Source organism: Vicia villosa, linkage group LG5 (genome assembly GCF_029867415.1).
Source record: "Vicia villosa cultivar HV-30 ecotype Madison, WI linkage group LG5, Vvil1.0, whole genome shotgun sequence".
Classification (NCBI taxonomy): Eukaryota; Viridiplantae; Streptophyta; class Magnoliopsida; order Fabales; family Fabaceae; genus Vicia; species Vicia villosa.
The window spans coordinates 50,617,557-50,689,645 of NC_081184.1; the positions used below are offsets into that span (position 1 = coordinate 50,617,557).

General features: G+C 36.4%; 4 protein-coding genes across 4 annotated transcripts; 1 reads left to right on the top strand and 3 right to left on the bottom strand.

Moving 5' to 3' along the window:
• The first annotated feature begins 25,881 nt into the window (after positions 1–25,881).
• Positions 25,882–27,159, top strand: LOC131606611 (acyl-CoA--sterol O-acyltransferase 1-like). Its single transcript, XM_058878808.1, has one exon. The coding sequence runs from the start codon at positions 25,973–25,975 to the stop codon at positions 27,053–27,055; it is 1,083 nt and encodes a 360-aa protein (XP_058734791.1). The 5' UTR covers positions 25,882–25,972; the 3' UTR covers positions 27,056–27,159.
• An 8,588-nt stretch (positions 27,160–35,747) lies between these two features.
• LOC131604647 (uncharacterized mitochondrial protein AtMg00810-like) lies at positions 35,748–36,486 on the bottom strand. The gene is made up of 2 exons (XM_058877078.1): positions 35,989–36,486; positions 35,748–35,891 (listed from the first exon to the last, which is right to left on the bottom strand). The coding sequence occupies exons 1-2, from the start codon at positions 36,484–36,486 to the stop codon at positions 35,748–35,750; spliced, it is 642 nt and encodes a 213-aa protein (XP_058733061.1).
• Positions 36,487–45,286: 8,800 nt separating this feature from the next.
• On the bottom strand, positions 45,287–46,762 carry LOC131604648 (uncharacterized). Its single transcript, XM_058877079.1, has 3 exons — positions 46,634–46,762; positions 46,205–46,543; positions 45,287–46,072 (listed from the first exon to the last, which is right to left on the bottom strand). The coding sequence occupies exons 1-3, from the start codon at positions 46,760–46,762 to the stop codon at positions 45,287–45,289; spliced, it is 1,254 nt and encodes a 417-aa protein (XP_058733062.1).
• A 7,790-nt stretch (positions 46,763–54,552) lies between these two features.
• Positions 54,553–57,736, bottom strand: LOC131606612 (structure-specific endonuclease subunit slx1). The gene is made up of 3 exons (XM_058878809.1): positions 57,454–57,736; positions 57,037–57,143; positions 54,553–55,640 (listed from the first exon to the last, which is right to left on the bottom strand). The coding sequence occupies exons 1-3, from the start codon at positions 57,654–57,656 to the stop codon at positions 55,447–55,449; spliced, it is 504 nt and encodes a 167-aa protein (XP_058734792.1). The 5' UTR covers positions 57,657–57,736; the 3' UTR covers positions 54,553–55,446.
• Positions 57,737–72,089: the final 14,353 nt, after the last annotated feature.

Genomic DNA, 72,089 nt, shown 5'->3' on the forward strand with positions numbered 1-72,089 from the left:
GATCAACACGATTATGCGCAATGGAATGATCAAAGCATTACGGACCTCACGGAAGAAATGCATTGCTTGACATATCGTGTTGAGGGGTTACATGAGTATGTGTACCATGTTGGGATAGTTCCTCCTAGAGACGGCGATGAAGGTCGAAGAGGAGGAAGAGCACGAACCTGGGGGAGAGCACGAGGAAGAGGAAACGAGTACTGAGTTTTCACCGTTTCTACCATACAAAGTCGCATTGAGGACAACGCAACGTTTAAGTGTGGGGGAGGAAGCTTTCTGCTTTTCATTTTATTTTCGATAGATTTAAATTCTCAGTATTTAATTTCCAGTATTTTTAGTTATTCCCCTAAAAAAAATTAATTTCCCGCCATCACAATCCATGTACTCTAAGCTTAATATATGCGAGTATCTTTCAGTTGTCGAATTCTCCATCTACTTGAACCATAAACTTTTTATTTTATATACATAGCCTGACACGCTCGAAAAGTACAAGAATACAACAATTTAAGTTAAGTTAGAAACTGAAGCACTATTAAACAAAATTGCTACAGTCTTGACACTCTAGAACTCCGATTTATGCAAGATTCAATTTAAGTACCTATTATTTCAAAGTCTTTAACCTCTAGCTTTAAAGTAGCTTCGAGTAGTTTATTCAGCAGTCGGCACTGTCTTAAACACAAACTACGTAGAGACCCGATGAATATAAGTGAATGATCCTAAAAAAATTTCAATAAAGAATTTAAAAGATTGCACTGACTAAGTTAGGTGACCCTCACCCGGTCATTTAACCCAAAGGATGTATATCTTGCGAACAATAAAGAAACCTATTGTCAGTTGGTTCAAAAGTATCTGGTATTGAACTTGGTAGGGCAAATTACGGTTCGATCCCCCACAGCTTACATTTGGTTAAAGAAGTGGGTACCACAGAAATGTGCCAGAACCCCGTGCTAATAAGGTTCAGAGTCACTAATCGGTTACTCTACTACGTTCGTGTGAAGATAAAGGGCTTAATGTGATTGCGCTCGAATGAAAACAAGCAAAATCTAGCGAAAGGGTCTAGATGAGCTGTAATAGCATGATTTGAATTGGTCTACATAAGTTGCAATTGTCTAGTGTCGCCACTGTGTCTTTAGTGTTTATATTGAGCTTCTGTATCTCTAGCAAAGTATCGCCGTGACCACGTACGAATCGAGATGATTGCTATGCATGTGTAAAACCTTTTTCTTGATTGTTTGCTTGAGGGCAAGCAAAGTTCAAGTGTAGGGGAGTTTGATAACACGAAAACGTATCGTATATATAGCTTAATTTACATGCATTATTACTCTATTTTATTTCGATTTTATTATTTTATTTTGTATTATGCCGGTATTTCTATTTGTTTTCAGGTATTTATTTAATCGGAGCTCGCAAAAGAAATAATCAGAAAAAGGAGTTAAAATGAAGAGGAATTGCTTAAAATGACATTTAAATGAGGAGGTGCAAATAGAAGAAGCAAAGGCCCAGTCTACAAAGCAAGCCCAACGCGCAAGAGTAAGTGGGCACGTGACAGAGGGCACATTGAAGTGCCTATCGGTCGGAACCTCCCCCTCTCTGTCATTCGGCACCCCCTTGAATGTTAGTGTGGGACGTTAGTCACACACCCAGGCTCAGAAGACTCTGTTTTCACGCTTCGCCATCTTCTCCTCCGAAAGAACTGCAACAGAGACGAAACAAACTCCAGACCAAGAATCTGAGGCAGCTCTATAAATACCCATCAAGATTAATTGAGAGGGTTACGAATTTTAACCTACTGCCGTCACTTTAATTCTTTTTCTATTTTCAAGTTCTGCTATTTGTTTCCTACCCACTTCCGGAAATAGATTTCCACACCGGAAATACTATTGCGATTAAGTTTTCTTTGTTAGCTTCAAATTTAGTTTTAGTTTTAGCATCAGATTTATTTTCAGAACTTAATTCCAGTACCCGATTCAAGAACCAGTGCTGCTCTCTTTCAATATTCATTTTTGCTATATTAATTCAGGTTCATTTATTAGCTTTAATTATTATTGTTTAGTTTATAGAATTATGCCCGGAATATTATTTATCTGCTATGCTTATTCTGTTCCGTCTATTAAAATAATGTCCGGATAAATACTTTTTATCGGTATGTAAGGTCACATAACCGAGGGAATCGAGTAACACTATCGACGTATTTTTATTAATGAAATTTATTTACCTGGTATTAATTTCTAATGCTTAATTTAACTGTTTTGTAACGAGAGTTAAAAACAATAGAAGTTAGATCAATAAAAACGAGAGTTTGAGATTTTAACTGGACAGTAGAAATTAAACATTAACCTTAAATACAGAGAGAGCGCTTTAAGGTTAATTAGACTTCATCAGTTTCCAAAAATCATTTTAAACTTTATTTGATACAGCGAGAGCGCTCACTTAGGTTTAATAATGAGATCGTAATCATTATACACGAGAGTGTGAGAGGAAGGTTTTTAAACAAGTGATTTCTACAGAAAGAGTATTTTAAATTACGATTCACGTCGATAGTTTACTAGATCCCCGACGTCCGACCATTATATACCGATAATATTCCCGCCTATTTAATTCAATAATAATCCTTTTACTTCCCCGTCTGATCATTATCAATCAGATATTAGCCTTAGATTTACGTAGTAGCGATTAACTACATTAGGTCGATTCTTAGTCCCTGTGTGTTCGATATCTTTTAAAACTACGCGATAGACTGTGCACTTGCAGTCATAATCATAGACACACCCTATTTTGTCGCGATCAGTCGGGCCACTGCCCATCCCACCAATTCATCATATAAAATGTTTAATTTTCTTTACAACGCCCAAAACGGCACTAAGAACGGATATACGGATCAAAAGTTATGATTTTTCAAAGTTCAGGAAATTTCTGCACAGCAGGGTCAGCTCAGCGACCCACCAGCAGCCTGTGGCAGTAGTGAATTATGTTGGGACCTCCGCTTAGCGGACTAGCTCCGCTTAGCGAGCTCTTTTATTTTTTGAAAAACGAACAGCATCTGCTTAGTGAGCCAGGGGCCGCTTAGCGGACGTGCGATTCTGCAGATTCTCATGTCTGTGATAGACCCGCGATTTCACACATCCACCACTACAAACCGTTTCTAAACATCATTTACAGGTATGAAATCGTCACAAACATCATCATACATAATCAAACATCAATTAAATATATTTATCAATCAACAATTCATGCAATCTCATTAATTTCCCTAAACCTAACAATCCCAATCCCAATATATTCAATCGAATCGAATCATATCTTAATCCATTCTATCACCTATAATCGCATAATAGAAATTAACCAGAAGAGTCCCCCCTTACCTTGGTTAAAGATTCTTGAAACTCATCTTCTTCCCTTCTCCTCTTTCACATATCTTTTCTTTCTCAGACCTTCTTGCTCCTTTTCGCTTCTACTTTTCTCTTACTCACAATTACTCTATGTTATGAAAAGTAGAATATAACTTTAGTAAAAGGCCTAGCCATCACACCCCCTCTTTACTAACCACATCAAGCCCAATTATTTCCTTCACAATTTCTCAATAATCCCATTAATTATTTAATTCCAATAATTAACTTAAATCTCAATTAAATTAAAATTGGAAAAATATGGGGTGTTACAACTCTCCCCCACTAAAAGAGTTTCCGTCCTCGAAAACATACCTTAAGTGAAGAGTTCAGGATAGGAGTCCTTCATCTGACTCTCCAGCTCCCACGTAACATTCCCATCTGCTGCTCCTCCCCAAGCTACTCTGACCAATGTTATCTCTTTGCCACGTAACTGCTTTAACTTTCGGTCTTCGATCCTCATAGGCAATGCCTCAACTATCAAATTATCTCTCACTTGTACATCATCCACTTGGATCACATGAGACGGATCCGCAATGTATTTCCTCTACTGAGACACGTGAAATACATCATGCAAATTCGCAAGTATCGGTGCAAAGCAATACGATAGGCCACTTCTCCTACTCTTTCTGATCAGTAGTTTTTACACGTTTATTTACCGTTGACTCTAGTCGTCTTTGCTTTATATTGTCAAGTGTTTTACTTCATTCTTCTACATTTTATGCTTTGGTTGTGTATTTTACTGTTTGCAGGCTCAAAGGAATAAATCGAGACAAATCAATGCGAAAAAGTACAAAAAGGGGAGTTTCGAAGGAAGTGAAAAATCAAGCTACATGAGGTCTGACACGACCACTTGTGTCACCTGAAACTGGCCGTGTTAGGATGAAGCGTGGCCAAGAAAATGCAACAGAGATGAAAGTCACGGGGCTGACACGACTCGTGTTAGTAAGTGTGAGATCTAGAAATTTTCAGCATGTTTCTCATCGTGACAGGTGTGTAGTATTTTGATCATAACTAGATCTTCGTAAACCCGATTGACGCGGTTCCGGTGGCAAAATTTCGCTAACGAAAAGGGCTACAACTTTGATGAAGAACTCAAAGCCAAAATATGAAGTTATGGGCTGACATGGGCCGTGTTACCTGACATGGGCACCCGTGTTAGGAGGCCTGGGAGAAAAAAAAATAAGTTTTAAGATGACAGAAGTCTGACACGGGTGCCCGTGTTGGCTGACACGGGTGCCCGTGTTGGCTGACACGGGTACCCGTGTTGGGTGACACAGCCCGTGTTAGCATGTGACGCTGATTTTATGAGTTTTTCATATTTTTTCCATGGGTTAAGCTGTTGGGGCATTTTGGGTACTTCCAACCAACCTAAGTGAGTATGCACTATATAGAAGAGTTTTAATGATGAAAAAGGGGACTTTTTGGCTAGGAGAAGACACGATTGAAGATTGGAGAAAACAAGGGTTTGGGAGAGAAGAAGGTCTTCATGAACGGAAGCGATTGAAGATCAACTTTCATCTCAATTCTTGTAATGTATCTATTTTATAATTTGTTTTCTTTGAACAATATGAGTAACTAAACCCTAATGCTAGGGGGTGTCCCTGATTTGACTCTGTAATGATTTTGAATTCCTGAGTTCATCAATATATTTGTTTTCTTATTTAATTTAATTGTACAAGGTTTTTATGCTTTCTTTGTTGGACCAACAAGATTGATTTACGGTTAACAACCAGCTGGATAGCGGTTGTTAAGGTTTTTGTACGATTAGACTATAGTAGATATCACCTAGGACTAGGGATACCCTATAGTTACCGGTTAACTCTTGATAACATAAAGGCTTGATTTCATCATAATTCTCTAAGGACTTAGGAGTTAGGATGAATGTTCAAAGGTTTTCCCACTAAGGACTTAGGGGAAAATAATCTAAAGGGCGGTAATTAAAGGTTATGAACTTGTTGAAGAGATCTAAATCCAAGGTTATTACAGGAACAATCACACATTATACCCCTAGCATAATACTCATATTTGTCAAAAAGCCAATTTACTTTTCTGCTTATTTTAATTCTTGTTTAGTGAAAATTTGCAAACAAAATTCCAGATACAGTTTTTGTTTAATTGAACCATTATTTAAACTCGATATTAACGTGCAGTCCTTGAGATCAACATTCAGGGAATTTCCCTATTATTACTACAGAGGCAAAATAGTACACTTGCTATTTTACCGATCAAGTTTTTGGCGCCGTTGCCGGGGACTGTTAAAATATATAGTTTTGATTTTAGTTCAATTGAAATTTTGTTGCTCGTCAACTAAAATTTTGTTTTTGTTTTTGTTTATTTGAATTTGATTTTAATATAAAAAAAAAAGAAAAAAAGGCTAATTATTTTTGCTTCATGAATTCTTCTATACTTTGCTACTAACAAATTGTCTGAGTTTTGTAGCTATGTATTGTTTTGATACATTGCCACCTGTATCTCCTGCATGTTGGTCGCCTGATTCAGGAGTCACCTTGGAAGAGGCGGCTAAAATTTTCAAAGCATATAAGAGGGAGGTAAGAATCCTTATGAATGAATGTAAGGAAGCTAACTTTTATCCAGATAGGTTTATTTGGAGAAAGTTACAGTTGGAAGAAGAGTATGTGGAAACAGAAGAAAAATGCTTAACATCAGATGAAGAGGATGCAGTAAGAATAGAAGAATTTGTGGTAAAAAAGAAATATGGGGAAGAAGAAATAAGGAAACTTGAAGATGATCGAGTTTTGGATAAAACCACAAATTTAACAATTTGTGAAGAGGTGGACATCCAACAAGAAAATTTTCAACAAAAGAGTATTCCCAAAAACTATTTTTACAACAAGGCAGATGAAAGACAAGAAATTGACAAAGTATTGGAAGACATTTATGCCTTGTTCAATAAAATTAAGCTGAAAAGGATTTGGCAGCAATATTATCGGTACTTTAAGTTCATGGGATTGCTACCAAACAAAAGAAAGAAAAAAGATGACGTGTTCTTTGTGTCATATATGCCACCCTAACAAGGGGAATAGACCGTCGAGCCATGCGACGTTAAATGAAGCACTTCGTGGGAGGCAACCCACGGTTTTAATAATTAATTTCTTTGTTTGTTTGTTTGTTTTATTTTCAGGATATAAAAGAGGGCATCTCTAGTGAAATCTCGGAAGTGATCATTGGAGTGCAATACCCTCTGTGAGTCACCTCTCTCGAGCTCGTTCAGAAACATTGAGGCCAATGTTTAGTTCAAGTTTGGGGGAGGCTCTTCTCTTTGCATTTTATAATTTTTATGTTATAGGTATGATGTGAAACCATGAAGTGAATTCTGCCCAAATTTTGACCGAAATTTTAATTTTTGTTGAAGAGTTTTGATCTTAAAAAGCGATCGGGAATAGTATATAGAGATGAAGGGAGGATTGTTTAAGGACAAGAAGTTTGGAATAATGTGACAAGAAGAGGTTTGGTAAACACCCTTGGTTCCCTAAACGAAATACGAGTCTAACGTGTAGATTTGCACCATAGTACTTGTCTCCTGAGAAGTACTCCTCGAGTAGTTTATTGATACTGTCTGGCATAATTCAGATTCACTTGCATGATGACTGATTGGAAAAAAAAGAGATATAAAGCTGGCACCAAATGATGGAAAGGCGGTAAAAGGCAATCGGCTCGCTAAGTTGGGTAACCCTCACCCGGTCATTCAGCCCAAAGGAGATTGATCCCCAAACGTTGTCCAAAAGGACAATATATAACTGCAAAGTTTGAAAATTTCATCGGTAATTAAAAGTAGCAAATGCTGCTAGTTTGGTGCCAGGAAAAGAAAATAAGAAGCCTTGATTCGTCTCATGCAGGTGATGATTATTCTTAAAAATGCAGTGCCTTAATATGATTGTCTGAATGAAAAAGGAGGAAAATCGGAAAGAGACTTAAGTGCAAAGCATAGTTGGAGAGGTATCCGAAAGGAGAGCTTGAGGTTTAATGTTGTAACAGAAACTCGTCGCGTCATGTGAATGCCGAAACAACTGTCTCTTGAGCGATACAAACGGATATCTCACGTATGAACACCGGTGTGCCTGGAAGGTCATTTTCTCTTGTAATTGTCGCTTGAGGTCAAGCAACAGTTTAAGTTTGGGGGAGTTTGATCAGTTGTTTTTACACGTTTATTTACCGTTGACTCTAGTCGTCTTTGCTTTATATTGTCAAGTGTTTTACTTCATTCTTCTACATTTTATGCTTTGGTTGTGTATTTTACTGTTTGCAGGCTCCAAGGAATAAATCGAGACAAATCAATGCGAAAAAGTACAAAAAGGGGAGTTTCGAAGGAAGTGAAAAATCAAGCTACATGAGGTCTGACACGACCACTTGTGTCACCTGAAACTGGCCGTGTTAGGATGAAGCGTGGCCAAGAAAATGCAACAGAGATGAAAGTCACGGGGCTGACACGACTCGTGTTAGCAAGTGTGAGATCTGGAAATTTTCAGCATGTTTCTCATCGTGACAGGTGTGTAGTATTTTGATCATAACTAGAGCTTCGTAACTCCGATTGACGCGGTTCCGGTGGCAAAATTTTGCTAACGAAAAGGGCTACAACTTTGATGAAGAACTCAAAGCCAAAATATGAAGTTATGGGCTGACACGGGCCGTGTTACCTGACACGGGCACCCGTGTCAGGAGGCCTGGGAGAAAAAAAATAAGTTTTAAGATGACAGAAGTCTGACACGGGTGCCCGTGTTGGCTGACACGGGTGCCCGTGTTGGCTGACACAACCCGTGTCAGCATGTGACGCTGATTTTATGATTTTTTCATATTTTTTCCATGGGTTAAGCTGTTGGGGCATTTTGGGTACTTCCAACCAACCTAAGTGAGTATGCACTTTATAGAAGAGTTTTAATGATGAAAAAGGGGACTTTTTGGCTAGGAGAAGACACGGTTGAAGATTGGAGAAAATAAGGGTTTGGGAGAGAAGAAGTTCTTCATGAACGGAAGCGATTGAAGATCAACTTTCATCTCAATTCTTGTAATGTATCTATTTTATAATTTGTTTTCTTTGAACAATATGAGTAACTAAACCCTAATGCTAAGGGGTGTCCCTGATTTGACTCTGTAATGATTTTGAATTCCTGAGTTCATCAATATATTTGTTTTCTTATTTAATTTAATTGTACAAGGTTTTTATGCTTTCTTTGTCGGACCAACAAGATTGATTTACGGTTAACAACCAGCTGGACAGCGGTTGTTAAGGTTTCTGTACGATTAGACTATAGTAGATATCACCTAGGACTAGGGATATCCTATAGTTACCGGTTAACTCTTGATAACATAAAGGCTTGATTTCATCATAATTCTCTAAGGACTTAGGAGTTAGGATGAATGTTCAAAGGTTTTCCCACTAAGGACTTAGGGGAAAATAATCTAAAGGGCGGTAATTAAAGGTTATGAACTTGTTGAAGAGATCTAAATCCAAGGTTATTACAGGAACAATCACACACTATACCCCTAGCATAATACTCATATTTGTCAAAAAGCCAATTTACTTTTCTGCTTATTTTAATTCTTGTTTAGTGAAAATTTGCAAACAAAATTCCAAATACAGTTTTTGTTTAAATGAACCATTATTTAAACTCGCTATTAACGTGCAGTCCTTGAGATCGACATTCGGGGAATTTCCCTATTATTACTACAGAGGCAAAATAGTACACTTGCTATTTTACCGATCACTTTCCTTAATCTAAAACGGACCAATAAAACGCGGCGTCAACTTCTTTGACTTCAGCACTCGACCAACACCCGTCATAGGAGTCACTCTCAGAAACACATGATCTCCTTCTTGAAATTCAAGTGTCCTCCGCCTCTTATCGTGATAGCTCTTCTGACGACTCTGAGAAGCCTTCATCTTCTCCTGAATCATCTTAATCTTCTCTGTAGTCTCTTGAACAATCTCGGGTCCAATTACCGCACTCTCACCGGACTCATACCAACATAATGGCGTCCTACATCTTCTACCATACAAAGCTTCAAATGGAGCCATACCAATGCTCGAATGAAAACTATTGTTGTAGGTAAATTAAATCAACGGTAAATAACTATCCCACGCACCACTTTTTTCCAACACACAAGCACGCAACAAATCTTCCAACGATTGAATCGTCCTTTCCGTTTGACCATCGGTCTGCGGATGATAAGCAGAACTCAGTTTCAACTTGGTACCCAACGCTTTCTGCAAACCTTCCCAGAATCTTGATGTAAACCTTGGATCTCTGTCTGACACGGTACTCGAAGTAATACCATGTAAACTCACTATCTTCTCAATATACAATTGAGCTAACTTCTCCATCGGATAATCCATTCTCATCGGTATAAAGTGACCAGACTTCGTCAATCTTTCCACGATAACCCAAATAGCTTCACAATTCTTAAATGTCCTCGGCAAACCAGAAATAAAATCCATAGATATATTATCCCACTTCCACTCTGGAATAAACAACGGTTGCATAGCCCCATACGGTTTCTGATGCAACCGTTGGAGCTATGCAACTGTTGTTCAATCAAATCCAATTCCCGCACCATTAGCATAGACATATGTAAGGACTTCCTACTCAACGCATCAGCAATGACATTCGCTTTACCTGGATGGTAGTTCATCCCAAAATCATAATCTTTAAGAAACTCTAACCATCTTCTCTGCCTCATATTAAGCTCCTTCTGATCAAAGAGGTACTTCAGACTCTTGTGATCACTAAACACTTCAAACCTCGAACCGTACAGATAATGTCTCCATAATTTCAATACAAAGACTACAGCTGCCAACTCTAAATCATGAGTCGGATAATTCCTTTCATGCACTTTGAGTTATCGTGATGCATAAGCCACAATCTGCTGATTCTGCATTAATAAACCGCCTAATCCCATCAATGAAGCATCACAATAAACCATAAAAGATTCCGCCGGATTCGGCCAAATCAAGATTGGAGCACTAGTCAACCTCTTCTTCAACTCTTGGAACTCTTCTGCACACTTAGAATCCCAAATAAACGCTTGCCCCTTTCTAGTCAACTTAGTCAACGGTAATGCTAACTTCGAAAACCCTTCAATAAACTTCTTGTAGTAACCCGCAAGACCCAGAAAACTACGAATTTCTGACGCGGACTTTGGCGCTTCCCACTGTGATACCGCTTCTACTTTCATTGGATCTACGACAACGCCATTCTTGGAAATCGCATGAGCAAGAAAGCTTACTTCCTCTAACCAGAACTCGCACTTTGACAACTTCGCATAAATCTTCTTCTCTTTTAACAATTCCAATACTACTCTTAGATATTCCATCAAATCTTCAATCCTCGACAACTGATATTGATTCTCGATAGTGACTTTATTCAGCTGTCTATAATCCACTTACAATCTCATACACGACTTCGTTCCTATAATTATACCTGTCAACTTTCATCAAGCTCCAACAACTCTATTTATTTCATCATATCACTTTTATGGTAATATAACCTTAACCAATATGATCACTTCATCCGATCAAGAAATATTATTCATCGTCTACAGTAACTAAATAACAACATCACGACAACGAAAGCAAAATCATTATAACGATAACTTACTAGCTTAGCTCACAGATATACGCACAACTCCCATCAACCAACAACATAATACGCTCTTATTAATTCACATCGACTAGTTAGCAACTATCTACATGACGTAACGTCCATCACTTTGTGCACTATTAAGATAGTAAGTCAAGTCTACACCATCCAACACGATCTCGTCTACTATCAACAAGAGATTAAGGGTGATCAGTTCCTCAATTTGCCAATAGATAGCCGACAACCATAATGGAGTATAAACCATCATTGCCAACATTAATAGCGTTCTTTCCAAACTCGTACTCAACCCACCTAAAGCACCATAATTCCATAATTCAATAACTTCCAAAATCACCTGAACAAGCTAACACTGAAGTCTTGTAGCTACATACTAATACAGCTCTGAAGATAACATCAAGCATAGTTTCTTTGCACTATCACCACACTTCTATTCTTGGAATCATACTCTTCTTATCTCCAACTATGACTCGCGGTCCAAAAGATTCTAATAACTCTAACAACTTCTACAACTATTACAATCATCTCAAAAATCCCACGATTAGGTCAACTACAATCCGCCACTTTATCATGGTTCAACACTGACATCCTAAGCAAGGCTACTTAACTGACAACTTCGCAGTCCACCAATCAGCACTGATACATCTCAATTTTCTAAACTCCATCTCCTAGAAATAACCATCAACTACGTCCAATCATCCTCCTTCAAGACGCTCCAACTTAATTAACAACCCAAGTCTTAAATCCAAGTCACCTTCAATTCGGGAAACAACCTACTCCAACAACACTTGCGCTGTCGCCAACAACAGTCTACTGAACAATTCATCTTACAACTGAAACATACCCGAGAAGTGAAGCTTCACCCCCACTTGTTTCAATCCCATCTCTGCAAGCAAACAGTTAGAACACATCGAGTACCGAGAGTGTTTCACACACATGTCGCATACTAAAGGAAGAATTAACAATAAGACTCTGCTCACAACGACCGACTATGCTCTGATACCACTATTGTAACACCCTTCTAAACCTTGCGACAATTAATAGAATAATCAGAGTAAAAACATTAACACAAGCGTGCCACAATTATTTAAAACAAATAAACCAACTATAGTCTGAAGTCATGCCTTAAAAGGAACGTTCACCAAAATAACATTATTATCTTTATCACAGCGGAATAATAAAACATCTTTCAAAACGGTTCCAACGGAATATAATCCAAACAACCAAATAGAGTATAACAAAATTAAACTCTAAGTCTAGCGTTCCCAGTGTTACAAGATCAGAGCATGATCGACACGACTCAACATAAACGGATAAACTCTACGAGTCATCCTCACCGAGCACTAAAGCCACTACTCCTTAATTTGAAAATGTCAACAAGTAATGGTGAGTCTCATTCACAATTAATCAATGTTATGCATTCATAAGAAACAAAACATCATAATATATCATTCACCCAATTCGCCATATATTCAGATTCTGAATCATCAATCATAAAAATTTCAACACCAAACATAACACTGAAATCAATTCAATCATGTTATGACAAGAATGCATATGACCAACTAACACTATGCATGTGGTACCAATAAACCGTGGAATTAATCCACTTGACCGATCTAAACCTCATCGAGATACGGCCCTACCGAAACAAATTCCACACAGTGGGAATTATGTCTACCATTGATCCAAACATCACCGGGATCCATCACCGAATGCATATGAATGAATGTACACATATAACATACTTAAAACATCAACGAATCTGATGCACCGCATCGTCTCACCATAATTCACCATTTTCATCACCGATAAAGTATGCACATTTTTGCACAATCATTCCATTATTTACACATTCATCATGATAACCATAACAATAACCACAATTCATCTATCATCACACCGAAACATTGCCATATTCACACAATCACACATATGCACAATATTTCATTTCACAAAGCAATTAAATCAATTTTTAAAATTTAGTCGTGCCACTTCCCATCCCACCAATTCATCATATAAAATGTTTAATTTTCTTTAAAACGCCAAAAACGGCACTAAGAACGGATATACGGATCAAAATTTATGATTTTTCAAAGTTCAGGAAATTTCTGCACAACAGGGTCCGCTCCGTGACCCACCAGCAGCCTATGGCAGTAGCGAATTACGTTGGGACCTCCGCTTAGCAGACTAGCTCCGCTTAGCGAGCCCTTTTATTTTTTGAAAAACGAATAGCATCCGCTTAGCGAGCCAGAGGCCGCTGAGCGGACGTGTGATTCTGCAGATTCTCAGGTCTGTGACAAACCTGCAATTTCACACATCCACCACTACAAACTGATTCTAAACATCATTTATAGGTATGAAATCATCACAAACATCATCATACATCATCAAACATCAATAAAATATATTTATCAATCAACAATTCATGCAATCTCATCAATTTCCCTAACCCTAACAATCCCAATCCCAATATACTCAATCGAATCGAATCATATCTTAATCCATTCTATCACCTATAATCGCATAATAGAAATTAACCGGAAGATTCCCCCCTTATTTTGGTTTAAAATTCTTGAAACTCTTCTTTTTCCCTTCTCCTCTTTCACGTATCTTTTCCTTCTCAGACCTTCTTGCTCCTTTTTTGCTTCTACTTTTCTCTTATTCACAATTAATCTATGTTATGAAATGTAGAATATAACTTTAGTAAAAGGCCTGACCACCACACCCCCTCTTTACTAACCACATCAAGCCTTATTATTTCCTTCACAATTTCTCAATAATCCCATTAATTAATTAATTCCAATAATTAACTGAAATCTCAATTAAATTAAAATAGGAAAAATATGGTGTGTTACATAAGACAAGTGTCCATGGAAAAAGAATATAGGGATCCAAACCCTAAAACATGTTAACTAAGTAATTCCTTGTGTTAAACATGCTTAAAGTTTCGACATAGTTGTGCATAGTCTGTATTAGTAGTATCATCTGGATTCGATGGAAAGTCGAATACAACTGGTCGAAGTATTTGTGTTAGTCAGATATTTTGATAATTATTTGACATGCAAGTAATCTCATTATAAAAAGGGAGGTACCCTATTATTATAAAGTGTTGATTAGAGAAATTTACTACTCAAAATAGAAAGTAGAGAGACTTTGCAAATATAGTTCTTGTACAGTAATTGGCTTTGGGACAATGTGCATATTCAAATTTTAGTACAATTGGCTTAGGAGAAATTGTTGAATCAATGGACTTCAAAAGTTCATGTGTGTGAGACTTTATAATGTCAACTATTGTAGATGCTGAAAGCACCGAACTTCCAAACTCTTCTCAATCTTCCCCCTTTGTTTGTTTGTTTCCAACACTCAAAATCAATCTTAAGAAATTCATGGTATTAACTATTAACACACACAAAATTAGATAGAACTGTTTGTGAAGTCATCGATTAAATTAATAGTAATCACATAAGCACCCATCAACATATTAATTTTTTTTTCAAAGAAGCAAATCAATAAATGTATAAAATGATGAATGAAAGAGAATCACCAAAACCACGCCAACCACCCATTCGTCCACTGATGCCCCTTCCATTACCTTGATGCTTTTAGAACTGTGATTTCACAATTGCCAAAACTTTGCATCATGACTGACATTGCAACAACAGAAAGCTCGTCTTATATCAAGAAAACCTAAAATAATTTGGTTGAATCATAATGTTAAATGAACAAATTAAAAACCATCAAATTCATCTCTAACTTCATAAATTCTTTTCTAAACACAATCAACATTATTATATCTTTTCACACTCAACGCCTCAAAACAAAATCATACATCAAAACAAAAACAACCAGAAGAAAAACGCAAAACGAACTCATACTCAAACATAAAGATTGAACCTTTGTTTGATTATACCAAAAACCTTTTCTTCATAGCATTAAAATCAATATTCCATAAAATAAACATAAACATGAAGACACAATAAAATAGACCCAATATTTCGTAAGGAGGTTTTCAAACATCATAAAATTGTACCACAAAATCTTCTTCAAAGCGGAAAACAAAACTAAAGTTTACAAAAAGCAGGATGAAGAGGAAGAACTAAAATGACATAAGCAAATATGGGTGAAGGTAGAAGAAGCAACTTTAAAGTTGTTCACCGTGCAAAAGAGATGTAGAAGAATGAGAGGATGGAGCCGAAGAAAAAAAGAAGATGAAAAGGTGAAATTTTGGAGGAACTTGGTGAAGTACAAAAGTCATTGATAGTAGAGAAAAAAATTTGAAACAATAACTTATTTTGAACTAATTAGTGTTAACCAGTTGACAACATACCTAAAAAATATAAGAAAGTAGAACAACTAGTAACCATGTTCCCTAAAAAATATAAGAAAATAGAACAAGTAGTGACCATGTTGATTCAATAATACAGGTTGGTTGTAAAAAGTGAATTTTAGACACAATTTACCCCTAAAATGATGACATGGCAAAATAAAAAAGAATGACAACATAGAATTTTCCAAAACTAACAAATTTTTTTATCTTATAGATTTAGAATAAAAATCGGTGAATTAATCTTTTCATCAACATAACATAAAAGTTGTAAATAATTAAATAATTTTTTTTTAAAATACAAGAAAAAATATTATATAAATACAACTCATGATATGTTCTCGACAGCACATGAAAGTCACTAACAAAATATAAAAAAATAAAAATAAAAATAAAGAGTAAATTGTTTTTATTTTCTCTCTAATTATAATGTAAACATTTGTTTTAGCCTCTTAGTTGATAATTTGAACACTTTAATATTTTTTGTTTTTTTTAAAACGTCAAATTGAACAGCTTTTCAACGTCATTTTTTTTTTAAAAATAATTTAAAATTTTCTATTCAGATATGAAAATTGTAAAGAAAAATCAAAACATGGCCTGGTTGAATTCAAACCAAGAACGTTTGGACTCAAATGGATCAACTTTACCAATAGACCATTGTGTCTTGATTAGAGGTTTTCAATTTAAACTAATGTTAAACAATTTGGAATAATACATAGATATTTATTTATTTACTTATATTTTTATGAATATTTACTTATTTTTTCTGATGATTATTTTCTTATTTTAAAAAATATATAAATAAATAAATTTTTATTTATTTATTTATTTTGATGATTATTTGCTTATTTCTTTTAATAATTATTTTCTTTCTTTAGAATTATTTTTTATTTTAAATTATACATAAATAAATTTTTACTTATTTAAAATAGAACATAAATAAATATTATTTATTTAAAATAATAAAAAAAATTACTAAATTTAATCAATACATAAATAAGTATTTGTTTATTTAAGATAATACTAATATAAATATTTACTTATTTCAAATGAGTATTTGCTTATTTTAAATAATACATAAATAAATATTTATTGATCTCAAATAATACATGAATAAATATTTACTTATTTATTATAATATAAAAAAATTTACAAATGTATTATCTTATATAAAAAATATTTACTTTTGTATTATCTTAAATAAGTAAATATTTACTTTTTTATATATTATATGAAATAATAAATATATACTTATCTATTAAATTATATAAATAAATATTTAATTTTGTATCATCTTAAACAATTAAATATTTATTTATGTATTATTTAAAATGATTAAATAAATATTTTTTTTTAAATAAAAAATAATAATGAACTGAAATAAAAAATAATTATAAAAATAAATAAATGTTTCTTTATGTATTATTTAAAAAAATAATCATAAAAAATACAAATAATCGTCAAACGAAATAAATAAATAAGTGAATATTTATGTAATATTCTGAATTGTTCAACATTAGATTAAATCAAGGAAAATTACTAACCATCAAACAAAATGGACCTAATGGTAAAACTGATACATTTGTGCCCAAACGTGCCTGCCTAGTTCAAATTCTACCAGGGCCATGTTTTGATTTTTCCTTACAATTCTCAAATTTGAATGAAAAATCTGAAATATTTAAAAATAAATGGCATGCAAAAGAAAAGGTGTTCAATTTGATATTAAAAAGAGGAAAAAAAATGGACACAGATTCAGTGTCCAAATTATCAACTAAGAGACAAAAACAACATAGGAGGAGACAAAAAGATTTAACCCTAAAAGAAAAATATAAAAAAAAATCTTATACTCAAACACGTCTTAAAACTAAAATAAATTCAATAATACCAACATTCAGAAACCATAAAAAAAAATGTCTCTAATGAATATTTAAACTTTAGCAATATCATGAAAAGTCGGCTATTTTAAATACCAAGTCTAAGAGGCCACGATTAAGCTTGAATTTTATGCATTTATATTATTTTAATTAGAATGTGTGATTGTAAAAAAAAGTTTATATGTTGGCATCTAATTGTATCTTACCATTTATAAGTAGGCAAAATATTCTTTTTGGTCCCGTATGTTAATTCCGGGGTTCATTTTGGTTCCTTAACTTCAAAAAGTTTCATATTGGTCCCTTAACTCTTCAAAAGGTGTCATTTTAGTCCTTTTTGTCATATTAGCGACGGAAAAACTCAAAAATTGGTCGCTAAATTCGTCGCTATTATGACAAAAAGGACTAAAATGACACCATTTGAAGAGTTAAGGGACCAATATGGAACTTTTTGAAGTTAAGGGACCAAAATGAACCCCGGGATTAACATACGGGACCAAAAAGGCTATTTTGCCTTATAAGTATTAATTAGTATATTTTTGACAATAACTTATATAGTATTGTAAACGATATATAACAAATTTATATTAGAACTCATTCAATTTTTTAAAATAACTCATTTTAAAATAATTCATTCAATTTTTTTTCCAATAGTGCGATTTTGAAAAAACTCATTTTGTACCCCATAATTTTAACTCATATATAACTATCCATTATTAAAATGAAATATTTTATTGTTACTTTTCATCAAAACAACACTGCATTCTAATGCAACCGTAGCACCAACGGGAAAAAAAACTTATCTCTCCAATAGTGAAAAATTGTTTTTGAGTTGTGCTTTGCTGGAGCAATGCATTAAAGAACTGTCGTTGGCAGAAAAAGTATTCGAAGAAGTCCAAAGAGTCACTTGGAATTGGTTGAGTAGCAAAAACTTATATGCAAAATGCAATATGCCTCAAATGGTTCTCGACTCCAATGATACTTCTAGGACAAGCAGCGTCGATCTCGAACGCAGGTTTAACTGTGGGGGCAACACGTTAGCTTTTTCGATTGGTGTTCGACCGTTTTGGAAGCTGCAAGATTTTTGAGTTCGGTGCAGTATTTCCTCTTTTATGCATTACAACGCGTTTGCAGTAGCTATTCACAGTGGGGAGTAATCTTCAGTACATCAGTTAGGATTGACGGGAGGCTGAAGTTTTGTGTTCTTTTTCACTGCTAATGTCCCGAAGTTCACAGTTGGTAATTCATAAATCGCTTCTGCCAACGCTTAATGTGGAATTCTCTTCAGGTCTGGTGGGAGCAATATCATGCATATTCATTTTTGGGAGTTTAGAACCTGCTGTAACACCCCATAATTTCCATTATTTAATTTAATTAGAATTTAAATTATTTAATTGGATTAATTGGAGTTTTTGGTGATTTATTGGAAAACTAAGAAAATAAATGATCGGGCCTAGTCTGATGGTTAGTAAAAGGGAGGTGTTAACAATGTAGGCCTTACTAGTTATTTTTTAATTTTTCACATATTAAGGAAATTTGGAAAAGAAACGAAAAAAGAAAACAAAAGAGGAGAAAAGAGAAGAACCAAGGATACGTGAAAGAGCAGAGGGAGAGGTAAGGGGTGACTAATCCTTTTAGCCTATATTATTAGTTGTGAATGATAGAACTGATTATGTAGGTTATTTGTTCTAATTGAATGTATGTTAGGTTTTGGGGTTTTGGAACCTATAGGGCAAATTGGATGATTTTGATTCAAATGAATGATTAGGAGTTATACTTGATATTAGATGAACCTAAAGCATGTTAGAAATGTGTTTGAACATTGAATTGATGTTGTCTTGATGTTGCACACATTTTGGGAAATTTTGGGTTATGAGAGTTTGATGAGGATATGATGAATTTTGATGACATAATTAATAACCATAGCTTAGCGAGCCCTTTTATTTTTTGAAAAACAAACATCATCCGCTTAGCGAGCCAGGGTCCGCTTAGCAGACGTGCAATTATGCAGATTCTCAGGTCTGTGACAGACCTGCGATTTCACACATTCACCACTACAAACCGATTCTAAACATCATTTACAGGTATGAATAATCACAAACATCATCATACATCATCAAACATCAATAAAATACATTTATCAATCAATAATTCATGCAATCTCATCAATTTCCATAAACCTAACAATCCCAATCCCAATATACTCAATTGAATCGAATCATATCTTAATCCATTCTATCACCTATAATTGCATAATAGAAATTAACCGGAAGAGTCCCCCCTTAATTTGGTTAAAAATTCTTGAAACTCTTCTTCTTCCCTTCTCCTCTTTCACGTATCTTTTCTTTCTCAGACCTTCTTGCTCCTTTTTGCTTCTACTTTTCTCTTTTCCACAATTACTCTATGTTATGAAAAGTAGAATATAACTTTAGTAAAAGGCCTAACCATCAAACCCCCTCTTTACTAACCACATCAAGCCCAATTATTTCCTTCACAATTTCTCAATAATCCCATCAATTAATTAATTCCAATAATTAAGTTAAATCTCAATTAAATTAAAATAGGAAAAATATGGGGTGTTATATAAGACAAGTGTCCATGGAAAAAGAATATAGGGATCCAAACCCTAAAACATGTTAACCAAGTAATTCCTTGTGTTAAGCATGCTTAAAGTTTCGACATAGTTGTGCATAGTCTGTATTAGTAGTATCATCTGGATTCGATAGAAAGTCGAATACAACTGGTCGAAGTATTTGTGTTAGTCAGATATTTTGATAATTATTTGTCATGCAAGTAATCTCATTATAAAAAGGGAGGTACCCTATTATTATAAAGTGTTGATTATAGAAATTTACTACTCAAAGTAGAAAATAGAGAGACTTTGCAAATATAGTTCTTGTACAGTAATTGGCTTTGGGACAGTGTGCATATTCAACTTTTAGTACAATTGGCTTAGGAGAAATTGTTGAATCAATGCGACAAGTGCCAACACCACGCCGACATGCACCTCGCTCCCCCTTACGAGCTGAAGACGCTATCATCCTCATGGCCCTTCGCCTGGTGGGGGATGGACATCTTAGAACCGTTTCCCATCGGCTCATACCAGAACAAGTACTTGATCATCGCCATGGATTATTTCATAAAATGGATCGAAGCTGAAGCCCTCACCAAAATCACCTCACTCAACATACTCTGGTTCTACAAACGGAACGTGCTCGCACGATTCGGAGTACCCCAGGCACTCGTGAGTGACAATGGGACACAGTTCACGGACAAAAAATTCCAGGACTTCGTCGCCAAACTCGGCACAAAATAGCATTTTACATCCGTCGAGCACCCCCAAACAAATGGACAGGCCGAAGCCTCAAACAGGGTTATCCTCCGAGGACTCAAACGAAGCCTAGAAGAAGCGAAAAAGGGCTTGGGTCGAAGAGCTGCACAGCGTCTTATGGGCCTATCGATCAACTCCCCATTCGACCATAGGGGAAACACCGTTCTGACTTACCTACAGAGCAGAAGCAATAATTCCGGTAGAAATCCGGGAACCATCCCGTCACACCAAACTCCCCCTCGAGGAACAGCTAAATGATGAGGCCATGAGGGAGGAGCTCGACATGATCGAAGAAATCCGTCTAGGAGCGTCACTCCGCAAAGCCAAAATAAAACAACAAATCACTTTGCGCCACGACACAAAAGTCATAAAACACGAGTTCGAGGTCGGCTCCCTTGTCCTCCTTAGAAACAAGAAAGACTCGCGCGACGGCAAACTCGCCCCCAACAGAGAAGGCCCTTACCGTATCTACCAGAAAACCAAGAACGAGGCCTATTACCTCGAAAACCTGCTCGGGGAAAAACTTGCTCGACCATGAAACGCCAAAAAAAATTCGGCAATACTATAGCTAAATCTACTGCCAAATGGCCGACCAGCACACGAAAACAATGCCACTGGAACGACCAAGAAGCGCGTCTTGGTACGAACTCTATCTTCTCCCATTCACCATAAATCGTGTCGCTGCTCGCATCGAGCAGCCATTCGATTCGACGGGAAGACCTATACCTAGCCCCGCCATCGCAGTACCAACCTGGATGGACACCTAGCTCGCGATGGGAAAGTCTGCGCCGCGAGCTCTTGGTTACGAACGCAACTTCGAGCTCGCTTGTGGCTGGAATCGAACCCAGCCTACCCGAATCGTTCCACCCACGGTCGGATGACAACCACCGGTCGAGCATATAAAAATACATAATACAAACAAATCAAATTGCGAATTACGAAAATAAGTGAACATGCAAGTCAAATTGCGAAAATAAAACAAAGTGCATTATAACGGCTCATAGGCCTCAAAATATGCTGAGCAGAAGCCCGTTGTACAAACAAGCTATAAACGGCTCGCAGGCCAATAAAAGTTACAAAATCCGATCACATATCCTCGTGATCACCCTCACCCACATCGTCCTCCTCAATCTGTTTGACATCCCACTCATCGAAATCCGGGTTAGTCTGTATTTTGCCGTCCACAACCTTGTAGTACGGACTTATTCCCGCGGTGACCCTTCCAGGGTTGATGACCTTCAATTGCTCGACTACCGCTTTAAATCCGACTCCCAAGGTGGCGACACAATCCACTTCGAGCTCCCTCACTTTTCCCAACAGTTGAGAGCGAGTCTCCAAGACCTTCTCGTCCTCCGTTTCATCCACGGCAGGAAGGTTAGACTCCTCCAACTCAGCAACCCGCTCACGCAGTTTCTTCTCCTCGGCTTCCAAAGCCCTAACCTTATCTTGGGCCTTTCAGAGGTCTTCGACGACGTGGGTGTGAATCTCATACTTATCCTTATAAGCTTCGAATTTACCCTCCAGCGTTTCATATTTCCGCTCTAGGGCATCATAGTCCTTATGGGGACAAACCCTCTAAGTATTAAGAGCCATCGCCAGGGCCGCAACCCTCATCATCCCCTCGATATCATCAGCCAGATCATTTCCACAGGTAACTCTGTCCCGTTTAATAATATGCCTCACCTCTTCCCGTTGCAACAGAAGATTCTTCTTCGAGAAAAGCCCCCGATGCAGGGTGCAGGAAGGCAGCACGAAATCGTCATCAGTAGGGTTATCGTTGATAATAGGGCGGACCTCTGACCCCCCATCAGTCTTTTGCTTCTTCTCACCTGGAGACTTCTCCGAAGTAGTGCCGGCCGAAGAAGGAGAACTATCGCCGTCTCCAGCCACGGCAGCCGCCTTGAGCTCGTCAACACGGTTCCTCTTCACCGATACTTTCGCCGCCCCTTTATTCTTCGCCCTCATCTTCATGACCTTGTCGTGCAAATCAGCCATTTGTCCTGCATGACGAAAACAGAGTTAACACCAAAGAAATACAAATAATAAAGGTAAAATAAATTCTCACCAAGCAAGATCATAGCTTCCCCGTCAGTCTCGCACTCGAGGATAGCCTTGGTATTTATATATTGAGCCTCAATCTGAGGCTCGCCATCCTCGTCAAACAAAGGATCCCCATTGGGCAGCGTGCACGTCGCCGGTCTGAAACCATCTACAAAGGTAACGAGCCTCTTGTAACCCGCTAAATCCCGCTCGTTTAGGTCCTCGTCCCTGAAGAAGTAGGCATCTGTCCTCTTTTCAAAATGGTCGTACTGCCACTCTAGAGGAAACCGAGCAGAAGGACCCCTCTTCCTCTCCTCATCCTGAACATATTCGAGGATCTCGAACAGATGATCCTCGGCCTCAGGAGTAAAAGGCTTCACTACAAAGTACCGGTTCTTGAAATGTTTGATGGAGTCGTGATAGATGGCGAACAGCTTCTTCGGCTGCTTGAAGGATACCCAACTGAACTTCCCGTCAGCGTCGCGCAGCCTCTAAAGATGGAAAACCCTGAAGAAAAGGGGGAGAGTGGCCTCAACCTCCAAAAAACCGCACACAATTTCGAAAGCCCTTAAGAAGGCAAATGCGTTGGGGTGAAGCTGGGACGGGCACAACTGCAACCACCTGAAGATGCTTCGCTGTAGATGCGTAAAGGGAAGCCTCAGCCCGGCCTCTTTGAGCACGAATTCGTACATCACAAACTTAGGACCGGGATACGACAAGCAAATCCTATAGTGAGGCTTCGGCGCAAAGGCCCCTCAGGACGGCCTCATACCCGGCTCAAGATCTTCAATAACACTGAAAGCTTCCTTAGCATGCGTCAAAAAACGTGAAGCGATGCTCCGAGGGGCGGTCGCCACCCAATCTTCGAGATTTTTCACAGGAACTTCTACAACAGGGATCTCTCCCTCGTCTTGGGAGCGACCAACCGCTTCTTCTTCGTCAGATATGTCGAGCACAGCATCGTTCCGAGCATCGTCGGCCATTTACCTAAAAAGCAGAGGAAACAGTGAATTCGACATGTCAAATCCACCCTTCCACCGCAAGTCAAGTGAAAAGGGCGAGGAGAATAGACGACGAGGGCTATCTTATCAACAACCGATGTTGTTGGGATATTCCTCGACAACAGTTAAACCAACCCGACGAACGCATGCTGACGTTACTAACCCTCGACGTCAAGCTCAAAATACGCAGGACGAAGCCTAGATCTCCCCGGATGACATCCTCGTCCCGATCAACCCGTCCCCGGCAAACACAAAAGTGCAATTGGAAATACAACACTTCCTCAAGTTTTTCCTCGCCGCGCTCGACTCGCACACACATTTTCCCTCGTCCCATTTAATGAATGCCCGACAAACGCATACAAAACATCCACTAATTTCTAATCCGCTCGGCGAAATCATCGCTAAATCTCCCAATTCTACAAGGCGAATATGAATAAAAGAAGGAAAGAAGAGCACTTACGCGAGTTGAGAGACAACAGAGGGAGAACACGAAGCTGAAGACGAAGTCCTTGAGCGAACCTTGAGAGAATTCTTTGAGTAAAGTAACAAATGAGTGGTCTCCCCACTCCTTATATAAGAGAGGAACAAGGAGAAACGGGAAAGGGGTCATGATTGCCTAGGGAGCTCAAAAGGCACAATTATTGCCTAGTCCAAAAGGCGGCCCTAGACATGGGAAAACGCGAAAGGTGTCATAAGTGCCTAGGAAACCCAAAAGACATCATTAATACCTAGGCCAAAAGGCGGCTGTGGGTAATAATAACACCCCAAGCTACAACAATCGCGCATTCCGTCTCCTCGACCAAACGTCACACTCATTGCGCTCGCCGTCTCCTCGGCCAGAACGGTTTTTCTACGAAAATTATGCTCCTCACGAGTCGAGGACGCCACCAACTTGAAGATCCTAATTCATCACGAACGCACGTTCGGGCACAAACTCGGCCAGGCCCCTTAGCAAAAATCGTCGCTCCCACGGGAACAACGACTTGGGGGGCTCCTGTTCGGGACTGGGTCGAGCAGGCCCAATACTTACTTTTGGACCGAGCAGGCCCAAGTCCCTTGGCTAGCCGAGCATGCCCAATCTGCTTAGGCCCAATTCCTAGTTACCGTTACGAACTGGCCACATGCAAAGACCACGTGGATAACGCAACAGCGAAGGATTCGGTCAACCACCTTCGAACCTTACGTCACGCTCACCCAGAACGTTAGCCACCTGCTGACTCAGCCCTAGCAGAGGGTATTCTGGCAGTTCCTAGCACGTGGGCCTCCAATTGGATTTGTCCCAATTAGGAAACCTTGGCCTAGCTCTGGGGGCTATAAATACCCCATTTCACTAGAGGGTCAGATATTCATTCTTTACTTCCTTAAACTCTTGCTTGCTCTCTCTCTCTCTCTCTCTCTCTCTCTAATTGCTACCTACTTTGGGATCAGAGAACCTTGTAGGTGCCTCCCCCATTCTGTCCAACTTGCCAGATCCTGCCGCCGTGAGGATCCAGTCTGATCAGGTTAGATCAATATTGTACATAGAAAAGCGACATAACAGAAAGCTTCCACATATCCGATCATTTGGGTTGAGAAAATCCATCCTCATTCCTCGACTATTCTAAAAGAAGTTTGAGAATCAAATTGGCGAAATCCACCCGGAGTTGAATAGACGGACCAATAGCCGAGGTGCATTTTATTTACGCTAGCCCCATGAATGGCTTAAGTTTTTGGGATTGATGTCAACAAAGTCATTATCAAATTCATAATAAACATTTTGCACTATGTTAAACGAAATTTGAAAGACATGATTTCACCAACCAAAGGAGAAATACCCATCTCAAAAAAAAGTTGTCACTATCATTCTATGAATTAGACTTTCTAAGCAACATGTTGCCTTCTAAATATGAAAAATGACCCCATAATTGCAAGTCAATCACGCAAAGCAATATGGAAATATTTTCACCCTCTTTGAATACTTGTTTATTATTTTCTTTTAGTTTTTAAAATGTTTGAATAAACAATAAATTTAGTTTATATTTATTCCAAAATTAGTTATTTAATAAATTTAAAAAATAAAACTTTTTTATAATAAGAATAAAAAGTAGTAATTTATTACAACAATCAATTATTTTAATTTTTATATTCATAAAAAACTAGGTAATATTATAATGGAAAACACAAGCTGACTCAACTATTTTATGCTAAACTATCTTTTTAATCAACAAAAACTCTAAAATATTTAAGAATTTACTATTTAAATTTATTGAAATACCTTATACTTAAATATTTAAATGGTTGATCAGAAAAGGAGAGAGAGAAAATTCACCTCCAAATAACACCATGTATATTATTATATCCTAACTGTCCAAAACCTCCACTATCTCTTTCTCATTGCTCTGACTAACAGATCAAACAAACATGGAAAGTAACATGTTGAATCTGATGAAGGTGTATCCCTTAGTTTTCATATCTTTAACTTACTGTTTTTGGATTCGGTCATTTGTTTCACCAGGAGCAAAAAGACTTTTCTGTCTTCTTCCCATCATTTGTCTCAATCTCTTCATTCCTCTCACGTTTACATCTGTACACTTAAGTGGTAACTTAGGATTTTTCTTGGCCTGGCTTGCAAACTTCAAACTCTTACTATTTGCTTTCAACAAAGGCCCTTTATCCTCTGATCCATCAACCTCTCTTCCTCGTTTTGTAGCTCTTGCGTGTCTTCCAATCAAGATCCAACAAAACAACAAAAATCCTGACAAACCCCGTGATAGAATTGGTCAAACTCCAATCCCAGATCTATCTAAAGCCAATGCATCAAAAAGTTCTAATTTTACATTTCTTCAATATGCTATAAAGTTTCTTCTATTGGGGGTTTTGGTTAAACTTTATGACTACAGTGACCATATTCACCCGAAGGTTATCTTGGGTATGTACTGTTTTCACATCTATTTTTTATTGGAAATTATCTTAGCAATTGTTGCGGCATTTGCTAGAAACATTTTGGGATTGGAATTGGAACCGCAATTTAACAATCCAATAATCTCAACGTCACTTCAAGATTTCTGGGGAAAGAGGTGGAACCTGATGGTCACAAGCATCCTCCGACCGACAGTGTACGGGCCAACGCTGAAAGCAGCGAAGATCGTTGTTGGATCTAAGTGGGCCCCGCTACCAGCGGTGTTTGGAACATTTGTGGTCTCCGGTTTGATGCATGAGCTTATACTGTTTTACATGGGGAGGATGGAACCAACGTTTAGGATGTTTGGGTTTTTTGTTCTTCATGGAGTGTGTTTGACGGTGGAGATTGCGTTGAAGAAGGTGCTGACGGACAGGTGGCGGTTACCGAGATTGGTGAGTGGACCGTTGACCGTTGGATTTGTTTTTGGTACCTGCTTTTGGTTGTTTCTGCCAGAGTTTATACGATGTCGGCTTGATGTTATGGCGTTTCAGGAGTATGCTGCTCTAGGGGTGTTTGTCAAAAATGTCACTTCTGCGTTTTGAAATCATAGGATTTGCTATCAAATATCTTGTATTTTCAGTGTGTAATTGAAATATTTCTAAAGCAATATTTGTTGGAATAAATAAAGACAATCTCTCTTCTCATATGTTCTCACGCATCATGTCAGTTTTTAAAAATACGATCTGTTTTTTGAGTTTTTTTTTTATTTAATTGAATTATTCTAGGGAACTTTTTATTAACATTGGTCTCACATCAAACAGTTTATGGAGTAAGTTTTTTAGTGATATTGAATTTGTGTTGGTATTATAATAATTTGAATAAATAAAATCACTTTATTTTAATTAAAAATATCTCTACCAACATTATGTTACTCTAGGCTGGAATTATGGAAGATCTCAGTTTAGGTGACATTTAACTAAATAAATGTAGCTGGTAGATGACATGACACTACATTAAAAAAATAAGCTAATTATATTTTTCTATTGAGATCAGTCTATGACGAAGCTTCTTAGGTACTCCCTCTGATCATAAATAAGAATGAATATTTTACATCTAACTTTTCAACAGCATCAACATTACCGTGGAAATTGTCTACCATCCTCTACTTTTGAAATAAAAAGTTCAATATATATATATATATATATATATATATATATATATATATATATATATATATATATATATATATATATATATATATATATAATCCAGTTTTATTAACACTCAGCCATTCATGGGTAATTTCATGAAGACCCACGACCACCATTGGCCCATGTGTAAAAATGACACTTTAAAACCAAAAAAATAAAAGACATAGACCAATGGAAGGCCGAGACTCCTGATAAAATTATTGATTATTGATTGATTTGAATAAATTTATTTCAAATTTTGCACAGCATGCTTCACCTTTTTATTGACTATTGAAGAAAAGATTGATTTCGAGTGGATAACTGATTATGAAGAAGTGTTTAAATCTTTGAAGAAAATCTTGGCCACTGCCGGTACTTATCCAACCATTTCCGAAGAAAGTCTTGTATTTATACTTAAATGTTGTCGAAGAAGCTGTAAGTGTTGTTTTGATTAGAGAATTGACGGTGCACTTCATCTCCAAAGCCTCGGCACGGGTGGCGGTACGGTATCAAAAGATCAAAAAGGCAGCCTTGGCGTTGGTAACAACATCGCGCAAGTTGTGACGATACTTCCTTGCACAATCTATTATAGTCCAAACAGATATACCTCTAAAACAACTGTTTTACTGATTCGATGTGGCTGAGTGCCTAACAAAGTGGGCTATTGAGTTGTCCGAATTCGATGTGTCATCCGAAGCAAGGAAAGCCTTAATATCTCGGTTGTTCATTGACTTCTTAGCCGAGATGACTCTCGTGTCCCTTGAGCCGAATCATACATGGGTGGTCTTCACGAACGGATCGACCAATAGCAAGGGAAGCGACGCAGGTGTTACTATAGAAAATTGTAAGATATTGGATCGAACTCTAGTATGGTCGAAGGGTAGCTTATTGGTTCGACAGGATTAAGCATGAAGTTGAAGGTTGTTCACATGCTTGTGTCGAAGATGCTAGGGTTGTTAGCATGTTAAATTAGGTTTTAGTGTTTAAACCCTAATTTGTTAAGTTAGCTTGTTTATTAAGTTGGCTTGTGTAATGGGCCTTGTGGAGAAAAGCCCATTAGTTAGTATGTTAGGTTTTATTATAAATAGCATACTAGTCTCTCATCATCACTAAGCTGCAAATCCTAATTTGGGGTGAGAGAGGTTATTTGTTATTCTTGTAAACTTGTAATCTTGTTTTAAGAGAAAGTAAAAGAATAGCAGTTATAACCAATCTTGTGTTCCTCTTCTTCCTTGTCCTTTATTCATCCCTTATTTTATACTTTGTTCGTGGCATTGAATTCACAACAAATTGGTGCGGTGAGCGTGGAGAAGATGCCTTCAACAAAGTATGAGATTGAAAAGTTCACCGGAGTGAATGATTTCGGTCTGTGGCGCTTGAAGATGAAAGCCCTACTAGTTCAGCAGGGTTGTTTGGAAGCGTTGAAGGGAGAGGCAGCCATGAATGCAGAATTGACGGCAGCGGAGAAGACGAATATGATCGAGAAAGCACATAGCACAATTTTGTTGAGCCTTGGTGATAAGGTTCTCCGGCAAGTATCAAAGGAGACGACGGCATCAGGGTTATGGGTGAAACTTGAAAGTTTGTATATGACCAAATCGCTGGTAAATCGACTCTACCTGAAGCAAGCTTTGTATTCATTCAAGATGATTGAAGACAAAGTGTTGGCTGAGCAGTTGGATATGTTCAACAAGCTGATTCTTGATCTTGAAAATATTGATGTGAAGATCGATGATGAAGATCAAGCGCTGTTACTATTGTGTTCTTTGCCTCGATCACATGCTCACTTCAAAGAAACTCTCCTGTATGGAAGAGAGTCCCTGACCTTTGAAGAAGTTCAATCAGCCCTGTATTCTAAGGACTTGAACGAACGAAAGGAGCATAAACCTTCGACTGTTGGCGAAGGTTTGGCCGTTAAAGGAAAACTCTTACGAAAGGATGGTAAGTTTGACAAGAAGAAGGGCAAAAGCCAGTCGAAGTCTTACAGTGGCGAAGCATCTGGCATTCGATGCTATCATTGTAAGAAGGAGGGTCACACAAGAAAGGTGTGCCCTGAACGCCTGAAAGATCATGGAGGTAAGGATAATGGCAATGCAGCCATTGTTCAAGATGATTTCGAATCATCTGATGTTCTTGTGGTTTCAAGCAGTGACTCGAGAAGAGAGTGGATTATGGATTCAGGTTACACTTGGCACATGACTCCAAACAAAGACTTGTTCGAGGAATTATGTGATCAAGATGGTGGATCAGTATTGCTGGGAAACAACAAGGCTTGCAAGATTGCAGGTGTTGGATCTGTGAGGTTCAAACTCCATGATGAGTCAATAAGGTTGTTGACTGAAGTCAGGTATGTTCCTGATTTGAAAAGAAATCTACTTTCTCTTGGTGAATTCGACAAGAAAGGATATGTTTTCCAAGGAGAGAAAAGTATCCTAAGAGTCATGAAGGGTTCGAAAGAAGTTTTGAGAGGCGTGAAGAAACAAGGCTTGTATACCCTTGAGGCTGAAGTTGTAAGTGGTTCAACAAATGTTGCATCCACGAAACCTTTGTCGAAGATAGATATCTGGCACATGAGATTGGCCATGTCAGTGAAATGGGTCTGGTCGAATTAGGAAAACAAAATCTGCTTGGTGGAGACAAAGTCGAAAAGCTGAAGTTTTGTGAACCCTGTGTACTTGGAAAATCTTGCAGAGTGAAGTTCAACAAAGACAAACAAAGAACACATGGATCCCTTGATTACATCCATGCTGATCTTTGGGGGCCTGTAAGGTGTCCATCACATTCAGGAGCAAGATATTTTCTATCCATAGTAGATGATTATTCCAGAAAATTATGGGTATTCATCCAGAAGACTAAGGATGAAACGTTTGAGAATTTCAAAAGTTGGAAGACTCTGGTTGAAAATCAGACTGGCAGAAAGGTCAAGAGGTTGAGAACCGACAATGGCCTTGAATTTTGCAATGAGACATTCGACAGTTTTTGTGCTGCCTCTAGTATTGCAAGGCACAAAACTACTGCAGGTACTCCACAGCAAAATGGTTTGGCTGAAAGGTTTAATCGAACTATTTTGGAGAGAGTCAGATGCATGTTGACTAGTGCTGGACTAAAGAAGGTGTTATGGGCTGAGACTGTTTCGACAGCAACATATCTGATAAACAGATGTCCTTCGACAGCGTTAGATATGAAGACACCTGAAGAAGTTTGGTCGGGACATCCACCAGATCTCGACAAACTGAGAGTATTTGGCTGCGTAGCCTATGCTCATATTAGGCAAGACAAGGTCGAACCTAGAGCTCTGAAATGCATGTTCATGGGATACCTTGAAGGAGTCAAAGCTTATAGGCTATGGTGCCTTGAGCCAAGTCACAGGAGGTGTATCACCAGTCGAGATGTAGTTTTCAATGAAGCTGAAATGGCTTTTAAGAAAATTGATGATGTTGGTCGAAGTACAGAAACATCTGACGAAGAGCTGGAACAGGTAGAGATTCCTGTTGAAGTGGAGCATGTTGATGCTGAATTGCATATCCCTGATGAAGTCAAAGAAGAAGCAGAAGATGCTGAGGAAGTTGAGGAAACTGACGATGACTACCTATTGTCGAGAGATAGGTCGAAAAGAGTCATCAAGGCACCTCAGAGACTTGGGTATGCAAATCTTATAGCTTATGCCTTAATCTCTGCAAGTGAGTTCTAGACGAAGAACCTAGAGACTACAAGGAAGTTATGAGGAGTCGAAATAAGATTGAATGGCTGAAAGCCATGGATGATGAGATGAAATCTCTTCATGATAATCATACTTGGCAACTGATCAAGAAACCTGCTGGGGCAAGGTTAGTCAGCTGTAAATGGATTTTCAAAGTTAAGGAAGGAATTGAAGGAGTGACGTCGAAAAGATACAAGGCAAGGTTAGTTGCAAGGGGTTTCACTCAGAAAGAAGGTGTCGACTTCAATGATGTGTTTTCTCCTGTTGTGAAGCATAGGTCCATTCGAATGTTGCTTGCCATGGTGGCACAGTTCGATCTTGAACTAGAACAGATGGATGTGAAAACTGCGTTCTTGTATGGTGATCTAGATGAAACGATCCTGATGAGGCAACCTGAAGGGTATGTCGAAAAGGGGAAGGAAGATTGTGTGTGCAAGTTAAAGAGATCTTTGTATGGGCTGAAACAATCTCCTCGACAGTGGAATAGGAGATTCGACAAGTTCATGGCACGCATAAGTTTCATTAGAAGTCAGTTCGACCACTGCGTTTACTTCAGATTTCGACCTGGTAATTCTTTTGTTATTTTGTTGCTTTATGTGGATGATATTCTCATAGCAAGCAACAATGTTGAAGATGTGACGAGGGTGAAGGCTGAACTCAATAAGGAGTTCGATATGAAGGATCTGGGAGCTGCTTCCAGGATTCTTGGAATTGACATTCGAAGAGATAGGAAGAAGTCGAAGTTATGCTTATCTCAAGAGGCATATCTACGGAAGATTCTCGAAAAGTTTGGTATGTCGAATTCGAAGCCAGTTGTGACTCCAACAAACCCTCAATTCAAACTGAGTATTGATCAGTGTCCCAGTACTGATGTCAAAAGAGCCTATATGAATAGCATCCCATATGCTAATATAGTTGGTTCTTTGATGTATGCTATGGTCTGCACTAGACCCGACATAGCATATGCAGTAAGTCTTGTAAGCAAGTACATGGCGAACCCTAGAAAGGCTCACTGGCAAGCATTAAAGTGGATTTTAAGGTACATAAATGGGTCTCTGAATAGAGTTCTAATTTATGGTGGAGCCTTGGGTGAAGATAGTAAAGCAGTAATAGAAGGATATGTCGACTCTGATTATGCAGGTTGTATGGATTCCAGAAAATCTATTTCTGGATATGTTTTCACTATGTTTGGCACTGCAATTAGTTGGAAAGCAACACTTCAGAAGGTTGTTGCTCTATCAACCACTGAAGCGGAGTATATTGCCCTAACTGAAGCTGTGAAAGAAGCATTGTGGCTCGAAGGTTTTGCGAAGGAGCTGAAACTTCAAGGTCGAGGTATCACTGTTAAATGTGATAGTCAAAGTGCAATACACCTGTCGAAGAATTCAGCCTATCATGAGCGAACTAAGCACATTGATGTGAGACTGCATTTCGTCAGAGGAGTATTCGAGCGTGGAGAAGTCCAAGTGCTGAAGGTTTCGACTGAAGACAATGGTGCTGATATGATCACCAAGACATTGCCGAGTTGCAAGTTTTTCCACTGTATGCAGCTGATAAAGCTGCACAAAGAAAGCTAGTTTGTTTCCTTGATGTTGTAGAGTTATATCCAAGGTGGAGATTTGTGAGATATTGGATCGAACTCTAGTATGGTCGAAGGGTAGCTTCTTGGTTCGATAGGATTAAGCATGAAGTCGAAGGTTGTTCACATGCTTGTGTCGAAGATGCTAGGGTTGTTAGCATGTTAAATTAGGTTTTAGTGTTTAAACCCTAATTTGTTAAGTTAGCTTGTTTATTAAGTTGGCTTGTGTAATGGGCCTTGTGGAAAAAAGCCCATTAGTTAGTATGTTAGGTTTTATTATAAATAGCATACTAGTCTCTCATCATTACTAAGCTACAAATCCTAATTTGGGGTGAGAGAGGTTATTTGTTATTCTTGTAAACTTGTAATCTTGTTTTAAGAGAAAGTAAAAGAATAGCAGTTATAATCAATCTTGTGTTCCTCTTCTTCCTTGTCCTTTATTCATCCCTTATTTTATACTTTGTTCGTGGCATTGAATTCACAACAAAAATATATATGGTTTAGTAGTGGAAGTGTTTGTAAGGTTCGAGTTCCTGACCACCAGCAACCAAGCTGAATATGAGACCATTATTATCGAGATCACACTCGCGTAGAAATGGGGCCGAATGCATTAAGCTACGAACGGACTCCCAATTGGTTGTTTCCTAAATAAGAGGAGAAGCCAAGACAAATGACTCTTTCAGATTTAAGGTATTCGAGATTAATCATATGCCTCGAAAGGAAAACACCTGAGCGGATGACATATCTTGGTTAGTTAGCATTAGAAGCCCTGTAATCAGTCACTCTTTCACTCAAAAAATCAGGAAAAAAATCCTGTGTAAGGAGAAAATAATAACACTTGTGAGTAACACACTTCCACCCTCCTGGATGACCACGATTCAGTGGTATATCGAGTTAAAAATCCTTCCGACAGATCCATCTAACACAATAATAATTAAAAGAAGGTCAGGGATACAGTGGTCGGAGGAACTTTATAAAAAAAGGGGCTTATCCACACCATTGTTAAGGTGCTTAGGAAAGGAAGAGGTCAGTTATGCCCTCCTGGAAATGCAAGAAGGAATCGCCTGGCAACATCTAGGGGCAAGAGCACTAGCTAAAAAAGTTCTGAGAGCGCGATAGTATTGGTCGACCATGGTCTGAGTTTCCCAGGAGTATGTGAAAAAATTCGACCAGTGTCAAAGGCACGACGATGTTTTTAATGCCCCGACCACTTAACTACACTTATTAACGTCTCCTTAATCGTTTATGTAGTGTGGAATGGATATTCTAGGCCATGTTGAGGCTATCAATCGAGTGATAGTAAGAGTCTTGAAACAAAGTTTGGAAGAAGCCAAAGGCAATTGGACTGATGAACTACCGCATGTCTTGTGGGCTAATCGTACTACCCCATATTCTACCACAAGATAAACTACCTTTTCGTTTAACCTATGGAATAAAATCTGTTATCCAGATAGAAATCAAATAAATGAGCTGGAGGGAAGCAAATTAATTACCAGCATAAAGCAACGGAAAAGCTATCAAAGAATAAATCGACCTTTCAAAAGAAAAGAGAATGGTAGCCTCTTTCACCTGCATTGTCCTTAAACAAAACATGAATTTATGGTACAACCATCGCGTTCGGCCCCAAGGATTCCACACCGGGGATTTAATGCTTTGGAGGGAAGACAATCAGAAAGAAAAATATATGAGATGGAAAACTAGCTGCTAATTTGGAAGGTCCCTAGCGTTTGCAAGCTAGTAACGGAAGAGTGGCATATCTCTTATAGTCTCTTGAAGGATAGCAGATATCGAGGACATGGAATGTCGCTAAGTTGAAGCAGTATTATAGTTAATGATTTATTTTAATTCCATTTCTATGTAACTAATTGAATCCGATATGAATGCAACTATTTGCCTGTTATTATTCCCATATTGCGATATTTTCTCTCTATCGTCTCGTAGGAAAATAAAAACGGAAATTACTTGCATTCATGTGTATTCGATACAAACTAAATGCATTATTGTTTATCTAATACGGCTTAAAACGCACTACATTCATCGTTGTGTAGATGGCGCACCCCCACCCCACCACCTTTGGATCTAGTCAATCCAAGGGCGTTAGGTGGTGGAGCCCGGAGACACCCACCTCAGTCTGATTAATACCTCGTGGCAGGGAAGAAGATCCTTACCATACTTAGGAAACAATCCTATGTGACCTGGAGCGCACTTCAAAGGTACAAACACATCTCGATGGATCCGAGCCCCACTATTGGGTGAAGCGGCATCCAAAAATGCTAAATACAGCATACCGACACAACAAGTCAATTACAACAATACAATCGCAGAAACAAAAGTCATTAGATATATCAAAATTACGAGTTACATAATGATTATGTTAAACAGAAGGCACTGTGAAAAGCCTGAAGGTCAGGAACTATGGACTCTAGCTATTCCAAAATATTATTAAAGACAACCTTTTTTCACGTCATCGTTAGAAATATCTTAGAGCTGGTTATTCAAGGTGACCCGTTCTTCTTAGAGGCCCGCTAGATCTTTAGCCTGGTCATTTTTCTTCTCCTCAAGTTCTATTGACATTGCCAAGCTACAAAGAACTGAATCATACAAGAGTGGAAAAACTGTGGATTGAGAAGGGATGAAGATGAAGTTTTCTTCATCTGGTAAATCAATTACAGTTTGTTATGGATTTCAGTTAGCTACAATCAACTAACCTCTATCTATATATACCCAATAGTATAAAAAAGAAGATATGCACCCTATAGGATGTGGACACGTAAGCATTACAAAAAAGGAGAAAATAAAATCTAGTAATCTCCTAATACTCCCCCTCAAGTGGGAAGATAAATGTCCACCATTCCCCACTTGGAAGTAAGAGAGTCATACAATGCCCATGGTAAAACCTTAGTGAGAGGATCAGCCAGTTGCTGTGTTGATTTCACATGAATTAACTTGAGAAACTGGTTCTGTACATTCTGTCGAATGAAATGACAGTCTATGTCAACATGTCTGGATCTTTCATGGCTAAGAGGATTTGTTGCAAGTTGTACAGCAGATACTATCACAGAATACCATCACAAACTGCACATTGACTTCAAAAGTGCGCAACAGCTGACGTATCCATAGCAGCTCAGAAGTGAGAGATGCTAGAGCGCGATATTCTGCCTCGGCAGATGACCTGGCAACGGTAGGCTGCTTCTTGGACTTCCATGATATTAAGGCATCACCAAAGAAAACACAAAAACCGATGGTTGACTTGCGCGTAACCTTGCAACTTCCCCAATCAGCATCTGCAAAAGCTGTAATACGATACGAGGATTTACTAGGAAAAAACAAACCTTTGTCTGGCGTGCCTTTAAGGTACTGCAAAACATGGTGCACGCCTGCTAAGTGACTGGTACGCGACTTTTGCATAAACTGACTCAGTCTATTAACTGCATATGCGATGCCAGGTCTTGAAATTGTCAAGTACATCAGTTTTCCTATGAGTCTTTGATAGGCAGAAACATCAGCAAGACTCTCACCATCAGTATCATTGAATGATGTTGCAGAATCAAGAGGCACACGCATATGCTTGGATGCAAGATAACCTGTATCTTGAAGGAGCTGCAAGGTGTATTTTCGTTGACAAAGATGGATCCCACTGTTAGACTTTGCAATCTCCAAGCCCAAAAAATAATGAAGATCTCCCAGAAATTTAATTCTAAAGTGTTTCTGTAGGAGTGTCTTAATTTCTTTTAATTTCGTAGAATCTAGGTGATCGGAATGATGTATGAAGAATGGGTTCTGCTGTTGATCTTCCATGGCGGCGTGGAGAAAAGGAAGGAAAAAGCTTGACAAACAAATCAGAAGCGAGAGAAGAAACAAAAATCAGATATTGTGAAACGAAGATCTGCAGATGAAGTCTACTGATACCACATTGACATTGCCAAGCTACAAAGAACTGAATCATACAAGAGTGGAAAAATTGTGAAAAACTGTGGATTGAGAAGGGATGAAGATGAAGTTTTCTTCATCTAGTAAATCAGTTACAGTTTGTTATAGATTTCAGTTAGCTCCAATCAACTAACCTCTATCTATATATACCCAATGGTATAAAAAAGAATATATGCACCCTATAGGATGTGGACACGTAAGCATTACAAAAAAGGAGAAAATTGTAACACGATGAACTGACTTTTTATTAATCGGAATGTCGCGGTAAGCAAGAGTCGCCACCGACAAATTCGAAAAGGCAAAAAGAAACAGAAAAAAACCTTTTTAAAGAAATCTAAGTTCGGGGGGTAATTTATGCAAAGGGAAGGTGTAAGGCACCCTTTGCATCCATGGTTTTCCATGGGCTCTTAATTGCTTTGCTTGCTCGTTTTCAGAAAAAGTAGATGAAAGAGATAGGGACTTTAGCTTGTGAATAAGCGTTGCCCTTTTGAAAAATTATGAGAAAGAATATAATAAAAAGGTTTGAGCATTGCAAGGCAATTAGGGGCAATTACCTTAAACTCAGATGATAGGTCTCTTTTTGCCTTTCAGAATGAAAGGGTCTATCCTTGCCATAAGAGGGCAGGAAGCCTTTCGTTTGGAGGTTGAAGGGTCATCGAAGCATCCTTTGCCATAAGACTGTCCCATGCCATAGAAGGGCAGGTAGTCTAAGGTAAGGATCAGAATAAGCCTTTTCGTAGGCAGCCAGAAGATACCTCAGCCTTTTTCCGTAGGCAACATCCGAGGGTCGAGGTCATTTGTGTATCGAAGGCAGCATCATTAGGGTCGTGACCTTTTTATCTAGGCAACATGGCTGAGGTATCCTCGAATTCGAGGGACGAGGCTTATTCTGCAAAACACAAAGGCAACAGGCAACAGGCAACAGGCAACAGGCAGCAAGGCAACAGAGAGGGTTACCCAAAAAGCGTGCGTGTGTGCATCAATCACGTGATTCAATTCAAATTATATTATCTTGTAAATTAGTGATTCTAGGTTAATTACAATCTTGCACTCCCTAAATTACTAACCACGCAGTACATAATAATATAAAGCAATAAAGGGGGGCGGGAAATTGTAACCAGTGGATCCCTTATCAGGGTTTGACACAAGTAATAATAATAATCATAAAAAATATAAAGATGAGGTTTAGGGTTACCAACAACGTAGCTTTGGCAATTGACAACCCTGAAAAAGAATGTAAATAAAAGGTTGGGTGAGTGTATGGCTAATTCGAAGGTTGGCAGGGTTAACCAGAAAATAAAGAATAAATAAATAAAACAATTAATAATTAAATAAGCGAGGCCACTTAGCTTTGGTTCGATTTGATCTGATATGGTTAGAGTCGAAGGAAACCTCGGAGGTAACCCTTAAAAGACATGGCAGAAAGAGAGGGTGAACGCAAGGCAAATCCTAAAAATAAAATAACATAAATAAAATTTAAATTGGATTTAGAAATAAATTACTCAACTTTGGGGTTTGTCGAAGGCGCGCGCTTGGGGCAAATCATGTTGCTAACCCTGATAATATACAGAAAGAAAATAACATCAGTGTATGGCATGCTCTTCCTAAACCCTGATTAGGGCACAAAATTAAAATAAGAAAATACAAGCGATTTAATTAATTATTGGTCCAATGACCTAATTAATTAAATCGGGATAATTAAATCGAGTGTAAAAAAATAATTTTATGGAATTTTTGGAATTTAAATAAAATAAATAAGACTTTTTAAAGATTTTTAATAATTAAATCAATTTTAGATAATACTTTTATAAATAATATAAGAATTAGATTTTATATAATATAAATAAATAATCAACATAAATTTATTTATATAAAAAAAATTTATATAATCTATATATATATAAAACTAGTTTTTATTTGAAGAAAACAAATATATATATAAATGAAAAAAGAAGTAAATAAAATAATTATATAATTAAAAATAAAAAAAATTGGAAAATACTTATCTTGATCATGTGTGGCACGCGCTGAGGGTCTATGGTGGGCGTGCATCTTCAGGAGCGTTGGATTTGATGGAGTGAAGATCTAGTGGCTCACAGACGAGGGTGCATGGCAAGCGGGTGCATCATGATGCGTGGGATCCGAGGGCACTTCCACCCAATTTCGCGCGCTAGTTTGTTTTGAATGGGCCAATCACGCATGGCCACCTCATCATCTTCTCCACCAATTTTCAGCAGCAAACTTATTACAGCGCTCATAACCAGGGTGCTATAAAAACATGGAGCTATTACACCTGCGAAAATCATAAGAGCCAAAAAACGAAGCAAAAATATTTCGCGAATACACAGTTGCGATCGTCCAGAGATTGCGGATTACATGGAACTGGTTTTGAGTCTTAATTCTTCCTAAATTAAAAAGCCCCAAATCAAAAGCTATGAACCCTAGAATCGGGAACCATGGCAAACGAGCACGAAAACATAATTAAACATCCAGAAACATTGTAAGCATCATTATAAACAAGATTATGCCATTGAAATATGTTTATGCATCGTAAATTAGAGTAATCGAGGGACTTTAAGGAAGCGCAAACCGTGGTCTATATGAACGTGTTCTTGGCGCGAGGATGCTTGGTACCGATCTGGAAACGTTCAACGAAGTCCCTGGAGTGCGTTTGAAACCTTGAAATTCTTTGAATCGCCCTGCAAGTCAGAAACCGAATTGAGTTTTTCCTTGAATTTTTGCAAGCTTGGTTAGAGTTCTTCACTGCAAAAATCTCTCCCCTAATGCTTTGTTTACGTTGTGTATATATAGGTGAATGTATTAGGGTTGACAACACAAGAAAAAAATCTCATGTAATCTTTGATTGGAAATCTTGCAAATATGATTTATGAATGTTTCCTATTTTGGCCCAAATTGCCTCAATCCCTTCCAATTAACATGTGCCCGAAATTTTATTGAAAATAACACTTAAATGGTGATTGAAATGGATCCTCATAAGATCTTGAACCAAATATTTGATTTTCTCATAATATATTTGATTTTAATCCTTTTTAAATGACTTAAAAATTCATAATAAATCAAATAAGACATATAATTTCATGGAAAAAGATTTTGGGCCTTGGATGACTTGTGTAGTAAGATTGGATCAAAAGAACTTGGGCCCATTTACAAGATATTTGAATTCCTTCACATTTTTTCCTTCCAAAATAACCTAATTTTGACAAGGCCTATCTCCCTCAATTTTTGAGGTATGGAAGTGTTCTAGGACATTTTGGAAACCTTAGAGAGTCCTCTAACCAATGTATTTGGTCTCATATCAAAATCATTTTTCATTCTCATTTTATGAGCTTTTGAAAAAAGTGTCTTTTTGTTGACTTTTGAAAAGGACCTATAATGTATGAAGCCATATCTCTTAAACCGTTGACCTATGAGCTCTGATTCTTGGGCCATTGGATAGAGGAATGAATTCCCTTCAAAATGAGCTTTGGTGGGAATTTTTCTGATGAAGTATGAATATTTGGTGAATTTTCAAAGTTTGGTTGACTTTTTTAGTTCATGCCCAAAATAGTAACTCTTGACTTTTGACTTCTCTGATCTTTCCTTGCATCATCATGATCAACCCTTGATCAAATGATGATTTTAGGGTTATGAGAATGTTGTTGACCAAATATCTTGAGTTTTGACTGTATAATGACTGTTTTGCCCTTGGGAGTCGACTGTTGACCTAATCAGGATTTGAGGGACTAAATTTGCTCTGTTTGACTTGAAACTTTATATGGAGATACTTTGGGATGTTAGTGACCCTATGGAACCACCTTGAGCCATTGATTCAATGATTTTCCTCTGAATTATTCAAACCCTAGTTTAGAACTTCTGTGTGGGAGACTGTGTTTTGAAGCTTTGTCTTTTGATTTGGTTTTGTGTATGAAAAATAGCATGGGCAAATTTTGGGGTATGACAGCTGCCCCTGTTCAATTATCTTAAACCTGAAGATGTAGAGTGGTTTGCGCGCCAGTCGGTATCTGAAGGTGGAAGATGATTGAACATAAGAATACCAAGAAATTTGCCCTATTTGAAGTAGGGACTTTTGTCGGAGATGGGCTTGTGGATGCCATCTGGTAGTTGAATTTTGAGAAGATGTTGTTTGCGCGTTGATCGTGTCATTACCGTTCGTGGTAGATGAATTAGATCCTTGGGAATTGATCGTGTCAGTATCGTTCGTGATACTTGAATTAGATCTTGGAAAGATGATCGTGTCTTCATCGTTCGTGATGATAGAATTAGATCTGAGGAGATAATCGTGTCTTCATCGTTCGTGATGATAGAATTAGATTCTCTTGTCGTGTCAGCACCGTTCGTAGTGACTGAATTAGACTGGGAAGGCCAGTGATCGTGTCCACACCGTTCGTGATGATAGACTTAGACCTCTGAAATTTGATCGTGTCAGTACCGTTCGTAGTATCTGAATTAGATCTTCTGTCGTGTCAGTACCGTTCGTAGTAGCTGAATTAGACTGAGAAGGTCAGTGACCGTGTCTACACCGTTCGTGATGATAGAATTAGATCTCTGAGAGTTGACCGTGTCAGTACCGTTCGTAGTAACCGAATTAGATCTTTTGTCGTGTCAGTACTGTTCGTAGTAGCTGAATTAGACTTTGAAAGTGATCGTGTCATTACCGTTCGTGGTAAATGAATTAGATCTTCGAGCGTTGATCGTGTCAGTACCATTCGTAGTAGCTGAATTAGATCTTGGAAAGTTGGAGATTTCGTTCATTTGTCGGTACCTGTATTCTGAAAAAGGTAAGGTTAATCTTTATGCAATGTCATGATGCATGGGTTATGTAATGAATCCCTCAAAATAAATGAGAGCTTTTGCATGTTATGTATGAGTTCATTATGAGGTAATGTATGCAGTGTATGAACATGTTTATGACATATGATATGTGAATATGATTTATGTTGTCTTTGATTAAGAAAGTAGATCTTTATGTCCTTGTAATTGTACTGTCTGATCTTGTCTTGAAGATGCTCAGCTGGGAATTTATGATTTCTGCTTGGAGATGATCAGTGACTTGATGTTCCCTGATTGGTGATAAAGATATTGATAAATCATGTTGGAGGAGAGCGACAGTGTTGAAGATGTAAACTCTGTTGGGCAGCCATGTCTCTATCGGGAGCGTTTGAAGATATCTTCTTAATGATTACTCTGTGGGGATATGATCTTGTGAACCCGACTTTGTGGGGAGACATGGGTGAAAGTTGCCCCCAGTATTATAGTAACTACTACTTGATTTAGGACACGTCACTTAAAATGTCAAACTGGACTTGTATAGATTTGCCCCCCAGTTAGCAGGAACTTTGGAAAGATTCGCCTTGCGAGGCCTTTATAAGATGTGCACTTTAGGAGACATGCCCCTAGTAATCATATGCCCAATATGATGTCCTATGTTGGTTGAGAAGTAGCTTCAGATTTTCTTGGATGCGTGCCCCTGATTATTTTGGCATCCTTGAGAGGTTCTCGGAATCTTGACTTGATTGCCCCAGATTGTTTGGACAAATAGTTTGAAACCCACTTGAGGTGTATGCCTTTGATTGTTTGGCTTTTGAGAGATTCTTATAATCTTGACTGGATTGCCCCAGATTGGTTGGGCAAAGCATGCCATGCCCCTTGTATACGTAGGATACATTGCTTCTCGGCGTAATCTTGTCTGTCGGGATAACTTTCAGTCATTAGTTGTACCCTGTGCAAGTTCTTTCTGATGCTAACATTTGAAATTATGTAGCAGAATATGTTTAATAATGAATTCATGAGATGCAATGCATACGTTTGTCTTGAATTTTTGAAAAACCTTTAAAACATGAGATGCAAAAACACGACACTTGTAAAAAAATGATATTTGCAATAATGTTTGTAAGAATGAAATACCGACTCCTCGTTTTTGGTAAACCTTAAGGAGTCAGGATACCTTTTTTTTTTGGTGACAGTATGCTTTCGAACTAACCATGCTTCAATTAGGACTTTCAAGGGTTGTAACGTGGCTTGGTTCACGGTTTAAGAAACAAAGGATAAAGGCTCAAAGTTTATTTATCCCCACCCCTCTTCGTGATGATCTTCAGTCCTAAACTCAGTAAATTCGGCTTATGCATTCAGGTTCCAAGAGACTTTTGGGTTTGCACCTTTGATAATGATGATGATTCGCAAGCAAAGAGAATTTTTGAGATGGCAGTCACTTCTTCCTTTCGGTAGTCACAACATTGTGTCGTTCAGGAATTTATTGACTTCTCTTTTTTCATCTTTTGATATCCCTAACTTTTGCCTGAACTGTCTATTTTAAGCTTACAGTCAGCGGGATGCCTCGATTTTTGCCTAAGTCATCTTTTTGTTTTTTGACTTAGCAGGCTTTTCTTTGTGCATATATTTATTCATTTTTTTTGAAAGATATTGACTGCCTTGCTTAATGATTGATGAACCATCATTGGCTTTTGATTGACATCTCCAACACTTCTTTGATGTGTACGGATGAACGCTTGTGATTGAAACCTTTGTTGAAAGGTGTACAGAGTGATTCTCTTAAAATAGAATGCACAGCCAAACTAACTGAGAACTACCCTGCCCCAGGTTAAAAATGCGGGTGTTTCGTACAAAAAGAAACTTCTACTCCTTAGGCTCAAAGGGGTTGACGAGGGATTACCATCCTTATATCTCCACTGTTTAGGAATTGAAACAATGCCTGTACATCGTCAGCATAGTCCGTTCAAAAGCATATTGTATGAGGTTGCGGTATCATTTTCGTCATCCTTCCTCAAAAGGTATACAACTTTAGCAGGAGTTGAGTATCACAAAAACATATGCAGAATAAAGACATAATTTAAAATGAGTGATAACGAAATAATTTATTCAAGACAAATATATGCAATGCACTGATGATGATTATTAAAACAAATAATGTCTATCATAATTTGAATGTTTAAACAAACAGAATAGAAATTGCAAATGAAAGTAAATCTAATGATCTAAAGTTCATCCACTATGACATTAATCATTCTTGTCGTGATTGTGCCTGGGAGCAGGGATCACTATAGGAGTCTGGGGATGAGGGAATTCAATTTCACCAGCATCGATCATGTCTTGAATCTTGTTCTTCAATGGCCAACAATCATTTGTATCATGTCCAGGGCTATTGGAGTGGTATGCGCACCTCGCATTGGGCTTATAGCTGGGAGCGGAAGTGTTGGGCTTTACAGGAGGACCCCTCACAGTGATCAAGTTTGCTTTCAACAAATGTTGTAATGCCTGAGCCAGTGACATGTTGATCTTCGTGAACTGACGCTTAGGTGCTCCTGACTTGCATCTTTGTTGTGGAACTGGTGTAGAGATCAGAATTGTCCCTACAGATTGGTTGGGTTCATTGTGACCTTTCCGATTGTTCCCAGCATTAGCCACATGAGATTCCTCAGGTGAATTGAAATCAATCATCTTATCATCAATGAGGTCTTGGATTTTATTCTTCAATAGCCAACAATCGTTAGTGTCATGTCCGATGCTGTCGGAGTGGTAAGCACATCTTGCATTAGGATTATACTGATGAGACGAAATGTTAGGATTCCGAGGAGGATCCCTCAAAGTCATTAGCCCTTTCCTCAGCATCTGTTGCAACGCTTCGGCCAAAGTCATGTTGATCTTTGTGAATTGTCTTTTAGGCGCGTTATGCTTATGTTGTGGTTGTGATGCTGATGTGGAGATCAGAGCTTCCCCAACTTGTTGTTTACACATGGTATTAGCCATGTAAGGCCCCCCAGTTGAATTGAAGTCAATGATCTTGTTGTCAATTAAGTCTTGGATCTTATGCTTCAATGGTCCACAATCCTCTGTGTCATGGCCAGGGCTATTCGAATGATAAGCACATCTCGCATGGTACTTATACCCAGGAGCAGGATTTGTAGGGATTGAATATGAAGGTAATAAGGTTATCAAGTTCTGGTTGAGCAGTTGTTGCAGAACTTGAGACATCGGCATGTGCAACGGAGTGAATGATCGCTTAGGTTTGGATTTCCATTTATCTTGCACACCTTGCTCCCTTTGTTGGTCCTTCTCCTTCTCGGACAGAAGTGCCTTTAATTCTTCTTGCCCCTTGGCTAAGTGAAAGATTATTTTCTGGAACTGGTTATTCTGAGCCTGAAGATTTTTGACAGATTGTTCGAGATCCATCTTTCTTACTGAAATAAACAGCGGAAAGATGAGGTATTGGCTTTTATGAAACCTGTGATGTAATGTTTATGAATGATATGATTATGCATATGCAATGTTTTCAAGGAATTGAAAGAATTTTAACTCGTGTTGAAACAAAGAAAAAACATTATTTATTAATTAAATTGTAAGGTCATAACCCCAAAAGTTACATTAAAATAAAAGAAATTAATAATAAATAAAGACACTAAATTCCAGGATTTTTGTCTTCCTGACGACGCTTCCTCTTTAGGACCCGGACTTCTTCCTTGTGTGCCTTGATCATTTCCTCTCTTTCTTGAACAAGCCTAGAAATTTCGTTTTCCCATGAATTAATCTGATCTGGAGAAACAAAATCTTCAATCTTCCATTTGCGGGAAAAGTAATCAAGTAAAGTCTCTCGCTCTTTGGCATCTTGTACTAACACCTCTTTTTCAGCTTCCACTTTTAGTAAGCGTCTCTCAAAGTCTTCCCTTTCCCTTTTCAGTCGGTTAACAGTTGCAACCAGGTCTTCATTTGGAGCAGGAATATATGGCTCAAATGCAATTGGGGCAGCAGGAGGAGCTACCCTTGGAACTATGGGTGTATCAGATGGATAAGGCATCCCAAATTCCATAACTCGATCATAAACCCATTGGAAATATGGATCCCATGGCATATAATTTCTCCTTCCTATATCCTTTGCGCCAACTTTCTTTACTTTCATCCAAGCTTTGATGAAAAGGTCTCTCTTCTTCTCTTTGTCGGAATCATAATGGAAATATTCTGCACTAAGATACAAAGAACGCGGTTTGTCCTTCAAGGCAAAGCCAAACTGATGTCGAGCTAGAATGGGATTATAAGATATTCCTCCACGAACACCAAGAAGAGGTATATTAGGGAAATCTCCACAACTATCAAATAGCAAGGTTCCCTCGAACTTCTTTTGGTACCATAGGATGTCGTCGAAAGAAAGCTTCATAATTCTCTGAGCCCAAGTTAATCCTTCTTCATTCTTTCTTACGGAGAGAGGTAAGTGCGAAATAAACCACTTATGCAATAGAGAAGCACATCCTAGGACACAACCTTTCCTTTTTGATACTCGGAAATGAATAGAATGTAGTAAGTCACCAAGTAAAGTAGGAACCGGATTCTTGCTAAGGAATATATTGATAGCAGCCACATCAACAATTTTGTCATAATGGAAAAACAAAACTTGTCCATAAATTAAGAGAGACAACACAGCTTCCAAGGCATCCATACTTGAAGCTTTAGCAAGAATCTCCGCTTTTTCGTAGAGGAAATCAAGGGGTAATCCAGAATACTCTTTCTTACTAATCCAAACCTTCTCAATTTCTGATCTTGGCAAGTGCAGGGCAGCAGCAATGACTTCCAACTTAGGCTCTTCTTCTTTACCAGTATAAGGAATTTTATTAAGCACAGGAAGTCCAAGCAAGTAGGAGAATTCTTCCAAGGATGGTACTAACTGAAAATCTCTATAAGTGAAGCAATGTAGTAACGGATCATAGAATTGAACCATGGTGTTGAGGAGAACGTCATCCACATTAGTTCGTACCAAACTTATGAGTGTATTGAGAGAATCACTGAATTTGAGAGAACCAGAGATGTTGTCGCAGAAAATCTTCAATTGCGTTGGCACTTTCTTGAAATTGAGGAAGAACGGTTTACGGCCTTTTGTTTCCATATTCAAACAACCTACAAAACAACATACGGTTAAGAAACCTCCAATTCCTTGAAATGGGTTAGTTATGCCATGTATGAATGATGCATGTATGCATGATGCACATACACAAGTAAATCCACACAAATCACACAATTTTTGGATTAAGGCTTGCGTGGAGTTTGATCAAGTGTCCTTCCCAAGGGTATTTCTACGGATAAGGAAATTTCAGCAACGGGTTCTACCAAGTGACTCAGAATTGTCGACCCTCCTAAAGCACCCTCGAACATGATACATACATACCATGCAATGATACTTTGAGAAAGAGCCTATCTGAGCTGTAGTATCGGGTAGCGACTATGCTCTCAACATACATCAAGAGTAGTCCCCCCACTACGTTCCTAAAAGTCAGGATGGGTTAAAGGTTACTAACGGTCCTTGAGCTCCGACTCACCCACAGGTATCCACACGAACCTCCCTCATACAAGAGAAGCATGTAAACACCTATAGAGGCCTAACTCAAGCGTGAACTCTCATATTGACCAATCCTCCACATACATGAAGGAGGTCGCCATGACTATGCCACTTCCTATCTTAGATGTACTTGAATCCGGGAATAGGATTCGTCCTTCAGTTAATTCCCAAAACGCCCCTGAAAAATAAAACAAACAAAGCAAACAATAGAAAACATTTAAAATGAATCCTAAACTTTTAAGGTAACCCCTCTTAATCGAAATCTCCCCAGCAGAGTCGCCAGTTCTGTAACACGGTGAACTGACTTTTTATTAATCGGAATGTCGCGGTAAGCAAGAGTCGCCACCGACAAATTCGGAAAGGCAAAAAGAAACAGAAAAAAACCTTTTTAAAGAAATCTAAGTTCGGGGGGTAATTTATGCAAAGGGAAGGTGTAAGGCACCCTTTGCATCCATGGTTTTCCATGGGCTCTTAATTGCTTTGCTTGCTCGTTTTCAGAAAAAGTAGATGAAAGAGATAGGGACTTTAGCTTGTGAATAAGCGTTGCCCTTTTGAAAAATTATGAGAAAGAATATAATAAAAAGGTTTGAGCATTGCAAGGCAATTAGGGGCAATTACCTTAAACTCAGATGATAGGTCTCTTTTTGCCTTTCAGAATGAAAGGGTCTATCCTTGCCATAAGAGGGCAGGAAGCCTTTCGTTTGGAGGTTGAAGGGTCATCGAAGCATCCTTTGCCATAAGACTGTCCCATGCCATAGAAGGGCAGGTAGTCTAAGGTAAGGATCAGAATAAGCCTTTTCGTAGGCAGCCAGAAGATACCTCAGCCTTTTTCCGTAGGCAACATCCGAGGGTCGAGGTCATTTGTGTATCGAAGGCAGCATCATTAGGGTCGTGACCTTTTTATCTAGGCAACATGGCTGAGGTATCCTCGAATTCGAGGGACGAGGCTTATTCTGTAAAACACAAAGGCAACAGGCAACAGGCAACAGGCAACAGGCAACAGGCAGCAAGGCAACAGAGAGGGTTACCCAAAAAGCGTGCGTGTGTGCATCAATCACGTGATTCAATTCAAATTATATTATCTTGTAAATTAGTGATTCTAGGTTAATTACAATCTTGCACTCCCTAAATTACTAACCACGCAGTACATAATAATATAAAGCAATAAAGGGGGGCGGGAAATTGTAACCAGTGGATCCCTTATCAGGGTTTGACACAAGTAATAATAATAATCATAAAAAATATAAAGATGAGGTTTAGGGTTACCAACAACGTAGCTTTGGCAATTGACAACCCTGAAAAAGAATGTAAATAAAAGGTTGGGTGAGTGTATGGCTAATTCGAAGGTTGGCAGGGTTAACCAGAAAATAAAGAATAAATAAATAAAACAATTAATAATTAAATAAGCGAGGCCACTTAGCTTTGGTTCGATTTGATCTGATATGGTTAGAGTCGGAGGAAACCTCGGAGGTAACCCTGAAAAGACATGGCAGAAAGAGAGGGTGAACGCAAGGCAAATCCTAAAAATAAAATAACATAAATAAAATTTAAATTGGATTTAGAAATAAATTACTCAACTTTGGGGTTTGTCGAAGGCGCGCGCTTGGGGTAAATCATGTTGCTAACCCTGATAATATACAGAAAGAAAATAACATCAGTGTATGGCATGCTCTTCCTAAACCCTGATTAGGGCACAAAATTAAAATAAGAAAATACAAGCGATTTAATTAATTATTGGTCCAATGACCTAATTAATTAAATCGGGATAATTAAATCGAGTGTAAAAAAATAATTTTATGGAATTTTTGGAATTTAAATAAAATAAATAAGACTTTTTAAAGATTTTTAATAATTAAATCAATTTTAGATAATACTTTTATAAATAATATAAGAATTAGATTTTATATAATATAAATAAATAATCAACATAAATTTATTTATATAAAAAAAATTTATATAATCTATATATATATAAAACTAGTTTTTATTTGAAGAAAACAAATATATATATAAATGAAAAAAGAAGTAAATAAAATAATTATATAATTAAAAATAAAAAAAATTGGAAAATACTTATCTTGATCATGTGTGGCACGCGCTGAGGGTCTATGGTGGGCGTGCATCTTCAGGAGCGTTGGATTTGATGGAGTGAAGATCTAGTGGCTCACAGACGAGGGTGCATGGCAAGCGGGTGCATCATGATGCGTGGGATCCGAGGGCACTTCCACCCAATTTCGCGCGCTAGTTTGTTTTGAATGGGCCAATCACGCATGGCCACCTCATCATCTTCTCCACCAATTTTCAGCAGCAAACTTATTACAGCGCTCATAACCAGGGTGCTATAAAAACATGGAGCTATTACACCTGCGAAAATCATAAGAGCCAAAAAACGAAGCAAAAATATTTCGCGAATACACAGTTGCGATCGTCCAGAGATTGCGGATTACATGGAACTGGTTTTGAGTCTTAATTCTTCCTAAATTAAAAAGCCCCAAATCAAAAGCTATGAACCCTAGAATCGGGAACCATGGCAAACGAGCACGAAAACATAATTAAACATCCAGAAACATTGTAAGCATCATTATAAACAAGATTATGCCATTGAAATATGTTTATGCATCGTAAATTAGAGTAATCGAGGGACTTTAAGGAAGCGCAAACCGTGGTCTATATGAACGTGTTCTTGGCGCGAGGATGCTTGGTACCGATCTGGAAACGTTCAACGAAGTCCCTGGAGTGCGTTTGAAACCTTGAAATTCTTTGAATCGCCCTGCAAGTCAGAAACCGAATTGAGTTTTTCCTTGAATTTTTGCAAGCTTGGTTAGAGTTCTTCACTGCAAAAATCTCTCCCCTAATGCTTTGTTTACGTTGTGTATATATAGGTGAATGTATTAGGGTTGACAACACAAGAAAAAAATCTCATGTAATCTTTGATTGGAAATCTTGCAAATATGATTTATGAATGTTTCCTATTTTGGCCCAAATTGCCTCAATCCCTTCCAATTAACATGTGCCCGAAATTTTATTGAAAATAACACTTAAATGGTGATTGAAATGGATCCTCATAAGATCTTGAACCAAATATTTGATTTTCTCATAATATATTTGATTTTAATCCTTTTTAAATGACTTAAAAATTCATAATAAATCAAATAAGACATATAATTTCATGGAAAAAGATTTTGGGCCTTGGATGACTTGTGTAGTAAGATTGGATCAAAAGAACTTGGGCCCATTTGCAAGATATTTGAATTCCTTCACATTTTTTCCTTCCAAAATAACCTAATTTTGACAAGGCCTATCTCCCTCAATTTTTGAGGTATGGAAGTGTTCTAGGATATTTTGGAAACCTTAGAGAGTCCTCTAACCAATGTATTTGGTCTCATATCAAAATCATTTTTCATTCTCATTTTATGAGCTTTTGAAAAAAGTGTCTTTTTGTTGACTTTTGAAAAGGACCTATAATGTATGAAGCCATATCTCTTAAACCGTTGACCTATGAGCTCTGATTCTTGGGCCATTGGATAGAGGAATGAATTCCCTTCAAAATGAGCTTTGGTGGGAATTTTTCTGATGAAGTATGAATATTTGGTGAATTTTCAAAGTTTGGTTGACTTTTTTAGTTCATGCCCAAAATAGTAACTCTTGACTTTTGACTTCTCTGATCTTTCCTTGCATCATCATGATCAACCCTTGATCAAATGATGATTTTAGGGTTATGAGAATGTTGTTGACCAAATATCTTGAGTTTTGACTGTATAATGACTGTTTTGCCCTTGGGAGTCGACTGTTGACCTAATCAGGATTTGAGGGACTAAATTTGCTCTGTTTGACTTGAAACTTTATATGGAGATACTTTGGGATGTTAGTGACCCTATGGAACCACCTTGAGCCATTGATTCAATGATTTTCCTCTGAATTATTCAAACCCTAGTTTAGAACTTCTGTGTGGGAGACTGTGTTTTGGAGCTTTGTCTTTTGATTTGGTTTTGTGTATGAAAAATAGCATGGGCAAATTTTGGGGTATGACAAAAATAAAATCTAATAATATCCTAATAAGTTCCGACATGAGGCTCTAGACCACATGAGACAAAACTTATGACTCAAGTTCCTTCTATAGGACACCTCGATCCTTCTCTTCAAACAACTTCTCAAGTTTAATTATGCGATCAGCCAAGGCAACAAGGGATCCAATCATCCAAAAAAGAAGAAACTTCACTCAAGCGAGTACTCAACACATGACATTCCCTCTCAAAGCTAACCACTTTCACCTCGTCAAATTCATAGCAAGCCTTCAAATCCTCGCCTCTCGAGAAGAGTAAAGGGGAAACAGGAGATCCGTATGACTGATTGCGAGATGATTCAGAAAGGGAATAACCCGAAGAACTTGGTAAGATGATTCTGTCAGCAAATTGTATTTTCCAACAGGGGAGAGCTGACGTATATGCTCATAGTTATCAACCGACACACACTTCTTTATCTCCACCGCGGTTCGAGACAAACGATCAACTATTACAAACGGAAAATGAGTTAGAGTATCCTCAAATGGATACCTAGAGCTGGACGAAACTATTTCGGCTTTTTCTTATTTGTAGGACTCCCTCTAGTGACTTCTTTACCCTAGTCCTTTTTAGCAGGACGATCATGATTCTTCTTACTCCAACTCTTCGAAGACGCTGGCGCAACTAAGGGAGCCCCAAAATTCAGCTTAAGAGCGATGCAGCCAGTAGGTGGGTACTTCTTTTTTAGTTCGTCTATAAAAATAAGGTAATTAACTAGTAAGAGAATATGCGAGGATGCACACCATAAGTAAAAGAAGGGAAAGAGTTATACCAAAAGGTTTCTTCATTTCATCCGCAAACTTTGCCTCAACAATGTCATGGCGATTAATTTATATGTCAAAAAAGAAAAGAAATGTTTCCTTCACAGCCTTTTCCGAATTAGTAAGGGATACATACGAGATGAAATACTCTTTAACTTTCTGGGAGAAGTGATCTAAGGACCGAAATTTCCTCCTCTGTTTAGAACACACTAATAGGGCTGAAGAAGGAGAAGAAACAGTGCAAAACTCATTATGATCAAGAGGAGAAATCAAGAAATAATGCTCATTGAAATTCTTCCAATTGTCATTGTAAACATAGAAGACCCCGTTTCTCAGTTAGCAAAAAGAAACAAGTCCACAACATCGACTCTTGGAAGGATTATTAACTTCAAAGGGAAGAAAGAAGAGATTTAGGGAATTCGAATCCATGTTCCCCTAATACTCGTACCAGTATTGAAAGACCCTCACAAAACCCAGGCACAGGGATAAAGTTGCAATGGAGGAATGCAAAGGAGATCTAACACCCCTTTTTCAAAAGTAGTCAGTGGAAGTCGTACTCCTAATTTCTTAAAGATGCAAGAGTAAAAAGGGATAAAGCACCAATCAAATTTATGGCACACTCTCTTATCTGCAGGGATCGCGAAAACATTCCAATCCGAAGGAAACCTCACTTCAAAGGCAACCTCTATCCCTCCGTCCCTCTGAGTATATTTTAGGGAATCCCAAATACTGAGAGTCTACCCAAGAATAATCTGAAGGTAGAGAAAAACACAAGAAAGAGGGGTTTGAATTGGGTTTTCTAAATTTTTTTTAAGAAAAACTATTCATAATAGTTAATGAGATAGTTAAAAGGGAGGAGAAGAAGAACACTTTCGGTTATCCAAGTTCACCTTAGAAAAGGCAAATTATGTCCACCCGCCAAGGTAATTTCTCCTTAGAAAATGACTTAATCCACTAATCTTGAAAGATTACAAATAACCTCTAAGAGTATAGAAAGACACCTTAACCCTCTCAAGTATACAGACTAACAACCTAATCACTTGAGGAATACAAATCTCAACAGATTTACAAATGGTAATATTTACAAGACATTGCTTCTAAAACGTAGATTGAAACATAAAAAGTTTTGCACAAATGTTAACACAATCTAATAAGCAACAACTCTTGTGTTCTTACAGATTCTTAGAAACTAGATTTCTCACAACGAAGTGTTTAGTACAATTTTTCTAAGATCTTTCTTTCTCTTTTTCTCTTTGAAGTTTATTTGCTGAGTTTGAAAATATAGCTTGAATAAGCCTTGTAAATTCTTCGTGAATTAGCAGCTTCTTCAAAGGATAATATCTCATATATATAGTCCCATGAAAAGATGACCGTTGAGAGAGAACAAGATGTAGCTTTCCTTGACGTAACGGCTCTACAAAGTCGAGGGAAACAAAGAGCACACCAAAGACGGAATCATATAATACGTCATGTAAAAGTGGAAAAGGTGATGTACTGTTGTACCATATTGCTTCTTTTGCAAATTTCTGATCATTCTTCATTTGAGATGTACTTCTTATCTGAAGTAGAGAGAGTAGTGAATAGATCATGTAGCGTAGACGTTCCAAGAAACAATATTCTTCAGAGCCAGAAAGAAATCTTCAGAGTTATAAGCAGCAGCCTATCTGAACGACATATTTTCTGAATTCTGAGCTGGAGGCGAATAGCGTATCTGAGTTGAGTTGTGATCTTGAAAAGTAGCTTCGCTTCAGAACATTTGTAAATCTTTTTTCTGATGAGTCATTGAACATTCTTCAAAACTGCTGATGTCACTTCAGAATTAAGATGAATAGCTCTTCTAATGGGTGATGACGATGATTTTCTAGACAACAATCCTAATCAACTAAAATAGTGAATCTACACACTTAAGAAACTATTAGAGTACAAAATTGTTGCATAACAAATATATGTATTGTTATCATCGAAACTTAAACATTAAATGTAGAACCAAATATTGTTCTAACATAATCTTCAGCGTTTTTCGTTGTTAATCGATTGTATTTCACCTCTACATACTGACAGATCCGCTGGGTTACGGCGACGGGTCGGCGATAAAGGATTGACCATCTAAAATGATTTTAAAAATATAAAGAAGCTTCACTCACTTAAAGAAATATGCAACAACATACCTGGATAAAGAGAAAGGGAAATCATGATGGAAATTGAAGCTTGAACTAAGAAGATGACGTTCAATGATTCAAAGAAGCAACTACCAAGTAGCAATAAGAAGAGCAAAATGAAGGTCGAAGGGCAAAACCCAATTTTTATAGATAAACAAATTAAATATAAACGGTCTAGATTAAAGGTAAAAATATTCATCCAAGGGCAGTCGTCACGCCGCTCCATTATGCAAAAATGAAAGTAATACAAGTACTCAAGTGTCCTAGATAGGAAATCATTCCCTAGTCTATCTCATTGGGCTGACATAGGAACATGTATCAAAACCTTCCTAGGACAAGAGAAGCATTTAATGCTCATGCCCCCACTACTTTTTAACTGATTCCAAAGCGTTTCAAACCCACATCACACCGGACCCCGTCTTAGAGGTCGGCCTGCATTAGTTAAGGCTTTCTCCGACTCCTTAAGTGCCCGACAAAGCCTTTGCGACAATTATTCTAGACCAGTCAAAGGCCCAAATGACCAAGGTTAATCCATTTTAGATCCACTCTACATGATCCAAGGTATAAAAAATCAGTTCACATGTAAAGAAATGTAAAATCTCTGATTTCCATTTTTCACTATACTCATCTTAAATTTTGAACTGATTTGGACATTGGAGAGCTAACCATGCAGGTCCACCCTGCGTCACCGTAAAAGATATTAGAGCCACCATTCAAGATCATCAGTTCTCCAACTGTATCCATTTCTAGTTCCCAAACGAAACATATTATAAGATTGATTAGGAAACTCTGTGTTAAGCAAAGTGGAGTTCATATCCATTGGGATTGTCAGAGTGTCATTTATTTGTTAAATAATCAAGTGTGTCATGAAAGAACCAAACATATTGATATGAGGTATCATAATATGAGAGAGTTACTTGCATTAGAATATATATTATTTGAAAATAATCATACTTCAGATAATGCAACTAATATATTGACCAAGTCAGTCACAACAGACAATGATGTGATGTCTTCTTGAATTTTTATACTCTTTAGTCTTTACAATGATATTGCATACACAAATTTTTCTATAAAAAAGGAGAAGCGTCCTTCATACTCAAGGATCTCGGGTTTTCAAATATACATAAATCTTTTATTAAAACAATCAATAATTGTGTATGGTACAGTTGGTGTTAAATATTTAGCCTATGTTTTGCCATTTGAATATATTACAGTTATTTAATTAAGATACTTACATCGTGGTAGCTGAATCAAAGTGGATCCAAATGCCAATTAATTTCTAAGTTTGTGCAGTCAAGTGAGGTTTTCACTCTATTTAAAGCAGCTTGTCTGTGTTGCAGCAGTGGGCGTGACGGATCTTTGCTTTGCTTGGAGGGTTCTCCATTTTGATTTTTGCGTGGAAGTCTCCGTGTCAAAGCTTTCCATTTCGATTCAAATACACAAGCTACAATAGCAAAGGAAAGCACAAGAAAAATATCAATTTGCATTTCTTAAATCCTCAATATGACATTTAAAAACACAAAAAAGAATAACCTATTGAATTCAGGAAAGATAGATGGATTATAATATTAGCAATTGAGGGTATAGCAAAAGTAGGGCCTGTTTAGAATGTCACAATTGCAATAAGACTTCTAAATTACCAATCATCAATTTATTCAAAGGGGATATCAGATAGTCAACCTCGCGGTAAAGACGCTTATAATGCTAAATGAGAAATAAAAAATCAACACGGAATCGTCATCTTATTTGACAGCACTTAGCCACAAGATTATGACAGTCGGAAAAGATCATTTCCACTAATGAAAATTGTATTTATATTCATCAAACTCATTGCGCTAAGCTACCACTCAAGCACATAACACTAAACCATTTTTATGGCAGGACATCAAGAAATGGTCGAATATCTTCCTCTTTACTTTTTTTAATAGCTCTATTCTAAGTCTTATTGAATAGTGACAGAAAGCAACTAGATTATCATTTAAAGATAGTTGGATTAGAATATTTGGCAAGGATGCCTTACAGGAATTTCAAAATGGGTAGCTAAATAGTAGAGGGAAGAGAAATGTTAGGGCCCGTGACTACCGGGTAATATAAAATAGCTGCCAGTACTATGTCTAAATTGCACAGATAAGACTTCCGAAACTGGGGTGAGTCCCCGTCTCAGTTGATATTATATTCTACGGGAGGTGACTGATGCCGACCCAGAATATTTTGGATGCAGAATATGAGCAGCAGCAGCTCATATGGAATAAATAAGTAACTAACTCTAGAATTAAAGAATTAAAGTTAACAGAAATTTCTAATTAAAGTTTTTGTAATAGTCAAGTTGCACTCCACATTGCCTCTAACATGATTTTTTATATAAGGACCAAACACGTCGAAGTGGATTTTCAGTATATCATAGAAAATGTGCTTGTTGGTTTTATCATCACCAGCTACCTTAATACAATGACTATGTCGCCCATATTATTATCAAGTCCTTAAGGAGTCCCTGAATTGGGTTCATTTGTAACAAGTCTGGTGCATTTAATTTGTATGCTCTTAGAGTGTTATTGTACAACAGTTCATTTAAGGGTAGTGTGGTTGAAAACATACATATGCCTGATTGTATATGTATACTGGACACTACTGTATTCCAATGATAATGCAATAATAGAATGCCATAATTATTTCCCCATTTCAATATATATAAACTACAGTAGAACTTCATCAAGCATTAGGAGATGACTTGTCAAATGTAGCACTCAAATGGACAAGCATCAAGAGAAATGGGAAGTATTCTTTAAAAAAAAAAAAAGATAAGCATAAGCTACAAGAACACAAAAAATAGTCATATATACCTTCACTTCGGTCTGTAAAACCACAAACAATACATGCACAAACCCATGGCCTTCCAGCACGGGAAGCTTTTGCACCACCTTTAAGTTCACCATTATGCTGTCTTAAACTACAACAATAAAGATAAGTACAAATCAAACAGCTATTTCTTTAACTCCAAGGAAAATGGTACACATAAATACTTCATGCACATATCATATCCTTGAGATGAAATCAAGCCGCAGAAACGATCAACAATTAATGGTAATTGAAAGAAAGATTAAAAAAAACACAAATACAAAGCAGGATCCGTTTCATACAATCACAGAAATGCAAAAAGAAAAAAAGTACAAACTTTCAGCACCAATGGAAAGAGTGGAGATTAGATAACAATTAATTGAACATCGAAATTTACAAAGGTATCTTGAAATTAAGGTTACCGGCGAGGGAAATTGGTTGTGACGCCAACGTATGTTTTGATTGGGAGGTTGGTGGAGAGAATGAGATAAACACACCATGAGTCTGATTTTGGTTTGGCGTTGATTTTGAATTCGGATTTTGTAGGGGAGGAAGATTTGGATGATTTAGGGTTTGGAATTGGGCGTTTGACAGAGCGAAATGTCTGAGATAGCGTTCTCATCATTAATCAAATTTTACCGTTGGAGCTGTTCTTTGCCTCCCCGACCAGCTTTGTGGAAAACAAACAATAAATCCTCCAAAAATAGTTTTGATATTTAAAATTTGGGTCATGCTAATATGTAGGGGTGGAAATAGGCTAGGCTAGGCTTTAGAAGACCTCAGCCTGGCCTACGATAAACTTAAAAGGCCTAAGCCTGACCTAAGGCCTATCATAGGCTCAGTTTTTTGGCTTGACTTGGCCTTTTTAAAAGTCTGGCCTGGCCTGAAAGCCTATTAAAAAAGTCTGTATCTCATTAAAGTTGTCAATTAATCTATATAACTTAAGAAGTCTTATAGGCCGACTTATATATACATATATAAGTCAACCTATTTAGCATTTGTTATATATATATATATATATATATATATATATATATATATATATATATATATATATATATATATATATATATATATATATATATATTGTAGTCTATTTAGCTTTTTTTTTCTAATATATATGCATACATTAACCAATTTATTTAACATATCTCTAATATATATGAAAATATAGGCCGGCCTATAAGGCTTCATAGGCTTTTTAATAGCCTAAGCCTGACCTATTTAAGAAAATAGGCTTTTAAAAAAGCCTAAGCCTGGCCTCTTTATTAAATAGGCCTGGCCTGACCTAGGCCTATGTAGGCTGGGCCGTAGGCCCCTGTAGGCCGGCCTGGCCTATTCCCACCCCTACTAATATGTCCCCTTAGGGCACATGTTAAGGATATTATAATTAGAAAAAGTTAGATATAATTAAATGCAATAAAGTCATACTAAAGTTTTGATATATTGAATGCACGCGTTCCAATAAAAAATTTCTATAAATATCTCATTAACTTGTGCTTTTGTGGCACATGTTAGTTTTTCCCTTAAAATTTTAATGTATTTTGCAAATTATATAAATCAACTATTTATTTAAGAATGGAGTGGAAGATGTCAATAATCTCTTCCTCCGTCTCATAATAAGTGTCTTATTTCATTTCTGCGCTATTATTAAAAAATGATTAGATAGGTTGATTTTGATGATAAAATTAATATCATTTACTAAAATACCCTTATTTATTAGAAGTAGTAAAGTCGTTGAATAAGGTTAAAATTAATAAATAGGGGTATAATAGTGGAAAAAAATAATCAATGTTGTATTGGTATAATAAAAAGTCATTTATTTTGAGACATAAAAAATGTGTAAATGAGACATTTATTATGAGACAGTGAGAGTATCTAATTTACCCTTTAACTTAAATTTCATTTACACTACAAAATAGTAGTACTAATCAATTAAATGTCTCCTTTCATCCAAGAGACACCTAATCTAATAACAATATAAGAAAGTAATATACTAGCAAAATTGCTTACTTATCCTAATAACCCCATTTAATTACCATTATTTTATGCCCTTAAACGTCATTTTAACTAATTAATCATTACTACACTTTTAAAAATAAATAATCCTACAAATAATCATATTTAAACCATTCACATCATTATTACTGCAGTAAATACCTCAATTGAAATCATTAGCATTGCACTAATAAATCTTTATTACTTATAAAGATAAAAATACAACGTATTTTGGTTTCCAATGCTAGCATACAGTCATTGAGCCATGTGAAAGAAAGCATAAATCAATTTTGCAAACGTCTTGCGACCTATTTTACTACTCACTGTTTATTGCATTCCAATTTTCCACATTTTGAACACAACAATCACATTATTTTTACGCTTCCAATGTTTCTCACTATTTTTACCTTTTCTCCAATAATAATTTTCATCCACTGCATTGGTGTGGAAGAGTTTCAAATTGAAAATAAGAAAATATATGTTTTTTTTATTTTCTTCATCTCTGAATCTCATCATTTTTTACAAAATAAAAAATTGAATGGTGTATAACTTTTCAAATCGGTTTAGGTTGATTACAATCCCTTCATTTTCAATTTTAATTCCAGTTGATTTGTTCATTCATCAATGAATTTGTGTGTCAGGGTTTCAAATTGAAAAGGAGCAAAGGTAAGATTTTTTATTTTCTTCATCTATCAATCTCATCCTTTTTTTTCAAATGGGTTTTGATTTCATTTTTTATAAAATAAAAAATTGAATGGTGTATAACTTTTCAAATTGGTTTAGGTTGATTACAATCCCTTCATTTTCAATTTTAATTCCAGTTGATTTGTTCATTCGTCAATGAATTTGTGTGTCAGGGTTTCAAATTGAAAAGGAGCAAAGGTAAGATTTTTTATTTTCTTCATCTATCAATCTCATCCTTTTTTTTCAAATGGGTTTTGATTTAATGAGTTCTTTTAGTTTTTGTTGATTAAGATTATGAATTCATTCTTTTCCAATTCCAATTATTTTGTTCATCCATTAAATGCTTACTTTTTAGAAGATATATGGTTTTTTCAAAGGTAATTTATGTAACATTATAATATTTCTATTTGATTTGGCTTTTAGTCTATTCAATTTCACTGTTTGCGTTATCGATTTTGGTGATCTACTATCAATAACAGAACAATTTTAGTATTGAACTGATGTTATAACTTTTTATTTGATAATCGAAGATGACATTAGAAAAAAAGCACAAGGGGTGCTAACCAACAATTACAAAAAAGAGAGTCAAAGACATCTCCCACATCTCTCATATAACTATGTTTCTATGGATGCACATTTTCAGTTTCTTAAACTCATAACAAGTTAATTACAATCTTACCAGTTTCAACTTCATTGGCTCAGATTGGTAACCTTATATTTTTTATCTCAGCCATCAACATAGATTTAAATAGCTATGATGGTAAGATTTTAAATTCAAATATGTCTGTCTTTTGTTATCCTTGCCCTTCTGATGTTTTTGCATCATCAAGTTATGAGAAAAAATATTAAAAAATATGACAAACTAATATTTCTTTAAGTATGTTTGTCTCTAATTTATAATATCAACACCGGTCATGCCTTCCATGATTTACAGATAATAAAGTTAATCACTTGCATCCAACTGGTACATGTGAATACAAGATCACACTCACAAAGGTGTTTTTGATCCATGGCAAACCCCACAAGCAAACAAGCAACAAGGCACAAGCAGAAGAACTCAAAGAAAAGCAAGCATTGGTCACTCAAGACAGAGCAGGTCGACCCACTATACATATAGGTCGACTCAATACAAGTAAAACAAGAAGAACTCAGAAAAACAGCAGTCAGGTCGACCTACTCCCAACCCAGGTCGACCTAAAGTGGAGAAATTTACACATCCTTCTGATAGGTCGACCTACACAACAACTAGGTCGACCTAAACTGAAGAAAAGTCCCCAAAACGTATCTGAAGAGGATTCTGGTCGACCTACTTCCTTAACAGGTCGACCTAACTGGGAACAAATGTTATTCAAAGCAAATGCAGCTCTGTTAGGTCGACCTAAGCACTACAAGAGGTCGACCTATTTGATCAAAAATGCCAAAATTTCTGGTTTTCTCTGCTCCAACTGATTAGCTCTCATATATATTGTCCAAGGTTCATTATTGCAGTTTTTCAACACCAACAACTGAAAGATACACAAAGGCTTCTCATCTTCGATCATCGACACAACTCCAACACAACTACACACAATCATTTTTGCGTTGAGGGTTTGCGTTCAAGATCGATAACGTCCATGGAACGGAATTGAAGATTCCTAGTGGGTGAAGATTTGTGGGGTTTTTGGTGAATAAAATCTGAGGGTTTTGTCCTCCAAGATTGGTGAATTTTGGGGGTTTTTATCAAGAGGCTTCATCAAGGATCCAGCTGAGTGTGAAGATTGAAGAACAAGTGTTCAAGCAATTCAAGACACTGCAGAAAGGGATCAAAGTGAAGCTCTTGGAAGACCTTGATCTGGCTCAAGATTAAGGGGGAAGAAGATTCAAAGGATCGACAAATTTGGTTTATTGTTTATCGCTTTGTTATCTTCTTTGTATAAACTGCTTTCAACATTAATGGAAGATTTCCCAATTTCAGTTTGGAATTGGGGGCAGACGTAGTCGTAGCAAGGACGATCGACAAACTGCCTAAACAAATATCGTGTTCTTGTCGCTTTTATCTTTTCATTTACGTTCTGTTCATATTTGGTTATAATTGCAAATTGATCAACGATTCGAGTGTTAAAATTGTGAATTAAGAACTTGTATAAACATCACAATTCATCACACATTGAATCACCATCAATTTGATCATTATCACCAAGTGTTTGTGTTTTTGCTTCTTTCATTATTACTGCATTGCAAATCAAAGTTTATCAAATCAGAAGTTAATCGATTTTCTATAGTGAAACATATTGATTCGATAACATATCATTTCATCGTTAATCTCAATTATCTTGTGGTTTTGTCACATATACGACCCTTGCAATAACGGTCCGGAATAGACGCAAGTCGATTCAGAACCGCTTTCGCCTTAGTTCGAAATAATTCCGAAAAACTCTGTGAGATCTATTCAACCCCCCTCTAGATCCTTAGGCCGGCGTCTAACAGTATAGTTTTAGTACATTTGATTCATTTCATTCTTTATGTCATAATAGTATAACCTAATCGACTTCTTAATGACACTGCTTAATTTTCTTTGATGTTAATCAACTAAAAGCTTGGCCCATTTTTATATGATAACAAATATTTTTTTTAATTAATGAAAAACCTTTCATATTTTTTATTAATAATAATTTTTTAAAATAATTTGGTAATAATCACCTTTATAGGAAAAAGTTAACATGTGCCCTTGGGGCACATGATAATGAGATATTTAAAGAAATATTCTCTTGGAACGCTTGCATTCAATATATTTATACTTTAAATATAACTTAATTGTATTTAATTACATTCAATATTTTCTAATTATAGTAACTTTAACATGTGCCCTAAGGGCACATGTTAGCATGATCCTTTTTTAAATAATGTTCATTAACTTGAGAGCATAATCGGAAGTTTATGTCCAACTCTTTGGATGAAAAAAATTATCTATATGGTTATTACATGTATTTATTAAAATGTATCTATTATAGTCTAATATAATTTTGAACTAAATGAATAGGTTTCTTTGCAAGGCTGCAATAATACAAAAGACAGACAAGTTGATCAAAAAAGGATCCAAGGAGATTAGCAATAGTTACAAGACGTGAAGAAACAAAACTTATTTTGTGTGATTGTGTTGGAAATAAATTAAAGATTAAAAATCTTAGAAAACAAAAGTATATTGTTTTCAATATTGCCTTTTCAGTTGCAACACATTGGAAACTAAAGGAAGATTTTTCGAGACCATAATCCTATATCTTACCTATCCAAATTATGTTTAATGTTTCTCCTCATTTCCCTAAACCATTTATTGCTATGAGGTTTTTCCTTTTCTTTATGATGAGAATATCAAAAAGATTCTTAGAATATCGAGAGGAATATTGTTGTGATAATTATTTGTAAAATAATTATAGGCTCCAAAGGTCATATTTATTTGTAAAACAATTATAGTCGTTTTTTATTAAAAAAATTATAAATTAAACTAAATTTTTAATTTTTTTTAATATAATTTTTAATGTTTAAAATTATTTTTAAACATGAAAATAAATGTTTTAAAAATTTATCCAAACAATTCATATAATAAATTTTTTAAAATAAATAAAATATTTTAATATAAAGGAATTTTCAATTTTGAAATCTTGATATATATGTATTTCAATCTTTTCAATTTAATATATTAAATAAATTTAATGTGATTGTTAATTTAATGTTGATTTTATAAAAAAAAAATTATTGTCAATTTAATGGGTTTTTTTTTAACAGAATTCTTAATTTAATGTGTTGATTTTTTTTTAACAAATTATAAAAATTATTGTCAATTTAATGGGGTTGATTTTGTAAAAATTATTATGATATATTAAAAGTAGTAATTTATCTTCTAAATTTTTATTTTGGAAATGTAATATTACTTTGAAAAATAAAAAAATAGTAATAAATGTGACTACTGTGTTGCATTGCATTTTGGTCTCCTGTATTGTAACAAACCAATAAAGTACGCCATACGTCCATTAAATTTCTAAAAAAAAATAGAATTGTCTTTCCATTACATTACATATTATTTATATCTAAATAAGTGTGTAAAAAAAATATGAAAAATTGTAAATTTTACCATTTGCTTATGGTTTATAACTCTAATCCATTTCCATATTGTTAATTTTTACCGAAAATCAAAAGTCATAAGTCTAAGACACACAAATTTAAAATGATACACTATTAATATCAATATTGTGAGTAAATAATAATCAAGATAAATAATAATAATTTATTATTATTAATCCTTATTATTTTCTATTAGATGATAAAATCAAGAATTTTAAAATTTTAGGCATGCCCGACAGGTTGAACTTATTTTTCTGACGGGCCGATAAAATATTTACTTAAATTAAACCGATATTAAAGATCATATGTTTAATGATTTCTGAATTACTATAGCATATAACTTCTAAATTACAACACACATTTAACAAACATAATATTATTCAATTCATTATATCTAATCAAATTATAAAACCAATATGTTTTTTTTGTTGTATAATATATTTTATTTTATAATATTTGTTAATAGAAATTGTAAAATTAAAATTATAAACAATTATAAAAATTATAGTCATGCCCGATGGACCAAATCTGTTTTTCCACCATATATTTGGTTTAATAGCAATTACCAAATCTATGTATATCTGGACAACTACTACAATTTGATAAATTAAATTAATATTTGTATGACAATCAAGATAGTTTTTTTTTCTGTTAATTCGTATAAATTAATATACATTTTTTAACCATAATTATATAATATTTATGTCACTAGTATTTTCAAAAGGTTTTTTCACTCTCACTCTCTTTCTTCCCTCTTTCTCTCACATTTCCTATTTCCTTAACTTACTTGTCTACAACATCACTTTTCCCTCTCTACACTAATTTCAATTTTCAATTTTCAAATTTCTCACTTTCCCTTTTTTTATCTTCTCTCCCTTTTTGTTTTCTTATTATTACTTCATGTTTACTCTACTTCTCATTTTTGTCTCTATTTTTTTTAATCAATGATTTTTTACTATTTCGCACAATATCTATTTTAAAATGTTCTATGTTACTGATTCTTATCACCACAACATCCTTTTTTTTTCCACATATCAATATCGACAAAATATTTATTTTATTCTAATTAATTATTTTCTTAGTTTGAGATATAAAATTCTCATTATTAAATATAAGTTTGTTTTTCTTATAAGTCAATATCAACAAAATATTTATTTTAATTTTAATTAATAAATTTTTTTATTTGAGAAATAAAATTCTTATTTTCATATGTAAAAAAAAAATTCTCACGGGTCACTATAAAAAAAACACTTAATTTATTTTAATAAATAATTATCTTTACTTGAGACACAAAATTCTTATTTTTAAATGTCAAAATTTATCTTCTTTCCACTAACCACCATCGATAAAATACCTATTTTATTTTAGGCTTAAATGCATTTTTGGTCCCTGTAAGTTACCGAGTTTTTGATTTTTGTCCCTGTAAGTTTTTTTGTGTTTGAGTCCCTATATATTACTTTTTGCTCGAGGTCTAGTCCCTAAAGTCAAAATTTGCAGGAAAATCTGCAGGTTTCCTGCGAATTTTGATTTTAGGGACTAAAACGAAGGCGAAAGTGAAATATGTGGACTCAAACAAAAAAAACTTACAGGGATGAAAATAAAAAACTCGCTAACTTACAGGGACCAAAAGTATATTTAAACCTTTATTTTAATTAAAATTATTTTTATTTGAGACACAAAATTCTTATTTTTAAATGTCATAAGTTTTATTTTTTTCCTTCCTCCTTCACGAGCTTTTTTTTCTTCTTTTTGTATAATTATTTAAATGGAGTTAGTAATGAACTAATTTTCAATACCTAAAGAACTCTAACAATAAAATCAAATATTTTATTACAGAAACTCACTATTTTCACGGGTCACTATCACCAAAATATCTTTTTTATTTGAATTAAAAAATTATTTGTTCAATTTATTTTGTTGCAAATAAAATTTTATTAATTTTGTTCATTTATGATATTTTTACATGCATATCTGAATTGTCTCTTAATAATTCTTAGTGTGATTCTTAATTTGTTACCTTGATTGCTCTATTCATTTGATCATTTCATATAATAAGGTTGAGATATATAAGTAATTATTAGTTTATTTATTTCTAAAGCAATATATTTTTAATAAGGTTAATTTCTAGGCATCGATGAAAGTTAATGGTCTATTATATTTTGTAAGATTGCCATTATTGTTAACACATGTAAATAAGTCATAAAATATTAACATAATTTTAATTTAATTTAAAATTATATTCCCATCAAATGACTTTATTTATGAATGAATTTACCCGTGCGGACGCACGGGTCTTCGACTAGTTTTATATAAATTTAAGAAAATTCAAATTTTAACAAATAGGAAAACATGTGTTTTGATACAATTTTGTGAATGCCCAACTTCTCAATATTTTCATATTTTCCTAAGATAATTAATATATTATTTCTGAGTGTTATTTCAGATCACCAATTCTCACACACACACATATATACATTTTATGCACAATTTTAGAAGCAACATTGAAAACCTGAAAGATACACAGGTTTTCTCATCTTCATTCTTCTTCCTAATCATAACACAACTACATATAATCATTTTTGTGTTGCGGGTATATGTTTAAGTTTGATAACGTCTATGGATATGAATTGAGTATTCCCTTGGGTGAGGATTGTGGGGGTTTTCTTTGAATAAAATATTTAGGGTTCTGTCCTCCAAGATCAAGGTGATTTGGGAGTTTTTGACAAGAGGCTTTGCTAAGGATTCAGCCGAGTGAAGGTCTTGAAGAACAAGGGTTGGTTCAGGTAAGTCACGATAGCCGGAGGATTAAAGGAAGCTCTTGGGTCAACTAGATCTTGCTTAAGATCAAGGGGAGAGAAGATAAAGGATCAACATATAACTGAGTTTGTTTTGTTCATTGCTTTAATCTTCTTTTGTAATAAAATTTGCGAAGTAATAGTGAAAACTATCTCAATTCCAGTTTGGAATTTGGGGCAGACCATTAAGAAGTGCAAGTTTAGGAGAATTTTAGTTTCTAAAGGAGTTTATCAATAGTTTCCAAAACACAACATTTTTGCTACTTATTCTCAAGGACCCAATGAGGATTGGGTACTTTTCACCCATAATTTATTTTTGCAGGTGGAGTGTCTTGACACCACCGAAAGGATGTGGTTCCTTTATAGCAGTTGCTCAAGACACATAACGGGAGACATATCATTCTTCATTGACTTGGAAGCCAAGATAAAAGGATATGTAACCTACGGAGACAATAACAAAGGTGTTATACTAGGTAAGGGTAGTGTAGGTAACCCTTCTACTACTATCATCATTGATGTAATACTTATCGAAGGTTTTAAGCATAACCTTTTAAGCATTAGTCAATTGTGTGTATGGTGTCGTTTTTTTTACCTCCCCGTTTCACTTGGGAGGACGACACGCTAGACCCTTCACGCGAAATTTGGAAGGAGAATGCGCCCGGGATGGGATGAATTTTGTTTCAGTTCTTCCTACGATATCACACGAACTTTCTTATTGTCCTACGAGTAGGAAAGGGGAAAAAAGATCTCAACTAAACCCTAGGAGTTTGCTAAGTGTGGGGATTTCACCTAGACTAGAAATTCTGGAGTTCGGGGGGTCGGTTATACATAAGGAAGAGTTTAAGCACCCTACATATCCGTAGTACTCTACGGGAACCTTCTCTGTGTCATTGTGATTGTGTTTGTTGCTAATGATTGGGAAAGTTTCTCCTTTGTGTTAGGAGAGAGAATTGAATTGATTAAAAAAAGACAGACAGATAGACAGACAAACTGACTATTTTTGGTATTTTATTAGCTCGCTGAGATTCCTTGTGAACCTCATGCCTACATATCCCTAATGGAAGTCAGAGCTTAATGTAGTTCGGGGAACTAACTAGGGAAATTAATTATTTTTGGTGCCTTGCTTGAAGCTCAAGGTTGAAGCTTTGAATTAAATCTCTGTTCACAGTAAAGAGACATGAAATCATCTTTACAGAGAGGTATTTCTACTATTCCACCACAAACATTAAAAAGAGTGACAGAATAATTGAATTCATTCCATTAAGAGAGTGACCTTACTTGTGTGTTTGCAAGTATGCTAGTATCTCTTAAATGAAAGAAAGATGCTCGTCCAAATTAGGGAAAGTGGTACAAGTCTGGGTTTATTTGCCTCAGAGCATGCCTTTCAGAGTCCTAAATGGGAGACTTTGATTGAAATTGAAATGTGTAATGTTTGTTTGTTTGAATGTGGTGAGATAGAAGAAAGATCTCTCTATAGAGATAAGCTATGTCTATCTACTGTATAAAAGATTTGACTTTAGCTGGCTTGCATGAGGCCCAAGCTTGAGGCTTTTGATTGATTTATTTGAAAGATAACACTATTGGGGAGAATTTAAACTAAGGAGTTTTTGTGTTTTGTACAAAGCCCAGAATTGAGGCTGACTCTAATTAGGGAGACTCTATTTTGTGTGCCTTGTACAAAGCCCAAGGTTGTGGCTGACTGCTGAGGAAACTGAGTTTTTAAGACTATGAATGACTCTATTTTATGTGCCTTGTACAAAGCCCAAGGTTGTGGCTGACTCTTAGCTGAGGATAACTGAGTTTTTAAGACTATGAATGACTCTAATTTATGTGCCTTGTACAAAGCCCAAGGTTGTGGCCGACTCTTAGCTGAGGAAGTTATTAATTTGTGCCTTGTATGAAGCCCAAGGTTGTGGCTACTTTAGCTAGGGAAAAATTATTTTTTGCCTTGTACAAAGCCCAAGGTTGTGGCGGACTCTTAAATTAACTGAGTATGGAAGACTCTATGGGGAAAAGATCCTAAAGATTAGGAATCTTTGACACAGGGAAATGTGGTTTATCTGCCTTGTACAAAGCCCAAGGTTGTGGCTACTTAAAAATGAAAGATTCACTGAGGGAGTTTTATTCTGCTAGAGGTTCTAACAAACTAATTTATTTTTTTTATGTTTTTTGGAAGCTAACCCTTTCCAGGGAATTTGACTCAGCTGGAGAAATAAACTATTAAAAGACTGGATTTTTATCATGTTTTTTGGAGGCTGACCCTTTCCAGGGGTATTTGACTCTTTTGAGGAATTTATCCCTTAAAGGAATAAATCTTTGGATTTGAAGGAGTGATTTTGGAGGCTGACCCTTTCCAGGGGTATTTTGTTAAAATGAAGGAATATGTGGAGGCTAACCCTTTCCAGGGGTTTTTGTGAAAATGAAAGAATGTGTGGAGGCTAACCCTTTCCAGGGGTTTTTATTAAAATGAATGGCATAAAGATTATCTATTGGAGACTTCTTGTTTTAAAGCCCAAGATTAAGGCTGACACTTGCTGAGGATAAGCAAATATGGATCCTAGACTCTGCTAAGGAAGATTGATGAAGATAAGGGTGACAGAGACTGTCCATGTCTCTCATTCCAAAAGGTGTACTCAATATAAGATTGAGACAAACTTAGCTTGTTTAAAGTCTGGTTTAAAGTGGAAGAAACTCACCAGGATAGGCTAAAAAGGTAACTAAAGACCTGTTCCTATGTTTATAAGAAACCTGATGGGTCCTTGTATACAAGCTCAAGAGGAAGCTGGAATGCTTTTAAGAAGCCTGTGGGTCCTTGTACAAAGCCCAAGAGGAGGCTAATCGAGGGTCATCGAGGGTCCTTGTTATAGCACAAGAGAAAGCTATGTGGTTTTGAACTTATTTTGGCTTTAAGCAAATGGGTAAGAGGTTTCACCGGGAATAATTCCTCTTTGGGTGGATGTGTCCTATTTTTGTTCTAAGGCTTTTGCCAAGATGTTTCACCGGGAATAATTCATCTTGGGGGTTTGAACTACAGATCTCTAATTAGGAAAGAGCCTTCACCGGGAAGACATTCTCAATCCTAGGCCATATTCCTATAATATATATATATATATATATATATATATATATATATATATATAGTTTAACTGTCCTAGGGTTTACACTCAAACGTAGTTCTAAACAAATATAAACAGTTCTATATTTGACAGTAATTTAAATAAAGACTGTAAATTGAAAGCTTGTAAAGCCTAACCTGGATGGAGTGGAGGCCTTTGAAGAAGTATGTACAAAGCCTCAACAGCAATTTTGTTGTTTTATTGATAACAGTTGAATATTTATGATAAACAGTTAAGGGTTTTGAAAATAGAAGAAGTGAAGATGGACAAAGGTCACATAGGTATCTGAAGAGTTTCACCGGGAATAATGACCTTCAAATACCAGAAGAATGTTTTGAAAACAGAAAGAAGATTTTGTAAATACAGTTTTTGAAAACAAACTAAGAAAAGAAAAAGGTGCTGGGACTTACACTCTATTAGAGGCCCAATGAAAATGATTTACTGTTTATGAAAACAGTTGGAAAATGATTGAAATGATATAAGGTTTTGTTGTTTGAAAACCTTAATCATCCATTTAATCGGAGATTGAAAACTGTTTTTAAAAAAATGACAAAAGTCAACTTAATTAAGGTAAAGATAAAATCTATACCTAATTAAGACCTATATGATTAGGGTTTTATCATAAAATTATTCACAAAGAAAGATTAAGTTTAAAATCAAATGAAAATGTATTAAAAGTATTTTAGAAATTCTTAAGGAATACATCATTTTAAACCTAATAAAAATACATGAAATAAATAATATTTTTATGATTTTTTTGATTATTCATAAAATAGATATATTAAATGATAAGTGTATGAAAAATGAAGTGAAAATGATTTAATTTGATAGGTTAAATAATTGGTTAAAGTTGTGAAGAAATTAAGTGGAAAAAGTGATAAAAATAAGGTTTTGTCACCACCAAGGTTTGAACCCACGCCCTTTATGTTACCAGCCCAAAACAACTCCACTGAGCCAATGCGCGCTTGGTGACAAGGTAATGGTTCCATTGCAATACATATATTACTCAAATGCATAGAAGCAAAAAAGAAATAAAATCAAAAGGTCTAGGGCGAGGGGGATTCGAACCCCAGACCTTGGGCATGCGCAACACACAAACACTCTTTACCACTGGGCTATAACGATTTAGTCGTTTATGAAACAACTACTATTCAAAATAAAATAAACTTTAGCCATGGATTTGAATTTTGCGCGCCACCACCATTGTCATCTTCAACCTCTAGCTTTTGGATTTTTGAAATTCTGAGCTCTCTCAACTCTCAACCATTTGCAAAGATGTAAAGAGCAAACTTGCTCTAAATTCTCTCACGATTTCAAATATGTAACTAACATTTATTTATATTGACTATAACTATCTAATTTTCTAGAAAACATGAAGAACACATAAAACCTAAATTTAAAATTAAATGACAAACAAGATGAATAAATGAATGATGATAGAGGGTTTTCAATCCTCTGATGATGTCGAACAAGATAGTGTCGAGCTATATGAGAAAGAATACTTAAATAAGTGGGTTGGAGTTTGAAAAAATACCTCTGAAAATGGAGGTCGTGAGGATGATGAGGAACACCTGGGCTTGTGTGAGTGATCCTAAAAGCTTCCTTGGGACTCTGTGATGCTAACTGAATTCTTGTTGTGACTTCAATCCTTCTGAATTGCTCTACCCGAAACCTTCGATTTGAGCTTCAAGTGGACATGGATGGTGATGAATCTTGAGTTACAGATGATCTGCAACCATCTGAACAACTTCACTATGCCCTAAGGAACGTGTCTGGATGCTTGGCTTTGTTAGAAACCTTCTGAATTGCTCTATGGACCTCCAACTGCAACAGCTCCAAAGTGAGAGCAACAATGGTGTTCCTCCACCTACAGAAGTGATCCAGGTGCTTGGATCACCTCAAATGAGCCCCCTTGAGATGTTAGAATGCTTACTTTCCAAAGAGAAACTCTGGTATGAAGAAAACGATTCTTCTTGCAAAAGAACTTTGAAAAACCATAAGCATGAGAAGAGAAAGAGAAAGCAAGGAATATGGTTGCTTTGGTGTGAATTGTATGAAGGATAGCACTTGTATTTATAGGCAAATGGTTCAGTATAGTTGCAGAGGGGAGAGCTTGCTTAGTGAGGTTGATTTGGTTTCTTGGCTATGAAGGAATTCAAAAATATCCAAAATGCAATGATGGGAATTTTGATTCCATTTGATCAATCCCCTAGCCCTCGATTTTGCTTGATCTTAGGGGACAATTCTGAGACAGAAATGAGCTCTAATTGGTTGGTGAGAAGATTCCTTGGGTGATTCATCAATTTGCCATAAATTCCCAAATGTAATCATTACATAATCACATGTTCTTGTTTTGGGAATCTTCCT

Coding starts and splice junctions, on each gene's coding strand:
- LOC131606611 (XM_058878808.1), top strand. CDS start 25,973: ATGGAAAGTAACATGTTGAATCTGATGAAGGTGTATCCCTTAGTTTTC.
- LOC131606612 (XM_058878809.1), bottom strand. CDS start 57,656: ATGATGAGAACGCTATCTCAGACATTTCGCTCTGTCAAACGCCCAATT. Junction 57,144..57,453: donor ACAACCAATTTCCCTCGCCG/GTAACCTTAATT, acceptor TTATTGTTGTAG/TTTAAGACAGCATAATGGTG. Junction 55,641..57,036: donor TTTTACAGACCGAAGTGAAG/GTATATATGACT, acceptor TTGCTATTGTAG/CTTGTGTATTTGAATCGAAA.
- LOC131604647 (XM_058877078.1), bottom strand. CDS start 36,486: ATGCGTGTGCCTCTTGATTCTGCAACATCATTCAATGATACTGATGGT. Junction 35,892..35,988: donor TCAATGTGCAGTTTGTGATG/GTATTCTGTGAT, acceptor TTCATTCGACAG/AATGTACAGAACCAGTTTCT.
- LOC131604648 (XM_058877079.1), bottom strand. CDS start 46,762: ATGGAAACAAAAGGCCGTAAACCGTTCTTCCTCAATTTCAAGAAAGTG. Junction 46,544..46,633: donor TCAATACACTCATAAGTTTG/GTACGAACTAAT, acceptor AGAGATTTTCAG/TTAGTACCATCCTTGGAAGA. Junction 46,073..46,204: donor TATTCCTTAGCAAGAATCCG/GTTCCTACTTTA, acceptor TCCGTAAGAAAG/AATGAAGAAGGATTAACTTG.